The sequence below is a fragment of the Lissotriton helveticus genome, chromosome 4_1 (genome assembly GCF_964261635.1).
Source record: "Lissotriton helveticus chromosome 4_1, aLisHel1.1, whole genome shotgun sequence".
NCBI classification, from domain to species: domain Eukaryota; kingdom Metazoa; phylum Chordata; class Amphibia; order Caudata; family Salamandridae; genus Lissotriton; species Lissotriton helveticus.
This window is the reverse complement of record NC_136063.1, coordinates 957,950,585-958,022,673: the sequence shown is the minus strand read 5'-3', so window position 1 is coordinate 958,022,673 and position 72,089 is coordinate 957,950,585.

Below are 72,089 nucleotides of genomic sequence, written 5' to 3'. Positions count from 1 at the left end.
AAAAAAAGGAAAAAACCAATATAGTATTTGTGAGAAAAAAGAAAAAAAGACAATTAAAAAGAAGTTTTATAAATTCACATATCACTGTGTTTATCAATCTATTAAGTAACAAGGTGTGATAGCATTTAGGAAACATACACATAACCCAGTGTACAGGCCAACTTTCACAGAAGTGTTATATCCCTACTAGGGTTTATCCGTTTAGGTAGGGGCCTCTTTCTTCCGAAACAATTATTCTCGCGGCAGGTCCGTGAGGGGTATATTTGTATCAAAATCAGTTCCACTATAGGGCACCTATTAGTATCAGTTTAAAATATCGAGCCTCTCTCCTAATCCCACCGATGGCTTACGCCCTGGGAACCTCAAGCTTCAATTAGATTTTAACTTTTTTCTACCCAATTTGTAACCACTGTGATCCTTTTTTAGATTTAGTGTAATAACAAGTTCTCCTCACGATGGCCAAAATACCAACTTTTGGCTTTACAGATGAACAGTATGCAAATATGGTAGGGAGCTCAGTCTCCTTCGGCGACTCATCGTCGCTCGCACAAGAAAAAAATGATGATGTGAATACTTTACTTGGCTTGAGAAAAAAACTTAAAAGAATAGAACAGCATGGGCAATTTATGCTTAAGTATTTGAAAGCGGGAGTAATACCACAAGGTCTACGCGTACGCAATATACCTGGACTATTTGTCCACATCAAGGAATTCCTGGAGCGCTGGGCTCTTATATCTAACCGGTGCTCCAGGGATTACATGATGTTAATCGTGGAAACCTCAAAAAATATATTACAAGACTTGGCAAAAGAAATAGCTGATCTAGAGGAAAAGATAAAAAATGCAGGAATAGTAGAAGACATTAAGAAAATCTTGGACGATATAGAAAAAGATCTCAACTCCTACTCAGATTACCTTATAAAAAGAAAAACTGATAAACTTCAAAAGGATATTAAGTTCTTTACTAAGGATATGACATATCCCTATCTGTCTGAAAATTACTATAAGGAGAGTGAGGAATCCTTTGAGAATTGGGGTAATAAATCGAACAGAAATAACAAAAGAGTGAAGACTTTCTCTCAATCATCTGGATCTGATGATGATGGCATGTATTATGATGGAGGTTATCAAGGAGGAAGACCAAATGCCAGATATCAAAATAGGAGGCCTTTTTCAGGGCAACGTCCATCAGGGAGAGGGAACTGGAGACCGCGATACCAGCCGCGCTTCCAGAGTGCCCCACCACAGAACTATCAATTCCAAACACATCAACCCATGATGCACGAACAATACTTAGAAACCAGGAACAACCGTTACTGGAGGAATTAGAGCAGTTACCTATTTTTAACTTATCTGATCAGAATCTAACGGATGATACCATCTCAGTTCTCTCTAAGGGTCTCACCTTTGCCCCTCACTCAGGCTTAAACAAATTCGATCTATTTAGGGATCTACAGACTTTCTTGAGAAAGATAAGACTTAAATTATTTTTCTCAGGTCAAGAGAATGACACTGAAGAGTTAAATCGTTCTGGACTAAAACCTAAATCAGTTTTCACTCCTACACTTGACCAAATCCCACCACAGGTGGCAGTTTTTGAACAGGTCATAAATGATAAGTTTGCCAATCTTACAACTTTTGTACCTAGAACCCCTTTTAATTTATCATCAAACCAATATAAGGCACTTGAGATCATTAACACAAACAAAAATATCACGGTAAAAACATGTGATAAGGGGGGAGGTATTGTGGTGTATGATACACCAAGATATGTGAAGAAAATGGAAGAGATGTTGAGCGACTCCCGCTTTTACACTCGCATAACTAAAGATTCTACTACTCAAACTAGAGCAAAAATAAAAAAATAACAGACAAAGCGCTAAGAGAGGGGGAAATCTGTAATAAGGAATGGCAATATCTAAATATAGACAACCCCAAATTGGCAAGCATCTATGGTATACCAAAGGTGCACAAAGATATAAACGATCCACCTCTGAGGCCAATAGTTACTACTATTGGTTCAATAACTGAACCTTTAGCCAAGTATATCGATGCCATCTTATGCCCTCACATTGCCCGAATCCCAGGATATGTGCAAGATACTAGGCAAATCATAAACCTGGTAGAAAATGCTAAATTCTGTAATACCTCGCAAATACTAGTCACCATGGATATAGAGGCGCTTTATAGCAATATCCCTATCCAAGGTGCACTAGAAGCCACGCATTGGTTCATACAGAAGTACCAAATCCTTTGTCCATCTATATTCATCCTAGAGTGCCTTAAGATCGTGCTCACAGATAACATCTTTGAATTTAATGGTAACATCTATAAACAACAGCAAGGAGTCAGTATGGGCGCATCCTGCGCCCCTACTATAGCTAATATATATATGTCCCGGTTCGAGGACAGATATATATTCAATGAAATAGCGCCATTTTTTGAGTCTGTGACAATTTGGTCCAGATACATAGATGACGTTTTTTTCATTTGGATTGAGAACGAAGACACTCTAGAGGAATTCTTTTTATGGATTAACGAATGCGATAAGAACATCAAATTTACTAAACATGCAGATAGGGCACAAGTGGAATATTTGGATGTAGTCATCAAACATCAGGAAGGGGTCCTTGCCGTTGACTTGTATGTCAAACCAACGGCAAGGAATACCCTTTTGCACTACGATAGTTACCATCCTACCGTGCAAAAAAACAGTGTACCTTTTGGTGAATTTCTGCGTCTTAGACGCAACTGTACAAGCATCCTAGATTATTATGAAAAATCCATAACGATGAAGGCCAAATTTTTGGCACGCGGGTATCCAATGAAAATCATAAGAGATTCATACAAGCGGGCTCAATTTTACGATCGACAATGTCTCCTTGAACCCAAAACAACCAAATAGGTCCCAAACCTGATTTTTATAACCAAGCATTCAGTCCTAAATAACAGAATAAGACAGGCAATATATGCAAACTGGCATATATTAAATGTGAACCTCTCCAAAACAGAACAATTGCCTAGACCAGTTTTCGCATATAAGAGAAATAAGTCATTGAAAGACCACATTGTAAGAACAAGAATGTTAACACCCAATTCAAATATACAACAATCATCCTTGAACATGCAACCAGTGACAGGAACTTACAGTTGTAGTAACTGTAAGTCTTGTGAAACAGTGATGCAAGGTTCCAGCATAACATTCAATAAACAATTGGTAAAGCCTAAGGACCTCAACAATTGCAGGACCACTAATGTGATTTATCTTATAATTTGTCCCTGTCAACTGGGCTATGTGGGCCAAACAGGGAGAGCCCTTAATGTTAGACTGACGGAACATAGATCCGCGATACGAACAAGGAAACTTACAGCACCCATGGTCAGTCACTATATAGAATACAACCACACCTCAGATAGCATGTCATGGTACATTCTAGAAAGGGTTCAAGTGAAAATTGGTCTAGATTTGGAGAAAGTTCGCAAGATGCGAGAAGTATATTGGATGTTTTTTCTTGAAACAGCAACTAAGGGGTTAAATGCAGAAATCCCATGGGAACAAGCATTATTATAAGGTGCGCATATACACATACTGTTGAGTCTGTTTCATAAATAGCACAACATGATTGATTTGTGAGGTTGTATATATTTTTATGTATTTAAAGAAAAGCCCATTATGAAATGTCTGTAGAATTGTTTGAACCATATATTCAGTTTAGTCATGATAATTCTTAGAACTGTCGAGTTATGGAGTAATCTTATAAGTTCCCTATTAAATGTCTGCAGATTGTAGTTTAAGTCATACATTTAGTTCAGCAGCGATATATTTCCACAGGTTACATGCTATTTTAACCTAGTACCATAGGTTAATTACCATTCTAAGATGGCGGCACGCTTGTGTTATGTATTGGAGCTGTTTCATCCGCATGGAATTACATCACATGCTTTGTGTGCCTGATTGGTAGCGTCCTATTATTCAGTATCATATATTCTATACAGGGGCAATCATAAATATTTAAGGACACTTAGATCGCGTAGTATACATTAGGAAGCATCATATCGTTAATATAATTCCTTCACCCCACGGCATGCTATTCACACACAGACCGGCAACCAATTATCTAAACGTTGAAACGTTTATCCCCTTTTTTACACGAATTACATAGATCTTATTTACTGCCTTAGATGTGTGTTTAAATTAAGTAAATTTATAGCCATAACATCATTCTAAGATGGCGATAACTTTGTATTAAGGATCACCATTTTCGATCCAACGTCTCGCTGCACCAAATATCGCGAGATGCGTTAATCAGTAATGAGCTGTAGCGCGCCAAAGTAAGCTTAAATACCCGTCATACACACACGTTCAGTTTCAGCGGCACGGGCAAGACGGGACCTTGCAGCGACTCAGTTTTAAGTAAGTAAGGAAAGCTCCAGCTAGATTCATTAGATATGGGTCTCTGCAATACTGCTTTTTTGCACCGATGTCGGAGACTATATTATTTTTTTAGCCGGCAGTAAGCAGGTGCTAGTTTAAACGTGTTCCTCTGAATTTCGGCTTAATCATCAATCACGCTATTAGTACTCGAGCATATGTAGACACGGACTTTATTTCATGAGGAGGCAAGCTCTATATCATGATACATCGTCTTTTGTTCTTTTTTCATATAAATAGGATTTCATCATTACCATCGATTATTGTTATACCAGCAAGAAAAACTACAGACATCCCCCAAAGCTTTTAAGAAGGGACAATCACAGGCTGCCGATTTTTTCAGGTATAAATAGTCATATGTTAAATGTAAATTAGAAAGCTGGCCCTTCATATAAGCTGTCAAGTTTTGCAACGATTATAATTTTCTTTTGTTGCAGCAATTCCTGCTGCGCCGATGATCCACATATAGCCGTCCATCTTAGCCCTTGAAAACGAACACAGAACCTACAAGTATGTGTTATTTAAATTAACCTACTGAAAGAATTAACAAGGTTTATAGCAACCTATCGTAATAAGGACCTAATGATTCATTACCATGTTCGGTCCTGAAAAAACTCAATAACGAGGCCCTGGAAATAATCACTAATCTTCTTAATAAATCCTTACAGGAAGAAACCATACCGAAGGAGTGGAAACATGCGATGATTCATCCATTGCTGAAAAAAGCAGGAGCAGATCCCAATTTGTCATCCAACTTTAGACCTATTTCCCTGTTACCAACCTTTGCGAAAATACTAGAAAAACATGTTCATAGGGTCCTTACTGATTTTATTACTATTCATGATTTATTACCCCTTCACCAATCAGGATTCCGCACAGGCTTCTCCACAGAGACGACCTTGTTAGGCGTCACCGTGAACATCCGTCTAATGCTGGACCGTGGAGAAACGGTAGCCTTGCTGTTACTCGACCTCAGTGCAGCATTTGATACTGTGTCACATGCTGTACTTGAACAAACACTCCATTCCATTGGTATCAGGGGCGCAGCTTGTAATTGGATTAAATCCTTACTGGAACAGCGCACTTTCCAAGTTTTCTCCAAATCCGCCTGCTCAGACATTATGACCCTTAAACATTGAGAACCTCAGGGCTCCATACTGAGCCCATTGCTTTTTAATATTTACATGAGCCCGCTGGCCAAAATGATAGAAGAGACTGGATTACTTATGTTCTCCTATGCTGACGATTCTCAGCTTATCTTCTCTCTATCATCCACCGAATCTAATAACATCTCGCCATTAAAACTCGGTCTAACCAATATCACGGAGTGGATGAGAAAATTTTTTCTCAAACTCAATGGCGAAAAGACCGAGCTACTTGTTCTGGGTAAGAACAAAGAGCTCTGGGGACCCCAACACTGGCCAGACGTGATGGGTACCCCCACGATCCCAGTCAAATCAGCCCCTAACCTCGGGGTCATCATAGATGAATCGCTTAATCTCAATCAACAAGCTGCGAAGACGTCAGCTACATGCTTTGCGATTTTAAAGTGGTTGAAAAAAATCTGTTGGATGCTGCCCAAAAATATCCAGAAAACTGTCATCAACGCTCTTATAACCTCCAGACTTGATTATGCCAACGTGCTATACTTGGGGGCCAATAAGGCCACTACCCGACGATTACAGACAGTACAAAATGCCGCCGCGAGATTACTGTGGAAAATTCCCATCTCCACACCTACCACCAAGTACATCCTCGAATTGCACTGGCTGAAAATCGAAAATCGGGTGAAATTTAAATCTTTATGCTTTATGCATAGGATCTCAACCAACAATGCACCCAAGTATCTACAAAATCTAATACATCCCTACCGCCCATCTCGAACCCTTCGCTCAGCCACAGCCAACCACTTTGTGATTCCTAAAATCAGGCTGGCGCGAATGGGTGGAAAATCCTTCTCATATCTCGGACCCTCACCCTGGAACACTCTTCCGGTGACACTTAGGCAGGAAACCAACTATATGAAATTCAGGAAGGCCTTAAAAACCTGGTTGTTTAACATCTAGAACCTGAACCAATCAAAGCACTGGATCACTAGCGCCGGGAAACCCTTTGTTGGGTAGCTGTCTGCGCTATATAAATGAAATAAATATAAATAAAATATAAGGACCTTTGCATCTCGTTCTGTTTTTTGGCAGTATTCAATACCACCTGACAGAACCCAGAGTCACGGGAGTACCCCACTCCACACTAAATCAACCGTGACGTGAACTTGAGCTACACAATTTATGTCAGACGATATCAAACAATAGGTACTATGGATTTATTCAGGGATCACAACCTAAGTAAGCACATAGAGAGACATATATAGGTACTGATGTTAGTCTCATATTTTCTTGCCACAGATTTTAACCTTATCCAGGACCTATTTACTGCCAACATTTAGATACGGCGTATAAATATTTACAAGACGCTTAAGGTATGACTTACAAAAATCTACTTTATTTAGATCAGCGGCCACAATTTTTGGCCTTAATTCTGGTGTCAATCTGCAGGCATTTAAACCTACATCAAATAAGGACTAAGATAAGATAATTGCAATAAAAATGAAAAAATGTATATAAAGGGAATGTTGAATGAAGTGAAAATAAACATGTAAATATATGTAAATGTAGATTGTAAATATGTAGATAATGATATATACAAATATGTACAGATGGAGTTTGATAGTTTCTAGGGTAGAGAACTATCGGCACTAGGAGAGGGTGTTCATGAATAATTTATATAGATGAAAATGTTAGCCAAATATAGACATAATAATTGTCGCATGTTGTTCAGTATAGATTGTTTTGTTTACAAGAAGTATTAATTGAGTATTTTCTACTATTATAGTATCTAATCATCAATTGAAAATACAGAACTCCTGATGAAGGCCACTCGCCGAAACGCGTAGGATTCGGATTCGGTTTTGTATTTGGCGATGAAAATCAATTGTTGACATATGTACTAGAACATGTATCATAAACTATTGTGATTAGGTGCATATTTATGTTTAGAATTTTTATGAATTATTGTTAAAAAAAAGTGTACAAATTGTCAAAAAAAAGGAAAAAACCAATATAGTATTTGTGAGAAAAAAGAAAAAAAGACAATTAAAAAGAAGTTTTATAAATTCACATATCACTGTGTTTATCAATCTATTAAGTAACAAGGTGTGATAGCATTTAGGAAACATACACATAACCCAGTGTACAGGCCAACTTTCACAGAAGTGTTATATCCCTACTAGGGTTTATTCGTTTAGGTAGGGGCCTCTTTCTTCCGAAACAATTATTCTCGCGGCAGGTCCGTGAGGGGTATATTTGTATCAAAATCAGTTGCACTATAGGGCACCTATTAGTATCAGTTTAAAATATCGAGCCTCTCTCCTAATCCCACCGATGGCTTACGCCCTGGGAACCTCAAGCTTCAATTAGATTTTAACTTTTTTCTACCCAATTTGTAACCACTGTGATCCTTTTTTAGATTTAGTGTAATAACAAGTTCTCCTCACGATGGCCAAAATACCAACTTTTGGCTTTACAGATGAACAGTATGCAAATATGGTAGGGAGCTCAGTCTCCTTCGGCGACTCATCGTCGCTCGCACAAGAAAAAAATGATGATGTGAATACTTTACTCGGCTTGAGAAAAAAACTTAAAAGAATAGAACAGCATGGGCAATTTATGCTTAAGTATTTGAAAGCGGGAGTAATACCACAAGGTCTACGCGTACGCAATATACCTGGACTATTTGTCCACATCAAGGAATTCCTGGAGCGCTGGGCTCTTATATCTAACCGGTGCTCCAGGGATTACATGATGTTAATCGTGGAAACCTCAAAAAATATATTACAAGCCTTGGCAAAAGAAATAGCTGATCTAGAGGAAAAGATAAAAAATGCAGGAATAGTAGAAGACATTAAGAAAATCTTGGACGATATAGAAAAATATCTCAACTCCTACTCAGATTACCTTATAAAAAGAAAAACTGATAAACTTCAAAAGAATATTAAGTTCTTTACTAAGGATATGACATATCCCTATCTGTCTGAAAATTACTATAAGGAGAGTGAGGAATCCTTTGAGAATTGGGGTAATAAATCGAACAGAAATAACAAAAGAGTGAAGACTTTCTCTCAATCATCTGGATCTGATGATGATGGCATGTATTATGATGGAGGTTATCAAGGAGGAAGACCAAATGCCAGATATCAAAATAGGAGGCCTTTTTTAGGGCAACGTCCATCAGGGAGAGGGAACTGGAGACCGCGATACCAGCCGCGCTTCCAGAGTGCCCCACCACAGAACTATCAATTCCAAACACATCAACCCATGATGCACGAACAATACTTAGAAACCAGGAACAACCGTTACTGGAGGAATTAGAGCAGTTACCTATTTTTAACTTATCTGATCAGAATCTAACGGATGATACCATCTCAGTTCTCTCTAAGGGTTTTACCTTTGCCCCTCACTCAGGCTTAAACAAATTCGATCTATTTAGGGATCTACAGACTTTCTTGAGAAAGATAAGAGTTAAATTCTTTTTCTCAGGTCAAGAGAATGACACTGAAGAGTTAAATCGTTCTGGACTAAAACCTAAATCAGTTTTCACTCCTACACTTGACCAAATCCCACCACAGGTGGCAGTTTTTGAACAGGTCATAAATGATAAGTTTGCCAGTCTTACAACTTTTGTACCTAGAACCCCTTTTAATTTATCATCAAACCAATATAAGGCACTTGAGACCATTAAAACAAACAAAAATATCACGGTAAAAACATGTGATAAGGGGGGAGGTATTGTGGTGTATGATACACCAAGATATGTGAAGAAAATGGAAGAGATGTTGAGCGACTCCCGCTTTTACACTCGCATAACTAAAGATTCTACTACTCAAACTAGAGCAAAAATAAAAAAATTAACAGACAAAGCGCTAAGAGAGGGGGAAATCTGTAATAAGGAATGGCATTATATAAATATAGACAACCCCAAATTGGCAAGCATCTATGGTATACCAAAGGTGCACAAAGATATAAACGATCCACCTCTGAGGCCAATAGTTACTACTATTGGTTCAATAACTGAACCTTTAGCCAAGTATATCGATGCCATCTTATGCCCTCACATTGCCCGAATCCCAGGATATGTGCAAGATACTAGGCAAATCATAAACCTGGTAGGAAATGCTAAATTCTGTAATACCTCGCAAATACTAGTCACCATGGATATAGAGGCGCTTTATAGCAATATCCCTATCCAAGGTGCACTAGAAGCCACGCATTGGTTCATACAGAAGTACCAAATCCTTTGTCCATCTATATTCATCCTAGAGTGCCTTAAGATGGTGCTCACAGATAACATCTTTGAATTTAATGGTAACATCTATAAACAACAGCAAGGAGTCAGTATGGGCGCATCCTGCGCCCCTACTATAGCTAATATATATATGTCCCGGTTCGAGGACAGATATATATTCAATGAAATAGCGCCATTTTTTGAGTCTGTGACAATTTGGTCCAGATACATAGATGACGTTTTTTTCATTTGGATTGAGAACGAAGACACTCTAGAGGAATTCTTTTTATGGATTAACGAATGCGATAAGAACATCAAATTTACCAAACATGCAGATAGGGCACAAGTGGAATATTTGGATGTAGTCATCAAACATCAGGAAGGGGTCCTTGCCGTTGACTTGTATGTCAAACCAACGGCAAGGAATATCCTTTTGCACTACGATAGTTACCATCCTACCGTGCAAAAAAACAGTGTACCTTTTGGTGAATTTCTGCGTCTTAAATGCAACTGTACAAGCATCCTAGATTATTATGAAAAATCCATAACGATGAAGGCCAAATTTTTGGCACGCGGGTATCCAATGAAAATCATAAGAGATTCATACAAGCGGGCTCGCTTTTACGATCGACAATGTCTTCTTGAACCCAAAACAACCAAATCGGTCCCAAACCTGATTTTTATAACCAAGCATTCAGTCCTAAATAACAGAATAAGACAGGCAATATATGCAAACTGGCATATATTAAATGTGAACCTCTCCAAAACAGAACAATTGCCTAAACCAGTTTTCGCATATAAGAGAAATAAGTCCTTGAAAGACCACATTGTAAGATCAAGAATGTTAACACCCAATTCAAATATACAACAATCATCCTTGAACATGCAACCAGTGACAGTAACTTACAGTTGTAGTAACTGTAAGTCTTGTGAAACAGTGATGCAAGGTTCCAGCATAACATTCAATAAACAATTGGTAAAGCCTAAGGACCTCAACAATTGCAGGACCACTAATGTGATTTATCTTATAATTTGTCCCTGTCAACTGGGCTATGTGGGCCAAACAGGGAGAGCCCTTAATGTTAGACTGACGGAACATAGATCCGCGATACGAACAAGGAAACTTACAGCACCCATGGTCAGTCACTATATAGAATACAACCACACCTCAGATAGCATGTCATGGTACATTCTAGAAAGGGTTCAAGTGAAAATTTGTCTAGATTTGGAGAAAGTTCGCAAGATGCGAGAAGTATATTGGATGTTTTTGCTTGGAACAGCAACTAAGGGGTTAAATGCAGAAATCCCATGGGAACAAGCATTATTATAAGGTGCGCATATACACATACTGTTGAGTCTGTTTAATAAATAGCACAACATGATTGATTTGTGCGGTTGTATATATTTTTATGTATTTAAAGAAAAGGCCATTATGAAATGTCTGTAGAATTGTTTGAACCATATATTCAGTTTAGTCATGATAATTCTTAGAACTGTCGAGTTATGGAGTAATCTTATAAGTTCCCTATTAAATGTCTGCAGATTGTAGTTTAAGTCATACATTTAGTTCAGCAGCGATATATTTCCACAGGTTACATGCTATTTTAACCTAGTACCATAGGTTAATTACCATTCCAAGATGGTGGCACGCTTGTGTTATGTATTGGAGCTGTTTCATCCGCATGGAATTACATCACATGCTTTTGTGCCTGATTGGTAGCGTCCTATTATTCAGTATCATATATTCTATACAGGGGCAATCATAAATATTTAAGGACACTTAGATCGCGTAGTATACATTAGGAAGCATCATATCGTTAATATAATTCCTTCACCCCACGGCATGCTATTCACACACAGACCGGCAACCAATTATCTAAACGTTGAAACGTTTATCCCCTTTTTGACACGAATTACATAGATCTTATTTACTGCCTTAGATGTGTGTTTAAATTAAGTAAATTTATAGCCATAACATCATTCTAAGATGGCGATAACTTTGTATTAAGGATCACCATTTTCGATCCCACGTCTTGCTGCACCAAATATCGCGAGATGCGTTAATCAGTAATGAGCTGTAGCGCGCCAAAGTAAACTTAAATACCCGTCATACACACACGTTTAGTTTCAGCGGCACGGGCAAGACGGGACCTCGCAGCGACTCAGTTTTAAGTGAGTAAGGAAAGCTCCAGCTAGATTCATTAGATATGGGTCTCTGCAATACTGCTTTTTTGCACCGATGTCGGAGACTATATTATTCTTTTAGCCGGCAGTAAGCAGGTGCTAGTTTAAACGTGTTCCTCTGAATTTCGGCTTAATCATCCATCACGCTATTAGTACTCGAGCACATGTAGACACAGACTTTATTTCATGAGGAGGCAAGCTCTATATCATGATACATCGTCTTTTGTTCTTTTTTCATATAAATAGGATTTCATCATTACCATCGATTATTGTTATACCAGCAAGAAAAACTACAGACATCCCCCAAAGCTTTTAAGAAGGGACAATCACAGGCTGCCGATTTTTTCAGGTATAAATAGTCATATGTTAAATGTAAATTAGAAAGCTGGCCCTTCATATAAGCTGTCAAGTTTTGCAACGATTATAATTTTCTTTTGTTGCAGCAATTCCTGCTGCGCCGATGATCTACATATAGCCGTCCATCTTAGCCCTTGAAAACGAACACAGAACCTACAAGTATGTGTTATTTAAATTAACCTACTGAAGGAATTAACAAGGTTTATAGCAACCTATCGTAATAAGGACCTTTGCATCTCGTTCTGTTTTTTGGCAGTATTCAATACCACCTGACAGAACCCAGTGTCACGGGAGTACCCCACTCCAAACTAAATCAACCGTGACGTGAACTTGAGCTACACAATTTATGTCAGACGATATCAAACAACAGGTACTATGGATTTATTCAGGGATCACAACCTAAGTAAGCACATAGAGAGACATATATGGGTACTGATGTTAGTCTCATATTTTCTTGCCACAGATTTTAACCTTATCCAGGACCTATTTACTGCCAACATTTAGATACGGCGTATAAATATTTACACAACGCTTAAGGTATGACTTACAAAAATCTACTTTATTTAGATCAGCGGCCACAATTTTTGGCCTTAATTCTGGTGTCAATCTGCAGGCATTTAAACCTACATCAAATAAGGACTAAGATAAGATAATTGCAATAAAAATGAAAACATTTATATAAAGGGAATGTTGAATGAAATGAAAATAAAAATGTAAATATATGTAAATGTAGATTGTAAATATGTAGATAATGATATATACAAATATGTACAGATGGAGTTTGATAGTTTCTAGGGTAGAGAACTATCGGCACTAGGAGAGGGTGTTCATGAATAATTTATATAGATGAAAATGTTAGCCAAATATAGACATAATATTTGTCACATGTTGTTCAGTATAGATTGTTTTGTTTACAAGAAGTATTAATGGAGTATTTTCTACTATTATAGTATCTAATCATCAATTGAAAATACAGAACTCCTGATGAAGGCCACTCGCTGAAACGCGTAGGATTCAGATTCGGTTTTGTATTTGGCGATGAAAATCAATTGTTGACATATGTACTAGAACATGTATTATAAACTATTGTGATTAGGTGCATATTTATATTTAGAATTTTTATGAATTATTGTTAAAAAAAAAAGTGTACAAATTGTCAAAAAAAAGGAAAAAAACAATATAGTATTTGTGAGAAAAAAGAAAAAAGACAATTAAAAAGAAGTTTTATAAATTCACATATCACTGTGTTTATCAATTTATTAAGTAACAATGTGTGCTAGCATTTAGGAAACATACACATAACCCGGTGTACAGGCCAACTTTCACAGAAAAGATCCATGTAGAGCGCAAACAGGAGGGGGGAGAGCGGGCAGCCCTGCCTGGTCCCCCTGCCTATCGGAAAACGTGGCGAGGTATGACCGTTGACTCGGACCGTCGCGTTGGGCTGTCTGTAGCAGTTAAATATCCGATTGCGGAGAGTCTCCCCAAAACCGAATTTCTGGAGTGTCTGTTCTAGATAGGGCCAATGCACCCGATCGAACGCCTTCTCAGCGTCTATGGTGAGAAGCATACAGCCCGGTCTTGTGCGGGATCCTGCTTCGATGAGGTGGAGGACGCGTCTGGTGTTATCGCTTGTTTGCCGCTGGGGGATGAAGCTCGCCTGGTCGGGGTCAACCAGCTGCTGCATATAGGGAGCCAGCCGGCTCGCAATGATACCCGCATACAGCTTAAGGTCTACGTTTAGTAGGGAGATCGGCCTGTAGGAGCCGCAGCGAGTGGGGTCCCTGCCCGCTTTGGGTATCACTGAAATCGCCGCCTCCAGTAGCTCCGGAGGGATAGCTCCGGCTTGATCGAAGGTGTTGAAGAGATCCCGCAGCAAAGGGGCCACCTGCTGGCAGAACTTCTTATAAAAAGCCGCGGTGTAGCCATCTGGGCCCGGGGACTTCCCCAGCTTGAGGCGAGAGATCGCTGAAATGACTTCCTCCAAGCCTATGGGCCTATCGAGGAACTGCGCTTGCGTCTCACTCAGAGATGGAAGGGTTGCCCCTTCCAGGTAGTCGCTGCCGAGCTGTAGGTCTAGCCTATCCGCTTCATATAGGTCTGCATAGAAGGACCCGAACGTTGCCGCGATGGCCTTCCAGGTAGTCGCTGCCGAGCTGTAGGTCTAGCCTATCCGCTTCATATAGGTCTGCATAGAAGGACCCGAACGTTGCCGCGATGGCAGCGTCGTCCGTGAGCGAGTCACCCTGATTAGATTGGATGGTACGGATATGTCGCTGCTGCCGTTGTTCTTGCAGTTTGCGAGCCAACAGTTTCCCGCACTTGTCGCCACCGGCGTAGTAGGCGTGTTTCAGGCGTATAGCGGCGAACTCCGCCACGTCCTGATCTAGTGCAGCCAACATATTCCGCTCTGTGCACAGCTGGCGCCAAGCCCTGGCCGCCCCAGTGCGTTGGTGTAGTTGCTCCAATTCTGCTACGCGCTGTGTGAGTTCCGTCCTCTTCTGCGCGCGCTCCTTATTATTGGCCGCGGCCAATGAAATAAACTCGCCGCGGATGACAACTTTCAGTGTCGCCCATTGGGTAGCTTTGGTGGTGTCGCCGTTAGCGTTATGCGTGAGGAATTGGCTGATGGCGGTCTTAATCTTCTCCACGAGGAGGGGTTCTGCAGCAAACCATTTAGCCAGTGTCGTTGCGGGCTAGGCGTGTCTGGCACCAGAAAGGATGCCTCTATCGGGGAGTGATCGGACAGTGAGGCCGGATGGATCTCAACATCTTGTGCGCGTGTCGCTAGTTGGGAGGAACACAAAAGGTAATCTAGTCGCGCATAAGACTTATGGGCTGCCGAGTAATGAGTGTAGGCTGTGGCATGGGATGGCAGTGTCTCCACAGGTCGACTAGTCCCAGGTCCGCAAGGTATGCGTGTCCCTCTGCTGACAACGCCCCCACCTGGCCGGACCTCTGGTTGGAACGGTCAGTGGTGTTATGAAACACCAGGTTGAGGTCCCCCCCAGCAATATGTGCGGATGTGTGTTGGCTGTGGCTGCTTCTAGCGCGGAACGTAAGTACTTCTCTTGTCCTTCATTGGGTGCGTACATGGAGCCTATCAATAGTGTCTGCCCCGCCACGAGAAAGCGATGGACCAGTAGCCTACCCTTCACCTCCGCCTCCTTCTGCAACACCCGCCCTCTGAAGGATTTTGCCACCAGAATTGCCACCCTGGCCACTTTCTTGGATGCGGACGAAAAAAGCTGCTCCGGAAAGGAGCGGGACCGAAGCCTATGGTGGTCCTTGGACAGCAGATGTGTCTCCTGCAGAAGGCATATGTCAGCTCGTGAGTGTTCTAGGAAGGAGAGGATCGCCCTGCGCTTGTTGGGGCTGTTAAGCCCTCTTACGTTGAGGGAAAGGACAGTCAGTGGACGTGTCATCTTAAGCGTGGACCAGGGGCAGGCGCATGGTTAAAGCGGGCTTGAGGCATAAAAGGAGAAAAGAAACAACAATGCTGCTCAGCGACTGTGGACAAGGAGGCCCCTCCCCCCCCCTTCTCCCTTCCCCCACCCCGAAAGACTGTCCCACCCGAACCCCAACTGGAAATCCCCTCAACACCCCTCCAGCCACCCCCCCACCCTCCCCCCCCCATCAATACCCGAACTTGAAAACCCAAAGAACAAACCATAGTCTCGGCCCTGTTTGGTAGTTCAGGTCCGCAGAGGTGTCTCAGTGGGAAACGTGGCAGTGGTGGCTTCCCCTCGGCCCCCTACCCCCCCCACATTATCAAAGCAAAGTGTGGTGGTCAACCCCCCATTGTGCTATTCATGGTGCAACAGTGGTATCCCGCACTACTTCTTGGACAGCCGCTGCCTGTTCCTGGGCGATCGTCGCAGGGTCTGGTCTCAGGCGCATCCCACGCCTGCGCCTTCTTCAGACCCTCTGCCAGCCATCCTGGCTACGCTGCGTCAGCCTGTCTTGCGACCCATGAAACGAGGCATCCTCCGTGTCAGTAGGATCTGGCAGGCAATATTTAGGAGGGTACAGGTGTCGCTGAGGGAGCGAAGTTGATGCAGTTTCCCCTGCCATTTGAAAATGATCCGGAACGGATGGCCCCAAGAATATGGCACCTCTTTCTCGCGTAGGAAGGTTGTTACTGCTTTGAACTTGCGCCTCTTCTGCAGCGTGATGGCCGACAGGTCCTGGAACAGAGCCACAGCAACCCCTCTAAATTGCAGAGGCTATTTCCGCCGGGCATCCAGGAGGATCCGTTCCTTCACGGGAAAATCAGGGAGGTAGGCCAGAATGTCCGGCGGCGGGGCCGGCGCGCGCCTCGGCGGGCCCACCCTGTGTGCACGGTCTATGCGTATGGTGAAAGTCTCAGATTCCCCCAGCACCTCCCGGAAAATATCCTGCAAGTATCCTGTGACACTGTTCCCCTCGGCACCCTGTGGTACATTCCTGACCCGTATATTATTTCTCCGAGAGCGGTTCTCAAGGTCCTCTGCATACGCCTGTAAGTCCACCTGTTGCTCCTTCAGACGGAGGACTTCCTGTTGCAAGTGCACCAGTTCTTCGCTGCGGGCAGGACCGGCCTCCTCCACCACGGCCACTCTCTCCCCCAGACCGTCTATGTCTCTGCGGAGTTCCCGTTGTTCCCCCGCAATGTCTTGTTTGAGAGCCTGAAAATCGTCTCTGAGGGTGTTGAACAGTGATTCTAAGAAGGTGCGGGTGATGGGCACCTCTTGCATCTCCTGGTGCTGCACATCGGGGTGCGCCGGGGTAGGGGGGGGGTGTCTGAGCCTTCCCCCCCTTGGATGTAGGCTTGTGGAGCATGTCTGTGATGGTGCGATTAGCTCTATGGCTTGCGTTGGTCATGCTGCTCTCAAGCGTGGGGCCTGTTATAACTCCGGGTTCCTCTCCTGGGCCCCAGGTGGTCGTCGTTTCCGTCTGCCCGTGAGGTATTCAGGTCCACTGGCAGTACCGCCGATGTCTCTGGGCAAGCCCCGGAGCCCCTTCCTCTCTAGCTCCGGCCCGCAGCTTCTGTAGCCACCCGTCCCTGCCTGTCTCAGCCTCCCAGGCCCGGCTTCGACTAGCGCCCCTCTCTCCTCTCGCCGGGGGCCCGATCACCTTGCCCCCCGAGGTGCAGCGCCCCACTCCTCACCTCCTTTGCGGGCTCCAAGCCGGGGCCTCGATTCCGGCGTCTCGCCACTCGGCCTCCTCCTTGTGCCTCCACCATATGTCCCGGCCCACCGGCCTAGCTCTTGTGACGGGGAGCCGGCCGCTCACCCACGGGCCCCCCGCTACCGTGCTTCAGCTCCGGGCCAGCCGCCACCGGCTACCAACGCCGCTCCTCCCTTCTAGGCGCGTGGATGCACCCCTGGCTGCGGCCTAGTCCCGGCCTTATCGCAATGTGGGCCCCGGGCTCTGTGCCGATGACCGCCCTGTCCCCAGTGTTGGTGCTCCTCACTGCCGGGTCTCACTCTCACACGCCCCTGTCGGGGGCCGTCAGGCCGAGCGCTGCTCCCGTGAGTTCTGCGCGTCCACTCCGCCGTCCGCCTAGGCCCGAAGCCGGGGCCTCAATTTGAACGGCCCGCCAGCCGGGTGCTGGATGGCCACCACTTCTCGCCACCAACGTCGCCTCAGGGTACCGCGCGGTGCATGCCGATGTCGGAGCCCGCCCGCTTCTCGTGGGGCCCGCTCCTGACGCGCCCGGGCCCACCGCCGGCAGCTCCGCCCCTCTCCGTAGGGCCGCTCCGTCTCCGGAGCCCACCTAGCCTGCGCCTGTACCCCGGTCCGAGCCGGGTCACGGGCTGCTCCGCCTGCTCCCGCACTTTGGGGCCGGGAAAACGGCCCCGCCGCGAGTGACCACCGGCCCACGACCCTGGGGGGCGAAATCACCTGAATTAGGGGGTCACAACCGCTGTGATGAGGCTGTTATGGGTCAGGGGCCGGGGAGCCGAGGGAAACCACGTCCGTTCGGCTCGCCATCTTGGCCACGCCCCCTGAAAATCACTTTAAATGCTTTCGACTGTCTCATGGAAAGAATATAAGAAGTGTGTACACAAAATCACAAATTGAAGGAAAGCAACGTTGGGCTGTTCTTTAAAAAAGTATGGGAGGCTCCATGCATGCATCTGTGTTGTCTGCGGCCAATGTGTGTTGTAATAGCAGGGGATCATCGCTAAAAACGTACCCATCACGCCATAAATAGGCCTACAAACTTCTAAAAAAATAGAACGCCCCTTATACTGATCTGTCAGACCAGCCAATCGGGCCAGTCCGATCCTGGTGGTCTGTGTACACGGATTGAGACTGGGCCATGTGGTCAGGTGGCACTTGAACCTGGAGCCTCTGTCTGCAGGGTCACTGTTCTACCCGGGCCCCTGGCTTGATGGAGGCATCATGGACGGTGGGGCTTCCGGAAGTGGCAATCCATGAAATGGAAAGAAGGGCTGGCAGACTGTCAACAAGGGTGTGTGGGCAGTGATGTAGAAAGAGCTTCATGGGCACTAGTTTAAGGAAGAAAATGGGCCCCCTCACATACATTTGTAATAAAACATTGGCACTAATGGAGGTGAAGTTGACCCCTCATGCCCACGGGTCCTGGCGTAAATAAGCCCCTGCTGGTGTGCTCGGCTGCTCTGAACCATGCGCTATTGGATACTATTTGCAGGAGCCCCTTCGTATTGGCTGGCGGTCAGCCAATGAGCCGTGCCGAACGGAATCTAGGCACTGCTCGGCGAGGGAGGGAGACCAGCCAGGCAGAAAGATGCTATTGCGTCTGAGCGTCTTGTGAGCACCATCACTGTACCAAGCGAGGACCACCGGAAGAGAGGCCCAGTGCCCCTTCGACAACGGGTCTCACGCTTGCAACTGCAGCTCCGCGGGGCTGATGGTAGCCAGCAGCTGCCACAACAAACACCAAGTCAAACAACTCCCTTTCTTCCCTGCTTCCCGCTTTAATGCGAAGTGGACGCATTTGCTACCTTTTCATTGGGGTAGGACGGGCCCACGGACAGCGGGAGGGGGGCGGGTGAACGGGCTCACGGACAGCGGGAGGGGGGGCGGGTTAACAGGCACACGGAGGCGAAACCTAAAAACGTAAAACAAACAAACAGACAACATGAGACGGGATAGACGAGACAGGATACACGCACAAACACAGCAACGAGACACCCAAAGGGGAGACGACATAAGACGGGATACACGAGACGAGTAAAAGACGAGCTAAAATAAATCTCAAATAAAACAAGCATACTGTGCAAACACAAACATTCACAACACGGAGCCAAATTATAAACAAAATGCTGCTTACCTGATCAGAAATCACAACAACTTCCTGGCAACGTAAATCTCGCCGACCACTCCGGCTAAAGGCACTTCCAAAAAGACGAAAACATCACGGGAGAAAAAAAAACCCACACGCCCACAGCCGCATGACGTGCGAAAAGGGGCAGGATGAGAAAAAGATCGCCGGAACGCTCACGAATCGCCTCGGACCGTGATGGACAGATCTCACTTCCAATGGCTAGCCTCCATTTATGGAGCTAGCCAATGGAAGTGAGAGGCGGTGACCAAGCCACATACTCTTCTCAAATGTTTTCGCCTGCGCGGACGCCAGGCGAAACCTAAAAAGGGAGTCTGCTTATTAAATGGTGATCTTGCCATCAACATTGTCATGCCATGCCATGAATACATAAGATAAGTATGGTGCTTGTATGTCTCTCAGATTGTACTAATCTTTCACCCCTGTATTCTTATAGGTCTTTTCTGTTATTTTCCTCCAATGCTCAGAGACTGGTGAAAATGCGTCTGTTTTTGCTTTGCTTGCTGCTAGCATCAATTATACGTTCTGAGAAAGTGATGATGCTAAAGTGTAAATGCAAAAAAAAATAATAATAATGTCACTTTCCTTACATGCAGTTTAATATAGCGAGAATGTGACCCAGAGGCATTGCAGCACTTTACACGAGCATCAGATAAAATTACAAAGTCATATTCATTTTTTTAGGTTTATGTAGATTTAGTGATTTACCCAGAATTACAGGATTTTAAGCTGATGCTAGGATTTGAATCTGGTTTCCCAGTTTCAAAGTTAACAAAGGCCGCAACCTTTTCCTGATGACTGCAGTAGGTGATATTTGGCAAAGGAGCAGAGCAGATACTGGCGCATCTCCGCCTGTTGCATGGAGTGGAGGGGACAAAAAGAAACTGAGGAGCTCCCAAGCTGGCCCTCACCAACACCCTACCATCACTTCAGTCCACTTCCCTCCTGCAGTCTCCTGCAAAGCAAGTGCTAACGGCTTCCCACCAGCAGCTTCTTGTAGCCTCTGTCGCACTCGGAGGCAGCCAAAGGGTGGGTACACCTCGTGCTGTGACAGATGGAGCAGCCCATGGTCATTCTGCCTTTGACATTAGCCCGCCGGCCTGACATCATGTGCATAGGGTCAGGTTCAGTATATGTATGTTAAGGCTGTAACAACAGCCCTTCACGTTTTGCACCAAGAAAGCTGCCCACCAACTGGCCTCAGTAAGAGGCCCATCGGCCAATGGTCAATTGCCCGCCTTGCCAAACCGAGGCCTATAAGGGAAGTGTTATAAATGGGGATCTTTATTTGGCAGTGGTTTGCACCCTGTCCAAGCAGGGACCCTTATTCTAGTCCGAGTAAGGAAGTCACACAGCTAAGATAACCCCTGCTCACCCCTTTGGTAGCTTGGCACAAGCAGCCAGGCTTATTATGTCAGGCATTTGTACACACAAACACAGTAACACACTGAAAACACTACAAATATACATCATCACTTTAAAAACGTTCAAAATAGTTCAGTCTATAGGAAACTATGGATGCGTCACTTTTATCACAAAGTCCCTAGGATACATCAAAATCAAAGATGAAAACAGACACAGGGAAGGTGAGGTGCCAAAAAAGCAAAGTGAGGCATTGATTTATTATTCCCAGGGGAGGTGATGCATCTATTCCTTACTGCCAGGGGAGGTGATGCGTCAATTCCTTACTGAAGCACAGGGGAGGTGAAGTGTTGATTCCTTACTGTCAGCGGAGGTGATGCATTGATTCCTTACTGTGAGGGTAGGTGATGCATCGATCTCGGGACATGCGGCCTCAGTTCCTTACTGCTAGGCAACATCAATGAAGAACTTGGCACATAGGGATGATGCTTTGAAAATCCAGACGGGCTGGGTTGATGCGGCGTAATAGGCGCTGCGTTAATTTTCCAGCTGTGAAACAGGTGATGCACCGATTTCTCCAGCCGCACAGCAGGACCTGCGTCGGATTCATAGCGGGTGCCACAGATGTTGGTGACGTGGTGCTCAGGACTCAGGCTACTGCGATCTTCCAGCCTCACTGCACAGTCTGTGTGGATGCGTTGATTTTTCAGCCGCGCAGGAGTGCTGCATCAGGAAAAACAGATGCTGAGAATTGACGCATGGGTTTTCTTTGGTTCTTTGCAGCAAAGTCACCTCCAAGGGCCTAGAACTGGAATTGGCACCACTTGGCAGGTCAGAACTCCCAGCAGAGTGGTTCACGAGCTGAAGGTGAAGTCTTTGATGGCTGTGACACCTATTAACAGAAGGCAAGCACACACAAGACCTTGGAAAACCTTGGCAAGCAGGTTGTAGATAGCAAAGTCCAGTTCTTTCACTGCCCAAGACAGAAACAGCAAGCAGCAGGCCAACACAGCAAAGCACACTGCAAAGTGGTAGTCCCCCATGACAACGTCTCCAGCTCCTTTTGTTGGCAGAATGTCATCTTAGTCCAGAAGTGTTCTGAAGTTATGGAATCACAGCTCCAGTACTTATACCAGTTTCTGCCTTTGAAGTAGGCAAACTTCAAAGGAAATTCTTTGTAGTGTTCAAGACCCTGCCTTTCCCTGGCCTGGCTCCAGAAACACTACAGTGGATTCGAGACAGCTTTCTGCGAGGACAGGCATAGCCCCATTCAAGTGTCAGTGACTACTCCTCCCACCACTCTAGCTAAGGAAGACCCGTCAGCCTTGTGATGGACCATCAGGATATGCAGGGCACACCTCAGCTCCCTTTATGTGAGTGTCTAGAGAGAATGCACCAACAGCCCAACTGTCAACCTCCCTCAGACATGGATTCCACAGGCAGGCTGATGTACAGAGTGGTAAAGCAAGAAAATGCCCACTTTCTAAAAGGATTCAGAAAAGGGGGTGGTGATGAACAGAGTGTCTGAATTAAGCAGACCACTCTTACCCAGTCCAAAGATCAGGGCTTGATCCATCACCATTATTTAGCTCACTGCCCCATCCCAGCTCAGAACCTGGCTATATGCAAATTAGTCTGTCCCTGGCCCAGTGCATCATGGGAACAGGGCAGACCAAACTACCAAGCCAATTCTTCACCAGAAAGGAGACAAGCTTCCGGGGACCGGTTTCTGCCATTTCAGGCGTCGTCGGCCCGGCTTGCTTGAATCCTGATGGAGCAGTGAGCAAGGGACTCATGTCTGAGTATACCCTTCCACGCTTATGGTGGACAAAATGATTCAGAAAAGGGGGTGGTGATGAACAGAGTGTCTGAATTAAGCAGACCACTCTTGCCCAGTCCAAAGATCAGGGCTTGATCCATCACCATTATTTAGCTCACTGCCCCATCCCAGCTCAGAACCTGGCTATATGCAAATTAGTCTGTCCCTGGCCCAGTGCATCATGGGAACAGGGCAGACCAAACTACCAAGCCAATTCTTCACCAGAAAGGAGACAAGCTTCCGGGGACCGGTTTCTGCCATTTCAGGCGTCGTCGGCCCGGCTTGCTTGAATCCTGATGGAGCAGTGAGCAAGGGACTCATGTCTGAGTATACCCTTCCACGCTTATGGTGGACACCATAAGCGTGGCAGGGTATGCTCAGATGTGAGTCCCTTGCTCACTGCACCATCAGGATTCAAGCAAGCCGGGCCGAAGACGGCTGCAATGCCAGAAACCGGTCCCCAGAAGCTTGTTTCCTTTCCAGTAAAGAATTGGCTTGGTAGTTTGGTCTGCCCTGTTCCCATGATGCACTGGGCCAGGGACAGACTAATTTGCATATAGCCAGGTTCTGAACTGGGATGGTGCAGTGAGCTAAAAAACGGTGATGGATCAAGCCCTGATCTGTTGACTGGGTAGGAGTGTTCTGCTTAATTCAGATACTCTGTCCATCACCACCCCCTTTTCTGAATCGTTTTGGCCACCATAAGCGTGGCAGGGTATGCTCAGATGTGAGTCCCTTGCTCACTGCACCATCAGGATTCAAGCAAGCCGGGCCGAAGACGGCTGCAATGCCAGAAACCGGTCCCCGGAAGCTTGTTTCCTTTCCAGTAAAGAATTGGCTTGGTAGTTTGGTCTGCCCTGTTCCCATGATGCACTGGGCCAGGGACAGACTAATTTGCATATAGCCAGGTTCTGAACTGGGATGGTGCAGTGAGCTAAAAAACGGTGATGGATCAAGCCCTGATCTGTTGACTGGGTAGGAGTGTTCTGCTTAATTCAGATACTCTGTCCATCACCACCCCCTTTTCTGAAACTTTCTAAAAGGGGCATTTTCAACCAAGCATTTAAAAACCACCTTCACTGAAAGATGTATTTTTAAATTGTGAGTTTAGGAACCCCAACCTCCAAATATCTATCTTTTCCCAACTGGAAGTTACACTTGTAAGAGGTTACCATGCAGCTCCAATGATAAGCCATGGGAGAGATAGCCCTTGCAATAGTGAAAAACACAATTAGCAGTATTTCACTATCCGGACATGTAAAACACACAAGTACATGTCCTACCTTTCTAATACACTGTACCCTGCCCATGGGGCTACCTTCAGCCTACCTTAGGGGAACCTTACATGTAATAAAAGGGAAGGTTTGGGCCTGGCAAGTGGATGTACTTGCCAGGTCGAAATGGCAGCTTTAACTGCACACACAGGCACTGCAATGGCAGGTCTGAGCCATGTTTGCAGAGCTACTCAAGTGAGTGGCACAATAATAGCTGCAGACCAATTAGTAGCATTTGATTTACAGGCCCTGAGCACCAATGGAGAAAGGGAAAAACACCTCTTGTGATTGTTTTTGTGCAGGAAGGCTTTCCTTCCTGCACAAAAATAATCATCCCTGCAACGCAGACACCCTTGCACCATGGTGCAAAGGTGCCCGGCTTGGCGCACGGCAGCCCATTGTGTACCAGTGCAGGAGAAAAGGACAGGAATGCACAGTATCTGATAGATATGGAGCTTTCCTGCCCTTTTCTTTTGCCATGGGCAATACAAAAAACTAATAAATGGGGCCCTGTGTCACCCTCTAGAACTCAGGGACTGGTTGGTGATGTTCAGAGAAATGCTCCAAACTCATCACTGTGAATGAGATGCTCAGTAGGCAGTATGAAGTGGCAGGAAAGAGGGAGGGTAGGACACTCACCCTTCTGTGTACACTTGTTGAACTTGGTGGCTTTCTGAAGCGTTGATTGCTACTGAACATTTGTACAGTGCACAACCTACCATTACTGTGGCACTGTAGAGGTTATTTGGAACCTTAGGTGACTTTTTCAAAGTTATTCCAATGTTTCCACTAAAGGTCAAAGTCTGATTTGTGTTGTGGAATTCTGTGGTCAGTTTGATGGCACAATTTGATGTTCATACTGGTGGAGAGAGCTGCCATGTTTTCATTGTATGGTATAGCTGTGATGTCTTTCATTATTACGGTTCTGGAATGCCTCTTGCAGTTGTTGGGTACAAGTCCTCGTCCATATCCCATGGATTTGGCTCTACTATTATGGTGAATAGTGGTGGCTTATTCTTTGGTGGGGGCTGGTCCTTTTACGATTTGGTGCAGGATCAAAGCTTCCAGGATGGAGATGAGAGCTGTTGTCTTAAGTGTAATATGAAGGAGCATGTGATAGCAAACATTTGATGTCTAGTGAGTCTCATTATGTTACCAAATTCTCTGTAACATATGGGTTCTATGGATGTCTTGTAGAGTATGGTGTTTTTTAAAATAAAAATGTGTTCTGGAAGCTTTAGTGTGTAAAGGATGGGAGTACATCATGTTTTATTGGATTATTGGAGCTTTCCCTAAGGGAGAACAGGTTCGGGTTGGGGGTTGCTGTTGTGGTCATAGATGCGTTTCTGCTTCTTGTCAATGGATTGTGCATAAGAGAGAGTTTTATAGGGAAGTATAATTGGGGTGAAAGGTGTGCTAATTGGGGTGAAAGGTGTGCTAGACACTGTTGCAAAGGGAGCAATGGTGTAGGGTAAAAGAATTGAGGGTTGCATATATGTGCATGGAAGTCAAGAGCTCAGATTCAACTTTGAAGTGTGAGTGTAGGGGACAGATTCGGTTTGGGTGTGAGGAATGAGTCATCCAGCACCCTGTTGGTAAATGTATGAGGTACTAGCATTGCCTTTGGTGCAAGGAAGAGAGTGAGAGACGGTGGTAGTAAAATAAAGGAAAGGATGGTAGTGTAACAGGTGAAGGAAATTTGTATTAATGTTGAGTATGGGTGACAGGGTTGGGGAATACAAGAGTGAAGAGTGCACAATCTGCAAATACATGGGATGGAAGGAAGGTGTTATGAGTGAAAAGGTTGTAGTTGGGTTGAGTAATGAAAGAGGGAAAAGGGAAATACTGGGACTCCTAGCTGAGTAGTCTTCTAGACTGAGACAGAAGAGGAGCAGTCGTGATGTCTGGATGAGGTAGCACTTGCTGCAAAAGGTAGTGGCAAAGTATTGGAGAAGGAACTTTGTAGGGGAGTAGACTCACCAGTGGGTTGTAATCAATTATCATTGAGTGTGATTTGTGGCTTGGAATGTGAACAGAAGACTTTGGATGAGTTGGAGCCTAGGGCTCTGAGTGTGAGTGCCTGTGCGCCGCTTATAACATGTATAATCGGTAAAAAATGAGGATAGTGTCACACTATCCTCATTTTTTACCGATTATACAAGTTACAAGTGGCACACAGATGTAGACGTTAGCCGCAGACCGCTTTGTGTTATTTATTATGCACGGATTTCCATAAGCACTTAATATTGGATGTAGGTATCAGCCACTATTCGCTCAATGTCAGATAGCGTTAACGGACTGTCATGATCGCACAGGCATTTCCAGCCTTTTTTACTTGCCCATCATTTGACACTTACCTTGTGTGTTCAGAATTGATCCATGCATGATATAACGTGTCACCGTTAGATATGCCTCATGATGGTAACAACACTGCCTGTGGGAATATCCATTTCACACTGGTTGTAATTGCTTGCAGGCTCATGCCACGCACACGTGTACTTGATCATGATTACTACGGCATGTTACACTGAGCATGCTATGTATACTAAGTGGAAACTGGACCACTATGACAGCATTCTAACCCCATCGAATGCTCACATATTCTACATGTTTTCTTCATTTTATTCTGTACTTCTGTATGTCTTCTCTCTGTGTCTCCACTAGGTTGGGATTAAGGAACACGACCAATACGTTCCTTCCAGCGCAAAAAAACAAACTTGACCTCATTGTAGGTATGGTGGGATTATAGGGTGTCTTTTCCCTGATGACCATGTTTCTTTAAGGAGGGACTCCATTCCAAACCTTTTTTAACCTTACCTTCCGGACCCTCAAATTAAAATAGTTTTCTGGTACCGGCTGTAGAAGAGTAGGATCTGCTTCCTGTGGTTACCATCACTTTGTGCTGTGTTTCACTGGTTTTTCGATTTTAGTCTAGCTGTGGCCCTGCTAATCAGGACCACAGCCTATCTGTTCTCTCTCTAAATTGATTGCATGTACTTTAGGTACATACCAGATTGGTTACTGGGTCACCCTTATGAGTCCCTAGTATATGGTACCTTAGGTACCAAGGGCATAGGTACCCCAGAGGACTACCAGGGCTGCAGCATGTACTATGCCACCCCTGGAAACCTTCCAAAATGGCACCACAGGTCTGCACTTGCAGCCTGGGTAAGGTGGTGTAAGCACCCCTTACTTAGATATAGTATACCTATATCTACCTATACCTATAGACACATATTAACCTATAAGTCACTCCTACGGCAGGCCTTGACAATCCTGGAGGCAGAGTGCTTGGTTTTGTGTGAGAGGGTGCCCTAGCTTGAGCTGAGCCCCTCTGCAGCTTTCGGAATCCCTTCCTTATAGCTGTTCTATGATATAGCCATACCATATACTCTTAAGTGCATTATAATCCTCACGGTTAATGCTAACTTTGGTTTGGCTTTTACAAAACATGTACACACTGGTATACACGGTAGAAGTTTAACAGAGCCTCAGCATCACAAAATGGATGCTGCTGCCACAGACACAAGTCTGACCTCCTGCTGCTGGACAAAACTCCGGCAGGGGAGGCCTGGACAATAGGTGTCCTGTCCAGGGAGGTGCCAGCACCTCCCCAGACAGGCTTTAGTGTATTGGGGCAGGGTGGGCTGCATTCAGTGAATGCTTTTGAGACACTGCCTGGGGCACACAAGGTGCTCCATGCATTTCACAGTTCAAACCGGTAGCTGGGGCACTCAGCCCCAGCTCTGACATGAAACTGGACAACGGGGAAGGGGTTTAACCACCCCCTCCCCAGGTCCTCCCATAGGTGGGACCTTAGAGTTAGTCTATCCCCTAAACTTGGTATAAGTATAGAACCCCAGTCCCTAGGACTTTAGATTACCCTGGACGAAACTCTGAAGATGAAATCTTGGACCTTCAGCATTCCATATCGACTGGAAGACAGAAGAAATCTCCCTTGGGGTCAAGGAATGACCTCCCTGTTCAAACAGGCACCTCAGAGCATCTTGCCAGTCTGCATTTTCGAGACTCCCGCTGGATCCGGAAGAATCTGCGACACAGGACACAGACTTCCAGACATCTCTGAGGCCGACACGAGATCCCAGCAAAGCTAAGACCTGCACCCGACATTGGAGACGTGGTACCGTAACTACTGGACATCCTGTAATTTTGCAACTGCACCTACTTCCCGAAGTTTCCTGAAGTTGTGCATTGGGCTATTTGTTGCCCTTACCCCGAGCACCTTTTCTGCATCAAAGCTGAGAGGCCTACACTCCACGAGTGTTCCGTGGGCCCGCTTTCTTCACCGCAGCTCGAGGCTCCTTCGTGATCTCTAGTCTGTTGGCTAGTGGGTCCCCACGAAGGACAATCCTTTGTTTCTTGGGCTTTCCTTGTTGCTGCAGACGTGCCCTGACTCCCCTCCAAAGGGTGAGTCCTTCAGGCCTTGCTGGTCTGCACCGAAGCCAATCTTGTCATCTTGCTTGGGTTGCTGTTGCCAAGGCTTGTTGGGTCTAATCCGGATACCGACACTACAGCACTCGACATCTGACTTGAAACAGCTAGAATCCAGCTCCTGGTTGTCGTCGACACCTCCTGGACCTCGTGGTTGAAGAGTCAAACTTCACCTACTTCACTTGAAAGCACCCGACATCGACTGGCATCTTCCTGTTGCCATCTTGATCACTGGCTAGTGACCCAGACTCTGTCCCCTCTGTTTTCAGCTTCTTCATATCTCTGATCCACCCTTGGATCCATCCAGACACTTTTTGTCTGGTCGCCTACAGCACTTCTTCGCAGCTCTTTGTTGGAATCAACGACGAAACCCGACACGAAAAGACACCTATGCACCCGGCTTCCCTGGGTGAGGTAACACGAGTACTTCGGTGCTCCTGTGGGTCTTGACTCTCGAAGTGTCTAGTTCTAAAGGGGTTTCACTGCAGTCCACTCCTAAGAGTCCTAAAACTTTAAAACTCTAACTTGAATTTCCTCGATAGAAGTCAATGGTGATTCGCGGCTGTGTTTAGACACTGCACGCGTCCCCCATGGGTCTCCTGCGTCCCTACCTTGGGTGGTTCCTTGTTGCCCCAGTGGTTCTACAGGCCCTAGGCCTAACTTCTACCCCTCACGTGCTTCTCATACCACTATTTTAGTATATGGTTTGTGAGGCCCCTAGGGCAAAACGTATACTGTGCTATTTACTGTGTGCTATTTAAAGTTCTTATATCGTACTTTTGCCTCTAGCCTCATAAGGAGACTAGAGGGGTTGTGTTTAGAATAAATACATATATTATATATATATACCTTGTGTGGTGTACTTTCATTTGATCATTCAAGAGATTATAGACTGGTAAAACAAGCTGCTTTACATTCCTTCAAGACTTAGCCTGAAGGCTGCTCTCCACAGCTACCACTAGGATACCTTTCTATAAAGGTTGTCTTAAACCTACCATCAATAAGGGTCGTTTGGACTGGTGCAAGGCGCCCACTAGAATAGTGGACATCATATGCCAGGCCAACTTCTCACACCGGCAAGGTCATTTTATCCATTCACACACTTTTTTACAAGGCCCATACACCCGCATGCACAATTGTGGCACCCCCTACAAAATATCTCCGAAAAAGAGCCCTCTGGCAGGGGCCCGTGGGGGACAGCAGCGCCACCTCCACGAGGAGCTCAGCCCGATGATGAAGCATGACACCCGCAAGGGTGTGTGAGGGCACTAGTTCCAAGAGGAGGAATTCCCCCACCTTCACCTAGACCCAACCATCTTCTTAGGAAACCACATTGACATTAACTCTGAACCACAATAGGTTGATGACCGCTCTTCTGACAGGAACAGTTACCAATTAGTGTATAGAACGTATATATTTGGGAGCACCGGTACTGGACCTATTTCTTTCTAAATTAGCTCCCTGTCCCCTTCTCTACATTGCGTTACGTGTGTGTGTGTCTGACCATGTCAAAGAGTGCTGAAGTAATGTGAGAAGGGTCTGTTGCACAGCTTGCTGAGGTAGCTGACGCCAAAGGAAGAGACAGTAACAGGACTGGGGACCATATCCAAATACCGGCTGTGCATGCAAGATCATTATGTATTTGTCCAAAACTAATGGGCTTTGACAGGCAGATTTGTGAGGTTTCCCGATGACTTCGTCAGGGATGGTCCATAGATAGTTCAGTGGTCAGACCTCCTACATAGAATAAATCAGCATAGATGATGTTAATTAGTCTTAATATCCTTCTGTGAACTTCCTAAATCGAAATACGATGAGAAAACAGTTTATGCGGTATGCATTTGGGGATGATATTTCCTCTAATGATGTAGTCAATCGAAGTAAGTTTTTACACTTCACTTTGGAGCGTACTCTCTTGCACATGGTACTTCATAGTAATACCAATCCCTGGACACCTCTTGACAGTGTACTCAGCTGTCATCCCTGTACATTACCCGTACAAATTTCCTAAAGCGATATTGTTTCATTAATGTATAGATATAGATTACACATATAGATGTTCCCAAAATGTTGTAATGAGTTAAAACCTTTCATTGCATATTGCTTGCACCAATTCCTGATATTAACTGCCCTGAATAATGCACAAATGAAGTTACACTTGCTCATATAACTGTATATTTGTTGATTAATCATGCATAATATTTCAAATGCATTTTACTTGACATTAATTAATTCTGTACCTATTCTTCCTCGTGGCATCCATACAACAGAATTTCTTTGCAGACTTGTTCATGTAACATTCTTGTACTTTCACATGAGAACCTAGAGCAAGTTGAAACATCTTGTATCCAACTTACTGATACCTACTTGAGGACTGAATTGTTGCAACTGCTGACACAGAAAGTTTCAGAAAGTATTGTTTTTTGTAAGTTAACCTGTGTGAGCTATATGGGAAATTATTGCAATGTTTCTTTTTGAGGACTTTGTAAATGGAAATTTACCTCATGAACATCATACGATGATGGCACGACGATGGTATGACACAGCTGGTGTTACATCTCGACTGATGTACTATGTTATTGAAATGCACCGTGGAGAAGTGTGGGCATCTCCTTGCCTTTGCCATGTACCATGTGCCTTGAAACATATTATACCCAACTTATTAATGCTTACTTGAGGACTAAAGTGTTGCATCTGCTGGTACCGACAGTTCAAGAAATTAATACTCTTTTGTAAGTTAACCCATCTGTCCAGAACAGATCCTGGGAAAGTATTGCAGTGTTTCTTTTTGAGGATGTTATTAATGGAAATGTACCTCATGAACATTGTATGATGATGGCACGATGATGGTGTGGCACAGTGGGTGTTAGATCTGGACTGAGGAACTATATTATTAAAATGCACCGAGGAGAAGAGAGAGCCTTGTCTTTCCCTTTGCCGTGTGCCTGATGGCATTGCATTTTACCTGATTGACTGGCTGGCTCTCTGATTTCGCTTTGCCGATTTAGAGCTGGTTGGCTTGCTGACTGACTCACTCAAGACTGCAGAGAACTGAGAGGCTCTTTCAGCCCCTGAAAAGGCAGGAATCTCCTGCCTTGCTGACTTCCTTAGGGATCATGGCCGAACCATATCCTTATAATGCCCTTTATCCACATTCCTTTTGAACTTGCCAATTTAGAAAACTCTTTCTTGATCTATCCACTAGTGATCTGAGAACTTTAGCTTCTGTATTAATGTGTAGTGTTAAATCACACATATAATTGATATTTTTTAATTCATTAACTTATTTCCTAATAATTGTTTGAAGCATTGATGGCATTTACTAAAATTAAAACTTTAATTAAAATCTTTAAATGACTGAGTTTCTTGAGTTTCCTAACTTTTCTTTTCACAGGGTATAGAAGAGATAGTCATAAATTGTTTACAGAACATCAGGTTCTATTATTATTATTTTGTTTTGCAGCCGCCGAGCTCCTAGTATGTGTGATCTTGGCTCTTTTTAATTTCTTTGGGGGATTTGGACTTCTTGTCACCATTCTGTATATTTACAGTATGGTATTCAGAGTGATATATCTGACTTTGATTACCAATTTATAAGTTGGTTACTAATTCCTGGTCCTTAATAAGTAAGCAACATTGACACCTCAAAGTCCTTCACCCCTCAATGCAATGTTCAAGATTCATCGGAGAACTGAGTGAAGAGAAACCAATCAGTAGATAGATTAATTCATTTTTATTTGGGCCCAGTGCGAAAATAGAGAGGAAAACGCTGCATAACAAGTGTATGCCTTTTCAAAGGGTCACTTATAAGCTTTCAGTTCAATTGAGTTTTTCACAACGTGTGTATTTTGGATATTGATGGTTATTGGTGGAACTCTTTCTACCTTATAGTTACCCCTGATGAAGGGCACATCCTGAAATGCATCGGGCTTATAACATCATATCACATATGATGAATTCCAACATGTTGCAGAAATATGCCTGGATTGGTATTTCTCACACATTTGAAAATTGGAATCATGATGCATCTGCATGGTTGTTGCCATACTGGCTAAAGTAAAGTACTGATTAAAAAGGATTGCTTGGATTAAATTAGATTCATGGCTGTTGACTTCAGTGATTTTGACTTTGATGGATGTGCATCCCGAGTCTGAAACACTCTGGTGCACCGGCCTGTTTGATAAATTATACACATGGTATTGGGGCACAACACGCTCTGGGACTGCACACCCGAAATTTCTGCCTTTGAGCATAACATCTATCTCCCCAGATAGTTTAGGTGCTGCAGCATAAGAGCTTTTTCTTTCTGGGCAGTTCCTATACAAATGGCCAGACTACCACTGAGCCAATAAATCAACTAGCAAAAGACAAACAAGTTATGTCAATAAACCTAAACCCAGTAACAATCAACAAAACCTGTATGCCTAATGACAATGCTTCTCTAACAGTACAAATCTCAAACGTTAGGTCAGGAAAACCTGAAACAGATGACCTCTTGCAAGAATTTCAAAATGATCTCCCACAATATCAAGAAATAATAGAAATTCAGGGTTCAGTGTCCCTGCTAAACAACACTTCAAATGCTTTCATAGTGCCAGAAGCAGAGGAAGAAACAGCAGAGAACAATATCTTCAGAATTTAAGAAACGCCAAAACAAGACAAAGGAAATCAAATTACAAACACAGATAAAACAGAGCATCAGTCAGCCAATGCAGATATCCCTCAATCATAAGAATCCCCATTAATAATTGAAAGAAATAATACCCAAACCAAAGATTGCACCACAAATGTAATACATCCTCTTCCCAGTCCACAGAGAAAGCAATCAATCAATCTCTGAGAGGATGAATATCTCACAGATATGGATAAGGACTCAGAAAGCCTAGATTCAATACCAAGACTTTTGAAATCTTCTCCAAAGAAATGGGAAAAGTCACAACAAAAAAACAAGACCCAATTGAAAATGTTTTATCCAACGAAAAAAAAAATCCTTTAGCAAACCCACTTAAAGGTGAAGAGTACCTTGAAGCCCTCTCCCAAACTCCTGCACTTTCTTTCCCAGAAAAAGATTGTCTTCCAAGGGAATATTACAAGACGTTTTATGTGTTGATTTTATGGATATGTTAAAAGAATGTGTAGACAAGAATGATTCCCCTTTATCCTTCTCAAAGGGTGTAATTTCTCTGTTATACAAAAAGGGGAACAAAGAAGTCTTGAAGAATTGGAGAGAAATGTCTCAACTAAATGTAGATGGTAAACGGTTAACAAACGTTTTCATCAATAGGCTTAAAGAGTTTTGAAGTACATCATTAACACGGACTAATCTTGTGCAGTCCCTCACAAGGAAATAATGGGATATCCTAATGACTGCTCGAGAGACCATTCACCTTGCAGTTCAACAAAACCAGTCTTTGAGTGTTTTATCCGTGGACCTAAAAAATGCTTTTGATAACATTTCACATAAATGTTTATTCACATTTTTACACCAAATGGGCATTCAAAATTCCTTCATCTGAATTTTACAAGCAATGTACAGGGATGCATCAAGCCAAATTTTAATAAACTGCTTTTTTTCAGAGGAAATAAAGATCTAATCAGGTGTCAGGCAAGAACGTCCCCTATCACCTGTCTTTTTTATATGCGCCATTGAACCATTCCTGATTAAAATTAGAAAAGATGACTATATCAAAGGAAAATTTGTACCAGGACGTGGAAACAAAAGAGTTAAATGTATTGGTTATTTGGGTGACTAACAATTATTTGTAATAATGTCCAAGAGGCTAATCCGGACATGTAACGTGTTTTTTCATTTTCAGATACTTTTGCACTTGAAATAAATAAAGATAAATTAATATACATGACCATTGGCCAAAGGTGCAACCTGGCACAAACAACTGTTATAACTACAAAAGAACCAATTAAAATAGTTTTTTTAATAATAAAAATAAGTATTTCATTTCTAACTGTACTCATGTAAAGGAAGGCTATGACATTTATAGACAACAACATGTTTCCCCTTTGAGGTCGGGACTCTTGTGTTTCAATGGAAAATCCCCATACTACTCGCTCCTTAAAATGGGATCAGGGTTATTACCCATTCACTGGTGGCCACATCCAGAGAATGCTCACTAGCAGTCCTTAACTCAAAATTCCATTCTGGCAGTGTCTTTGCACTGCAGCACTCTTAGCAGCAAGTCTCATAGTGGTCGGTAGGGCCGCACTCAGTATTACCCGCTCCGGTAGTGAGGAAGCATGTAGCATCTTGGAGGGTGCCCCCTCCATGGACACTCTCACAGCTCAGTCCCTGCTCGGTAAGTTGGCTACATGTGAGAGGCGCACAGGCTATACTTAAAAAAAAATATATATTTATAATTTTGCAAACATAAACACAGTGCAGCAGTTCTCCATGTCCCAAATCCAATTCTTATACAGTACATCAGTGAAAAAACATGTCACCATACTTTGATCAGTTTAAAGAACACAGATGGAGAGGCATTAGTCGAGGGGTAACAGCAATACATTCATAGTGGGTTATACATTCAATTTATAATTATTCATCCGCAGATTGTGCAAGCATATAAATAGTGTACAGCCCCCATATATCCCGAGGTCTGGATTCCCTCGGCAATTCCTTCGCATAGCAAATAAGTTGGTCACGACAATATGCAATATCTGGTAGTCATTGTTTGAGCGTGGGTGCCGGCGACCATCCCAACAGATAGCAACTCTACGTTTTGCCAGCTGCAGAGATAGAACCACCAACTTACAGACATTAGCCGGAACCTGAGATGCAATACCCAATAGACATAATTTAACATCCCCTGGCATTTGAACACTGACCATAGCCGTCAGTGTTGCTGTAACTTCGGCCCAAAATGTGGATATTCTTGGGCAGCCCCATGCCAGGTGTATAAAGTCAGCTTCGTCCGCTCCACATCTCCTACAACAGTGTGACTCCCGCAGCCCATACTTATGCAATTGAGAAGGGGTATAATACAATTGATTAAGGTATTCATAATGAATTAGTTTAAAATGACCATTGACTGCAAAACTCCCAGTCATACGACAGCTTTCTTCCCACTCCTCGTCTGTCAGTGGCTGTAGTATATATTTATCCCATTTGGCCCTTGAGCTGTTTTGCACCGCTCCCTCATCTAGTTGAGATGCACAATACAGTTGTGTGATTAACTTGGCCTTGCTCTGCGCTGTATATAGCAACTGCAAAGCCCCCAAAATGGGAGGCTCTTCCGGGAAGACGGGGTACAAACTGCATAGTGCAGAGCGGAGCCTAGTACATATGAACATGGCCATAGTCTCATTCATCCCCTCCTTCAAAAACTCCTGCAGTGAAAGAAACCTCCCACCTGCAAAGGCGTCACCCATGACAGACACCCCAGCGGTATGCAGAACCTTAAGAGCGCCAACCTCCGCCGTCACGGAGATCACAGAGTGGTGCAATAGAGGCATTGCCGGTGCGTACAATGGCAGACGTTGTGCCCGCCGTCCCACCTACTCCCAAGCCCGAGTCGTACACCTTACCGTATCCACTTCACCTCGCTCAAACACCGAGTATGAATTGACAATCATCGCTTTTAAAGGCAGTGGATGTACCGCTCCTGCTTTGACCGCAACATGCGGCGTAAATGGCGGTGTATTTTGCCCGTAATATGCAAATTGCGCCTGAGCGCATAAATAATACAAGCGCATGTCCGGTACCGAGAATCTACCCATCGCATATCATTTGGTCAGTGTCCCAACAAATTCGGGGTTCTTGCCCCCCACGTGAGCGTGATTAACAGTGACCGCAACGTGCTAAAAAAATGCTGTGTTAGAGGAATCGGTACATTTACAAATAAATATAGAAACTTTGGGAGCACCACCATTTTGATCAGTGTGACCCTGTCCGCAAAAGACAGCGGTAGACGGACCCACCGAGCCACCTGATCTTCGAGCCTTGAGATCGCCACACCATAATTAGCTCTAATGACCTCTTGCGGGTCCTGATGTATCCATATACCGAGATACCAGACAGGATCAGTAGCCCACTCCAAGGGGTAATTCAACATAAAGGGCACAGTACACTTTGTGAGAGGAAATACTATCGATTTACTCCAATTAATTGCTAACCCCGAGTACCATTCAAAACAAAAATATTCTCGGATAACCTGCTCTAGATATTGCACAGGTTCCCTCACGTACAGGACCATGTCATCAGCATACATGGACACTGCCAATGGTCTTTGATAAAATCGCAGCGCCAAGTTGGCATGCCTTTGAGGTAGTATACATGCGAGCGGCTCCAGCACGAGCGCAAATATCAAGGGCGACAGCGGGCAGCCTTGTCTGGTACCGCGCTTGATCGCGAACGCCTCTGAGACATACCCATTTATTCGCACCCGAGCTACCGGATCGGTGTACAGTAATTTAATCCAACTGGTGAAGAAAAACGGCACCCCAATTCTATGTAAGACAGCAAACATGTGTGACCACACAATCGAATCGAACGCCTTTGCAGTGTCGAAAAGAACCGCAACTGCTGGCAAGTCGGGTTTAAAAGATGCATGACCGCAAATAGTGCTCTCAAATTGTGGGTCGTGGAGCGTGTGGGAATAAACCCGATTGATCCGGAAGTACCATTACATTGAGGAGCAAACGCAGCCGCGCTGCCAACACTTTTGCAAGTATTTTTACATCAGTGTGCATGAATGATAACAGCCTATACGAGTCACACCTATCAGGCGGCTTGCCTGGCTTCAGTAGTGCGACAAGCAATGCTTCTCTGAGTGAGTCAGGATGGCGCTGCTGTTCGAACGCCTCCGTATACATGGCCGCTAAATGTGGGAGTAGTTCATCTGCATATTCCTTATAAAATTCAGAGGGAAGCCCATCAGTCCCCGCCGCCTTACCATTAGGCAATGCAGATATAGCATCTTTAATTTCCTCGGCAGTCAATGGGTGCATCAGAAAGTCTTGCTGACTATTAGACAGCCACACAGGGCCACATCATCCAGATATTGTGCTATTTCTTCCTCATTAGCCGTCCGTCTACTCCCATACATTTCCTTATAGTGACGGACAAATTGTCCCAGCATACCAGCAGTGTCCGACACTGAGACCTCTCCTTCCGTGATTCCCTGCAAGTTAAAATACTTTGCCCATGGTTCCGAAATTCTTTCGGCCAATGCACGCCCCGGCCTACAGCCCTCACCATAATATCGGGCCTTGCACCTCCACGCCAGAAGTCTTACTTCTTGATCTGCCAGATCATTATATTCTGTCACATGTGACCTTATGTCAGCTAAAGTAGCCCCATCCTCTTATTGCCTCTCCAGCCTTTCCAATTCACGCTCCACTCTCTTCATTGAGGTGTGCAAAGACTTTATCATCCCTGCCTGTAGTCCTATGCACGCCCTCCGATAGTGACCCAACATTGTCAACAAAATAATCCTGGATAGCCTCTCGTATTCCTTCTTTAAACACAGTGTCTAGCAAAGCTTATGGCTGCAGCTTCCATTTGAACTGAGCCTGAGCGTAAGCAGGCAGTTGTATGTCAAGTAAAACAGGCGCATGATCCAACAGCGTGGGGGGTAGATGCAACACCCGCAAGACCCAAGCATTGACATCATGCGTCGCCAACCAAAAAAAAGCGGGACCATGTGTTATGTATGTATGAGTAGCATGTCCCCCTCCTGCACACCTGGGTGTTGCAACCTCCATACATCAGTTAGTCCCAGATCACACATACCATCCCGCACCGCTTGTGCGGCCCTTTTAACAACAGTACCGACTGTCGAATGTCGATCCATGTCGTGGTCCAGTACTACATTAAAATCTCCCCCACAAAGGAAGCAGGTGCCGGCAGCTTGTACACTTTGTTCCATAGCATTTTTATAAAACTCCGGGTCATCTATGTTAGGGCCATAGACATTTATCACTGTTATCAAGGTACCACATAACCTCCCCTGCAGTATAATATACCGGCCGTCCTTGTCAACCTCCTCGTGTGTGCTGATAAATGGGATATTTCGCTTAATTAACACCATCACTCCCCTTGCATATGTGGAGTATGACGATGCAAGACGGACACCTGCCCATTTTTTGGCTACGGTGGATGCAGTGTGATCCGTTAGATGAGTCTCCTGCAGGAGTGCAATTTGAACATTGTGACGGTCTAGATATGCCAGTACCTGCCTAGTTTTTTTGGGGTTATTTAACCCCTGACATTCCAAGTTATCCAAGTACGTTTACCCACCCCTTCCATCTTTCATCTGTCTGAAGTAATTCAGCATGCATTGATCAAAGTTCACCGTACCAAAATTTGAAGACAGTAGACTGCTAACACATTTCACACTTCTGCACAATAAAAACAACTGCAACACAGGTCTCTTTTTGCGATCCCAGAACCAAGACTCCATCCAGAACAACCCCAACAACCCCACCACCACCCCACTCCCATATCTCCACTCCCCCCTTAATCCAACCCCCCACCCCTTCCCACTTCAGCACCCCAACCATGCCAAAGCCATCCCAACTCCCAACAACCCACCTCCCACCACCCTTGTATAGTAAAGCGAACTCGAGGAATACCCATAAGTAGGGGGCGTAGAGTCAAAAATCTCCCACATAGTGGGAGGTGACCGAGCGCTAGATATGGAACATTGCATCACAAAATCAAAAGTCACATATGCACATCTGTAATGCAGGGCTGAACGTGATGGCAGAGGAAACAGCTGAGTCTAGGGTATCATCATACCATTGTTTAAAGGCCCAAAATAGCTTTAGTAACCTTCACCCCATAGTCACATGACGTAGAGCTCTAAGCGTGTCATCAATCCACCCACTCCATAAGGCCTAAGTAAGGCAGTATCTGCCCCTCCATACCAACAGACAGTTGTATTCTGCAGGGTAATAAGCCCTCATGTTAACATCAGAACTATTTAAACATTATGGGGCCCATTATGATGTCGGGCGGATTGTCTCCGCCAGGCTGGCGGTAGCCACCGTTGGCCTGGCGGTGGCAATCCGCCCGACACCGTTTCCCGAATTCCCCCCCGCCATATTAGTATGGCGGGGGGACCGTGGCGGACGGAAAGACCGTCCACTGCTTTTCCGCCCCGGTCGCCTTGCGGACGGGGCAGAAAAGGAATAATATGGTGGCGGTGTCTAACAGACACCGCCAGCCATATTATGATGGGGGGAAACAGATGCCATGCGGTCTTCACTTTGAGGGCCCCCTGCGGGCCCCCAAAGTGAAGGAGGGGTGGGGGTGCACACGGGGGGTACCTATGGTACCCCCTGCATTTGCATATGCAATGCGGTAGGCACCGCACGGTGCCTGCCGCATTGTGTATGCAAATGCATGCAAGCATCCATAGCATTGTGGCGGGCGGTGAAGAGTGCACCGCCCGCCACAATGTTATGAATGCAGGATGCGACCGCCACTGTGGCGGCTGCATCCTAATGCCACCCACAGGACCCCCTCCCTAATGGCGGGCGGTCCCAATCCACGCTAGGATGACGGGCGGACAAAGTCCGCCCGTCATCCTAATGGACCCCTATGTGTTGTGGCCAACATCACACATGAATGATAAAAATGAATGAAAATACAGCCCAGCAAACACAGACTCTGCCATGAAGTCCCAGCCCCTTTGCTGTTAGGCTTCTAATTGTTCTTTGCGAGTCAGCTTTCAGTGAGAATAAACATTGCCAGACGAGAGTACCACAACCTTAACAGATACTAGTGAGTCACAGCACAGACTGGCATTATATCTCGAACCAAACACAGCTGAAGAGCATAACTCCTTCACTCAAAGGCAGAAATTGTAAATAACATGTAGTACATGCCTCCCAGCCCAAGGCTTCACTACTCGTCCTCATCAGGCGCAGCTGCAGATTCTCTTGATTCAGGTGCTTGGCGTGTTCCATAGCGGCCTTCAGTGATGAGAACATTTTACCATTAGAACATTAACTGTGCCCGCCCTGAGCCGGGCAGGGTATAACATTGCATACGGTACCTCTCAGATCTCAGAAACTGTTTCACGTTGTTAAACTCTCTCCTAGTCGCATGTACTGCGACCGTGAAGTCAGGAAAGAAGACTATTGTGTTGCCCTGGTGAACAATAGTACCCTTTTCTCTAGCCAGGCGTAGTATAGTGTTCCTGTCCCCGTAATTTAAGGCCCTGGCTATTATTGGGGAGGAGCTCCTGGCACTGGCCTGGCTGCCAGAGAGCGGTGTGCTCGTTCAACGATGAACATGGTGGACAATTGTTCAATACCAAAAATTTCCGAGACCAAGTGCTCAACATAGGACTCCATTTTGCCCACATTGGTCGATTCTGGCACGCCAGTAATTCGTAGATTATTGCGCCGAGAGCGCGCCTCCAAATCCATTTTTGGATTGAATGACAGCAAGGACCTTTTTCATATTGAGGGTTTTATCCACGACGGTGCTTAGACCATCCTCAGCAGCTGACACCCTCTGCTCCACCTCCCCCACTCGCGCCGTTTGCTTCTCTAACTGCGATGAGATATGGTCTAGTCTATGGTTCACTGCAGCCATAGTGCCCTCAATTGACTGCAGCGTGCGCTGACTGGCCAGAAGTGTAGTTTCCAGCGTGCGGGGGCCATCCACCTGTGCATCCGCCTCAGAGTCTGACGCCGCTTTCTGTGGGGTCTTGCGCGATTCAAAAATGAGGCGCAGTTGCGACTTATCTGTCTTCCCCATGGTGTGCAGAAAGTGCTGCTAGTGTAGTGTACTGGTGAAGTCGGTAACCCATGCTGTGAGGTAACTAATCCAGTGAGTATCTGCTGCTGCAGATCCTAAATATTTTGCAGTGGCAGAGTAACACAGTGCCTCTCCAGCAGTATCTCCAGTTATGGAGACCTCTGTCAAGCAGACCCTCCCGCCAGGTCAGTGAATAGGTGCAGGCGCGCAATAGGCGGTGGTCACACCCCAGATCACCAGCCCCCTGATCATGTATACTGGGATAAGAGACAACAGTCTGTCCAATTTAACTAAGTGCAGTACCACAATGTCCCTTCCAGCCTGCAGACAGTCAGCAATCCCGGGCCCCGGGCAGTTCAGACCGTCCCCATGCACAACAGGTTCCCACAGTGATCAGCGTTGTTTCTCCTCTGTAATCCAATGCTTAAGGCAGAATTCACACAAAAATCAGGCATTCCAAGGAACGGTATTGTTGGAGTCCCAGTGACATAATCCTATGGGAGCTCAGTTATTGCAATGCATTAGGCAAGACGAGCGCCGCCCCGGCCCCACCGTCTTTGTGTCTGGTCACAGCTCCATTCTGACTTGTACAGTGATGGCCCAAAATTCCTTGCCCCCAGATCGCCCACTCTACGCCGCTAGTATGTCTGTGTAGAGGCAACCAATTCCGCTGAGTGTCTAGACGTCAGCAGCGCTCCCGATGTGCCCGCCCGCAAACTAGGCCCCGTGCCGGCCGCAGCGCGCGGGACGCAGCCCAAACCAAGGCCCGCACCCGCCTCCGCGACCCGGGCCTCAGCTGTACCGACGTCCCACTCACCACAGCCAGTACCGATGGCTACCAGTCCGGCAGTCCAGTCCAGCAAGGGCGACTCGCCAGCAGATCGCTCTCCAGCCGTCGGTGCACTCCTCCAGCTCCGCACACTGACTCCGCCTCTCCACCCGGCAAGGCTGCCTGCCTCGCGATCTGCCACCACCGATCTCTCTTCTCTCCGGCATCACGGCCGCCTGGAGATCCCGGGACAAGATGCCCCCTCCCGCAAGCGCAGCCTCCAATGCTGTATAAGGGGGGACTCACGGAGAGACAATGTGGACAGTGAGGCTCCTCAGCTCCGGGGGGAGGAACACAGCTCCACAACGGCCGCCATTAGCTGCCGCCTGGTGCCGAAACCACGCGACCTTCACAATCGAATGGCGAGGGTGAGCAGAAACTCCAGCACAGCCAACAGGGCTCACGGGTGAGTAGGAGTCAGCGCAGACTCTCAGAAAGCCCAGATATTGTGTGATGCAGCAGATTTTTGGCGGATTGTTGCTCGATCAGGCAGAGCCTCACCGGAATGCGGCCATCTTGCCGTGCGCCCTCTAGCGCCCCCCCCTCCAATTAAAATACTTGGTGTTCTTTTCAGTATATACACATCAGGTGAGCAAAATTGGCCTACTGTGAAAGAATAAAATCAGAAAAAAATATATTTCTGGCAATTGAGAAACCTTACAATGGAGGGTAAAATCCTCCTTACCAAAGCTGTAATTTTACCTCTTCTTTTGCATCATGCTGTGGTTTTTCCACCAAAAATGTCCATGCTTAATGCTCTACAAAATATTCTTTTCAAATTTAGGAATTCAAAAAGGGAGAAACTCAAAAGAGATATCATGTTCGAACCGAAATAAAAAGGAGGCAAAGGAGTGCCAAACCTTAAAATATGTTTGTTTTCTAAATATTTCCAACTATGGGGCCGATTATGATGACGGACGGACCTGAGTCCGTCCGCCACCCTAGAGTAGGAGGGACCGTCCGCAGGGGCAGCGGGGGTCCCTCCGCGCAAATTAGGATGTGACCGCCACCCTGGCGGTCACATCCTGTATATTTAACATTGCGGCGGGTGCTGCTTGAAGCAGCACCCGCCGCAATGTTAAAAATTAAAGTTGTGCATTTGCATGCACAAAGCGGCAGGCACCGCGCGGTGCCTGCCGCTTTGTGCACGCAAATGCAGGGGGGTACCGTAGGTACCCCTCATGTGCACCCCCCACCCCCCTTCACCCCTGGGGGCCTGCAACGGGCCCCCAAACGAAAATCCGTGTGCCTTTGCACGGCGGAAATGTCGCCGTGTAAAGGCATAGTACTCCAGACATCCTAATATGGCTGGCGGTGTCTGACAGACACCGCCAGCCATGTTAGTGCTTTTCTGCCGCGGACAGGAGGCGACCGCGGCGGAAAAGCTGCGGACGGAAAAATCTGGCGGGGGTCTTTTTTCAGTCCGTAGCAGTTTTCCCGCATCCTCCAGGCCGGTGGTGGTTTCCGCCGGCCCGGAGGATGCGGGAAAACCGATATCATAATCGGCCCCTATGTTTGAATGCACTAGAAGCTAAAACAAGCTTTGTGGCAGGATACATTATGTACTCAAATGGCTTTATGTTGAAAAAGTTTGACTTTTGAAAATAATAAGCCCCATGATCTTTGAACCTTTGAAAATTGTTTTAGAAAATTGAAGGAACAAAAATATTAATTTTCAGTCTTGTTTCAGAAAGAACTCTTTGAAACAAGAACCTAAGATGACTTTATCTCTACACATGGTCAACAACAGAAAAACATTCAAAGGAAGTTTGGGAGCAAGTAGGAAACAACACTTTATTTTTGTATTCTTTTTTATTAACTATTCTAAATACACCTTTATGATAGTACAGAGACAGATATATTCCAGGTTGCAGAAACCGGTCCTTGGATGCTTGATTCCGGTCTGGGAAAGACATGGCTTGGTAGTTCGGACTGGACTGTTCCCATGAGGCACAGGGTCAGAGCTGATTTGCATATAGCCAGTGTCTAACCCAGGGTGGTGTGGAGTGCAAAAAAAAACAATGGATTAGGGCCCAGATCCTTGTACTGGGGTGAATGTATGACATTGTTCTACATTCTGTCCATCAACTGTGTTTTTTGCAATTTTCACCCCGAGTGGGCTGGGTATGCTCAGACGTGAGTCCCAGGCTCTCCACACCACTGGAGTCAAGCTATCCAGGCTGAATGAAGGCTGATAGCCAGAAACCAGTCCTTGGATGCTTGATTCCGGTCTGGGAAAGACATGGCTTGGTAGTTCGGACTGGACTGTTCCCATGAGGCACAGGGTCAGAGCTGATTTGCATATAGCCAGTGTCTAACCCAGGGTGGTGTGGAGTGCAAAAAAACGATGGATTTAGGCCCAGATCCTTGTACTGGGGTGAATGTATGACATTGTTCTACATTCTGTCCATCAACTGTGTTTTTTGCATAAATCACATAGCATACAGTACCATATCATTACATTCCTATTATCATGTATACTCCCAACCCTCCCTCCATGTTCTATTAATTTTTGCTTCTGTATTTCTCCCACAGAGTAACGTTTTATTTAATCAACAAAGTATATTTCATGGATGGCAGTATCTAGATGCCTACCAGTAAAGACTTTGCAGCACAGAAGGGATTTAGCCAATGTTGCCATCATGCACAGGAGAAGAAAGCATTCTACACTTTCTATGGAACTGTTTTTTCAATCAAGAAGTATGGAAGAAGATAAAAAAACTTACCAAGTAACCAACATTGTCTGTATGGTATTGGCATGTCATGTACTGATGAAAAGCATACCATGCTATGGATGATTTTAAACTGTGTTAGAAAAAGCCTCTGGTCTTCACAAAATCTCAAACTTTTCAAACATAAAGACATTACTTCTGATGAATGTATAAGAGTGGTTCTAGATAAAGTTCAAACATATGTTTTTGTTGATGTTAGGAATAAAGGTCAAGATTCGCTGCTAGGCCTCATGCCCCCCCCCCCCCCCCGCTAAGCCTTTTTTGGCTATTTGGGGTAGTTCGCGCTTAGGCCCCTGTAACTTTTTGACCACATAAGGTACCCATGCTTAATTTGCATCCTTTTTTCCAACATCATGGGGATTCCAACGGTACCCAGGATTTGTGGATTCCCATGGAGGGGACCCAGAAATTAGCCAAAATACAGCTAAATTTATTTTTTTGAAAAATGGGAAAAAAGGGCTACAGATGAAAGTGTCTGTTTTTTCCCCTGCAAATGGTATAAAAAAGGGGTTGTGGTGCTGAAATCACCATCTTTCCAGCTTTTAGGGACAAGCAGACTTTTGTCCGAAAACCAAAATATTTTACACAGTTTTGGCATTTTTCTGGGACATAGCCTATTTTTCTTATTTTTTGTACTTTCCAGTTAATGGTAGAAATGGGTATGAAAGCAATAATGGATCCTGGAAAGCTATACGTTTTAGAAAAGTAGACAAAATTTTGAATTCAGCAAGGGGTCATTGTGTAGATCCTTCAAGGTTTCTTTATAGAAACTAATCATTGAAAATAGGAAAAATTGAAAATTAGTTGAAAAAAACAGCCATTTGTGTTAACATTTTCACCTGTAACTTCTTCTAATTATGACAGCTGTTTGAAAGCAATATACCGTTACATCTGCTGGACCTTTCTGGTTGTGGGTATACATAGGACTTGTAGGTTTACCAAGAACCTGACGAACCCAAAGCTAATAACTGAGCAGCATCTTGCAATGGTTTTTTATTATGTACCGGGTATATAGCAATTAATTTGGTAAAATATATACATGAAAAAAAAATCGGTATGAAAGACATCTATGTATTTCTGAAATTGGAACAAAATATAGAGTTTAGAAAGAGTAGATATTTGCACATTTCCGAAATTGTGAGTACCCATACTAGCATGAGAATTATAGGTCATTTTTCAAAATGGCTTCTTTTTTTTACATTGTCTTTCATTTGGAAGGCAGAAATGCATTGAACGTCAATAGGTAATAACAGTTTCTCTACAATTCTGTATTACCCTAAGTCTCCCGATAAAAATGGTAACTCACTCGTGTGGGTTGGCCTAGTGCCCGCGACAAGAAACGGCCCAAAACGCAACATGGACAAACCAGATTTTCACAGTGAAAACTGACCCTTTTTTTGCAAAGAGCCTAGCTGTAGATTTTGAACCCTAGCTCTGCCGGCACCTAGGGAAACCTAGCAAACATATACATTTTAGAAAACTAGACACCCAGGGGAATCCAGAATGGGGTGACTTGTCTGCCTCTCACCAGGTTCTGTTACCCAGAATCCCTTGCACACCTAAAAATTTGTCAAAAAACAAATTGTCCTCACATTTCTGTGGTGGAAAGTTCTGAAATCTGTGTGGATCTACAAAATTCCACTCAGCCCTCAGTCCCCAAAGTCTTCAGAGAAAATTGGTAGCTCACTTGTGTGGGTGGGTCAAGTACCCGCGAGAGGCAAGGGCCCAAAACTTATTGAGGAGACGTCAAAATAACCTATCACAAAACAACCTGGTTTTGCAAGCGGGGTCAGCTGGGTTTTTGGCCCCGGGCTCGGTAAAATGCTGAGTGGTAGGAAATTTATGTATCCACGTAGATTCCAGAACTTACCCACACAAAAATTTGAGAAAAAAGTCATTTTTCATTAAAATGTGAGGTTTGCAAGGGATTCTGGGTAGGGAAATGTTAGGGGACCCACGCAAGCCATACCTTGCTGGACTCCCCAGGGTGTCTAGTATTCAGAAATGTATGGGTTTGGTAGTTTTCCAAGTTGGACCCCAAGCCCAGAGCCAAAAACCCAGGTGAACCCCCTTGAAAAACCAGGTTGTGTCAGGACCTTACCTTGAGTGCCAGAGTCTCCACAGGAGCAGACGACAGGTCCCAATTCCCCTATGCAGTTGCCCGACAGAATATTCTGGTGAGACACCCACGAGGGGCAAAGGGGAATGGGAAGAAATAGAGAGACTGCCTGTATTCGCCAGGTACTCCTATCTTCACCTCAGGATAGTTTTCTTCCGAACTATTCTGCGTTCTTCATCTCTGTGGGAAGACTTAGCAGGACCTGCAGATGGGAAAAAACGAAAAGAACTCAGGTTTCTAACTCCCTATTCTCTACCCTCTTGTAACCCTTCTCTCTACTGAATAACTACCTGAACAATCTTACAGGGTTGCCACTCTCTTTTTTGATATGTAGTGAAGTAAACGTTGGTTGCCTCTATGTGATAGTTTGAGGTAGACCAATGCTGTGAAAAGACGACACAATTTATTACCTCTGATCTCTTTTCTTATGCTCTCTCTCTCTCCCTATCTCTGAAACTGTTTTCCTTACCTTACTAACCACTTGTAGTGTCTTTAAGAATCGTGGAATAAGGATTTATAATTTTGAAGAGGAGGTTAGCAAATTTCCCTTCTGCCTAGCTAGATAACAGCTGAACTTGTCTTCTTCAGTTGAGCTTCTCAAAGTCTAATATTACTTTCAGTTCAACACTTTTCATGTGATGCAATTCTCAAAGTTCAAAGATAAATTATATTTCTTACTTCGACAAATATTCTTTGGTTCTCTCACAATCTTCAAGTTAAGAAAATTAATGAGGTTCAAAAAACAAGGACACTACTTATCTCTGAGGTTCACTCGAAATCTCCAAGAATCCTGACAAGAAAATATTCTCTCAGGAAAGAAATTGGGTTAATTAAAAAGGGGAAAGGGGAAACAAATTTCCCGGTGTGCACACCCTTCCGCGGTTTGCGGGTTATGACTAGGGGCTTGAGGGGGAAGGCGAGATTCTCTGTTCCAGACTGACGCAGAAGAAATACGCTGTTCTCCGGCAAATTCTTCAGTTGAAGTGCGCGGCTCACCAGGTGCTCGCGCTACAGGTTGACTTGGTCTCGAGCCGCTCTTCTGAAACCTAGAACGCTTAGTCTTAGTTCGGCACTGGCCGCCATCTTGAGTAGTGCTCGCGCCCGAGCATGCAATCAAGAGCAACAGCCTACTAAACAACAGCCACAGATGGGGACCAATTCTTCTCAGTTTTATTTGCCAACTCCTTTTGCCCTGTCTCTGACTAGTTGGGGCTAGAGTGCTTGCGATCGAGTTCAGGTTCCTGACAGATTGTTTCTGGGCAGCCCCCACACATAAAAAAAGCCAGCATAATCGCTGGTGCCTATTGGGCTTTCTGCCCCCCTGGGGGTAGATCAGGGGCCACTGCCCCATCCACCCCCTGGGGGAGGAAGAAAGACTGTGGCATTTTTTGGGAGAGATGTGGGCATTGGCATGCCCATTCTGGGCTGACCGCACCCCTGAAATTGCCCCAATATGCCTCAGAGGAGGGGCAGAAAGACTGGTAATTGATTTTGGGGAAACTGGTTTCTAGTGGGCTTTCCACCCCCCTGGGGGTAGATTGGGGACTACTGCCCCCGTCTGCCCCTGGAGGACAGAAAGACTGACATTTCCCTGGGGGTGTGGGGGCATTGTCATGCCCTTTTTGGGCAGCCCCCATCGTAACGTAAAAAATCACTAGTTTTTAGTGGGCTTTCTGCCCCCGTTGGGGGCAGAAAGACTGACATTTCTGGGGGGCATTGCCATGCCCTTTTTGAGCAGCCCCCACCCCAACATCAATAAAAGAAATCCCTGGTGTCTAGTTGGCTTTCTGCCCCCCTGGGGGGGGCAGAAAGACTGACATATCTCTGGGGGGTGGGGTGGGGGCATTGGCATGTCCTTTTTGGGCAGACTCACCCCAACGTCAATAAAAAAATCAATGGTTTTTAGTGGGCTCTCTGCTCCCCCCGGGGGGAGGCAGATTGGGGGCTACTGCCCCATCTTCATCCCAGGGGGGCAGAAAGACTGACATTTATCCGGTGGGTGGGGGCACTGCTAAGCCCTTTTTGGGAAGCCCCCACCCCAACGTCAATAAAAAAAATCCCTGGTGTCCAGTGGGGGCAGAAAGACTGTTGTGGCCAAAAGAAAATGGGGGCAGCAAAGGCCCTTTCCCAAGGGGCCGCTCCCCCCGCCCTGGTGCTAGTGGGTGGACCCCTGTGGAGGGCGATCCCCAAGCAGGGATCCACTAGGGAAGTGTACCAATGGAAAGGGGAGATTCTCCCCTTTCCAACAATACCTCTCCCATCTTTTTCGGTGCTCGGTGGGCTGAGATAGCCCCACAAGCACTGAAACTGAGAAACTGAAAGTCATTTTCAGTTTCGATTTCGTTGTAATGACGATGGCGTGCCATGCGCACCATCGTCATTACAATGAAATACAAAAGTAGGCCTGGGAGGTTAGGGAACCTCTTCCCCACCTCCCCATGCATAAAAAAGGGATATCCCTCTGCTGTCTGCAGCAGAGGGATTTCCTGAGCATGTGCTCATGACGGAATGGTTCCATCATGAGCACACTAGAACTTGTGCTCATTTTTTTTAATTTTTTAAAAAAATTTTATTTATTTTTTGATACATGAAGCGGTTGGCATGAGTCATTCCAATCAATACAAATAAATGCCACACAAATCATCGCTTATTAGCATATAATACAAATAATAACATCGCTTTTTAAATCAAGCAAAAGTTACAGCACATGTCATAAACAATCCACAAAGAGGGGATTGATAGTTATGGATAGAGAAACCAAGAGGAAACAGAGAGGAAAAAACTATATCTAGATATTCACTTAACACATTAATCTATTAGGAAAAAAATGAAATGAAAAAAGGGAAGAAAAACAATCAAGACATTGGTTTAATTCTGCGGGCAGACACTAATAAAAAAGATAAAAAGATATAACCCTATTTTATAACTCCACATACTGTGTGACTCTGCCCCATATTTGTGTGCCAAGTTTCTTTTTACGTACGCCCTTCAACGCATACAGGCTGTGCTCCATATTATGAATGACAAAAAATCTGGACCGCCATTCCACAAATGAGGGTGGTTCCTGTTGTAGCCAATATGAAGCTATACATAGTCTATAAACAGCAGTCGCCACAAATATTAATTTAGCATGTTGCTTTGCAATTCCAGTATCCTTTGATGCCATTTCTACCCCCAAAAGAATCTGATTTGCAGATAGTTGAATTTGACAACCTACAATTCCCGATAAAAATCGTTCTATCTGTAACAGAAGGGGAGCCAGTGATGGACAAATAAAAAAAATATGTACATCATTTGCAGAAATGTGACCACATCTGAAGCATTTTCCCATAGCATCCCCAGACCATTTTGAGACCTTATCGGGTGTATAATATAAATTAAAGAGGGATTTGAAATGCTGAGCAGAAAGCTTTGCAGATAAAAATAAATCTGTTGCCATATCCAAAAAGATTTCAATTTGGATATCTTGTCTTTCTAATTTAGTCCCCCATTTGGGGTTCTGCTGTTCAATATCATTGGTTTTTGTGTTTAGCATCAGATTATATAAGATACCTATCTTTACTCTTCTTGTATTAGCCTCGATCAAGGGATTTGGTTGAAAGATAATGCCACTCTTCTCTAAAAACTCCCTAATCTGAAGATATTTAGAGAAATGCTCTCTAGGGAGTTGATATTGCATGCGTAACTTTTCGAAAGATATAAGCACCCTCAGAATACAAATCTCCCTCCACTCTTATTCCTTTCCCCCTCCAATTATACACCGCTCTATCCCATAGATTGACTGGTAAAAATATTGGCGATAGCAACGGTGTGTAATACTAAATTTTCGCAAAAGCAAACATTGCTTTAACTGCTCGCCAAACCTTGTAGGCTGCTTCTAAAATTTTAAACCGTGTACACTTGTAGTAACTCCATTTAAGATAGAGAAATAAGAGATTTTTTGCTTTTATACCCAATACCATTTGATATATCGAGGGACATTCTGCCAAATGCTCAGGTGCTATTCCTGTCAACAAGATACCCATCCCTTGTAACCTACATGCATAATAGTATAATGCAAAGTCAGGTACTGAGAATCCTCCTAGTTTTTTTGGCAATGTCATGAAGTGCTTTGCCCGTCGTGCATTTTTCCCTGACCACATAAAGCTCATACAGATTGCTTGTAATTGTGCCAATCTGACTTTAGATATCTCCAAGGGTATACAATGAAAAAAATATAATATTTGGGGCAATATCAAAATCTTTAATAGATTACATCGCCCTACTAGGGAAAGATGTAGGCATTCGGCCCGATCTAGTTGTTTCTTAGCACCAACTAATAGTTGTTCCCAATTTACTTTAACCAAAGTGGTAGTACATGCTCGTAGTTTAACCCCTAAGTATGTAACTTCTTGACACAACCTTGGATCGGTGAATTTCGGAATATTAATACTTAGCAGCTGAGTCTTGGCAGAATTTAACTTATAGCCAGATAGCCTACCGAAAATTGTAGATAGTTGTTCAATTGCTGGCATCGCTGCTGCTGGATTCGGCGTGACCACAGCCACGTCATCCGCGTATGCTAATATTTTAAATTGATAAGACTGTATAAGTAAAGGGGGTATATGCTTACTGAGTTCTAACATCTTTAAAAAAGGTTCAATATATAAGGAGAATAATAGCGGAGAGCAGGGGCATCCTTGCCTTGTACCTCTGTTAATTTCTACCTCCGCCGACTCGAGTCTCATAGTGTTGATGCGTGCAATTGGTTGATAATACAGTGCCTGGATTGATTTAATGAACTGTGGCCCGAAACCACGTCTCCTCATCACCTCCCATAAGAACCGCCATGTAACACGGTCAAAAGCCTTCTCGGCATCAAGCAGGATTAAACAAAATGGTTCCCGAGTGACTTTAACATAATCGAAAAAGGAAATCACACGATTAACGTGATTTATTGTACTGCGTTGGGGGATAAACCCATGTTGTACTGATGATACTAGTCCTGTTATAACTACAGAAAGTCTATTGGCTAAGATCTTTGAATATATTTTCCCATCTGCATTTAAAAGCGGGATAGGCCTATATGATCCAGGAATATTAGCCGCCTTACCCTTTTTATGGAACACTACTATAGACGCCTCCCTCCATGTTTTAGGAGGTGCACCTTTCTGTGCCTCTAACATTGTTGCCAATAAATCTGTCTTCAGAACAGAAAAAAAAGTTTTGTATATTTCCAGCGGCAGCTTATCCGGGCCTACCGCCTTCCCTAATGCTAACCCATTTACTGCCTTTTCGAGTTCTTCTAGTGAGATGGGGTTCTCCATTACTTGTATCTCCTCCAATGAGAGGTCTTGGGTACAATATTGGTTGATCAGGGTAATAGCCGCTACCTCATCATATACTTCGTCTTTATATAAGATCTCATAGAATTGTCTAAATACCTCCAAAATTCCCTGATCGTCCTTAACAGAGTCACCCTTCATATCTAGTAATTCATCTATACGCTGAGCAGTTTCCCTTGATCTCATTTTTTGGGCGAGGCATCTGCCACTTGCCTCACCGTACTCATAATGAATTTGTCTTTTAACAAAAAACTTTTTTGCTGCCTCTTTAGCCCAGATCAAATTTAATCTTGCTTTTAGCCGTGCCACAGCTGAAACCTGATCCGATGGATCCCTCCCAGCCTGTATACCTTGCATAAGATTTTCCTCTGCTATAATCAAATCCTGATATAGTTTTTTGGTATTGGCTGTCTGTTTTTTTTGGTTGTATATACCATAACTGAGTACCTCTCCGCGGAAGGCGGCTTTAAAACAATCCCACACTCCTCCAACGCTACTACTCCCTCGATTAGTGTTGAAAAAAAAAAAAGAACTTCTGCTCATGACGGAACCATTCCATCATGACCATAGAAGGGGTTAAAGAACTGGAAACAAAAATAATGTTCAAAACAAATAAATAGCCTATAAAAGATTGTCACTTGTCAAATAGAAGAACCCAGAACGAATCTAGATGGAAACTTTGCATATGCACGTGCTGTGTCTCAGTCATAGCTACAAAACTAAACAAAGCATTTACAATGCAACGGTCTCGCCTTTGCAAAAGTTTGAGCTATTGGCATTGTAAATGACAAACTTTTTATTTATGTGTTGGGAGAGATGACAGATAAATAAATGGCATTGTCATTTACAATGGCAATAGCTTAATCTCTCGCAATGCGAGATCTATTGCATTTTCAATGCAATAGATCACGTATTTACGAGAGTTTGAGCTATTGACATTGCAAATAACAATGCGTTTTATTTATGTTTCAAAAACCAAAACATAAATAAAAGGTCTCACACTGCTGTCTCTCTCACACTGCTGTCTCTCTCACACTGCTGTCTTTCCTTAGAACACACACACTGCTGTCTCTCTCACACACACTGCTGTTTCTCACACACTGCTATCTTTCTTTCACACAATGCTGTCTCTACACTGCTGTCTCTCATACACAGTCTCTCACACTGCAGGTGTGGGTTGTGGGATGTGGGTTTCCAGCTCATATCACATACACACACAAACACACAGAGCCACAGCCACACACACAGCCACACACACACAGAGAGCCACACACACAGAGAGAGCCACACACACACACAAAGGGGAACTACCGTGTGATTTTAATGTTTTACATGGGAACGCAGGCAAAAAAATCCAATGAAATTAATACATACATGGCTTGCAAATGGTACTTGGGATAGCATCAGTTAAAGTTACAGACCCTACGTTACTGTAACGTTTGCCCGCCTAAATATCTCCAACACAGCTGAACAGCTCATCTTAAACACGGGCATCAGGTGCTATAATTGATGCAATGTCTGCTACTGAAGGCACAAGTGTTTAAGAAATTAAGCCCGCTGACGAATGTTGTCTTAAGTAAATAACATTACGCTTTTGGAGACTGCCTATAAAAACACAGTCCTTTGGGTGTCCAAAACTCTCAACTGTGACCATCAGGAGGCTAATGAATAAGGTGCAACACACACAAGCACAAACACACACTAAAGTAGAGCTGACCCCATGAAGACAACACGCAGCCAAGGCTGCTTTCTGATTAGATGGCTGCTCGCATTTTAACGCCGAGCCCCTCCCTGACAGAGGCGCTCCAGGGGGCATGCTTCAAACCGGATCACTTTGAGCCAGTGGTGACGGAACGAGTTCCAGAGTGGATCAGTGTTGCATCTCCCAAGTCATGGGGATTGTGAAACATCCAAGGTCACACAAAGAGCAAATGAGCCACGCCAATCCAGCAGGAGAAGGAGCGGTAGACATGTGCTGTGTGGCTGGTGGTGCATGTTGGAGCGCACTGCCACAATGAATAATAATAAAGCATGGTGTGGTGTGTACAGCGCTGTCTTTTGCAGACAGCACATTTTCCATTGACAGGGCCACTAAATTTGAAAAGACGTGCAGTTTCACTGGTGCACAAATGACACTGTGTGGAAATCGGGCAGGCAGGCAGGAAGACAGGGAGACAGGGGGCGATGCAAAAGGACAAATGGATAAACAAAATGTCATGGTGAGCACCTTTCAAACACTGTAGACATGCGATAATACACAAGCATGCTGCAGAGAATGCTGCACATTTTTTACGGATTTGACCGCGTGCAACCGACTTCCAACAAGCCCCCCCACCCCCGGCCACAGTAAAGGCCAAGATGAGTGAGAGAGATGTTACCTATAAGGACCCGGGCTTGGTGCGCGTCGATCCACATATACAGAGAGTCCTCGTGCTGCCCGGCCTGGGAGGGATCCACGAACCACAGAAGGGCCGTGCAGTGAAGGAGGGCAGCTGTCGGGCCACGCTGGGGCCATGCTGCTGCAGCGTGTGCTGCGGGTGTCCTCTGCACTGTGCCTGGTCCTTGTCTGGCTCCGGAACTTTGTTACTGTGTCTTCTTGGCGCTTTGCGGATATGTGACGTCCTCTGGTGTCTAGCCGCAGTTACTATTGTCCGCCCGTCTCCTCTGTCCTGCTGCCTGGTCCTCTGCTGTCTACTCCCTATGCCCTACTGCCTAGCTAGCCTCAATGCAATGCTGCCCACTCGTCCTCTGTACTCTGCTGCCTGCTCCCTCTGCTCTCCTACCTGGATGGCGAGCTCTGTTGCCTTGTTTCTCTCCCCTGAAGCCTGGTCATTGTGTCGTACTGCTGTCACTTGCCTGTATTATGTCGCCTGGTCCCTGTGCTCTGTCGCCTGCTCCCTGTGCTATGTCGCCTGGTCCCTGTGCTCTGTTACCTGCTCCCTGTGCTATGTCGCCTGGTCCCTGTGCTATGTCGCCTGGTCCCTGGCTATGCTGATTGGTCCCTGTCTTGCGCTTTCTTGTTCTTCTGCTCTGCTGCACGGTCCTTGTGCTGTGCGCGTGGTCCCTGTGCTGCGCTCCCTGCTCCGTGTTTTCTGCTGCTTGGTCCCTGCGCCGTGCCGTGTGGCGTGTGTGGCACGCGCTGCTCTGCTCCATGTTGTTCTGGGACTGGTGCTGCTGGCCTAGCTGCTGGGCGGGGATTGGAAGGCTGTCAGTGTGAGTGAAGAAGCGTGTGATCAAAGGGTGGTGCTTGACCAGCCTCACTACTAGCATGCGCTGAAAAAACACAACAAGCACTGGTCTATGGGAGGGGTCACCATTCTGCAGGATGCCCGTGGTCCCTGCAGGGGACCCCATAGGAGGGCAGGCCCCGTAGTATCACGGAGGACGGAGACAGCCAGCTTATCCTGGAGGGGTGGGCGGCGCAAGTGGCGGGGCTATAGGTATATAGGAGTGGCCCCTCCTCCCTCGCGCTCTTTGTCTGCTGCCCCCTCACCCGCCAGGTCGCGCCCTGGGCTGCCACCAGGCCCATTCAGCCGCAACGGCTGTAGCCAGTCCCCTCCCCCGACCAGGTCCATTAGATCCCCCTTTTGCATCTCCCTCGTCGAGCACCGTCGGTATCGAGGTAAGCGGTGACACGCCTCACCTCCCCCCGGGCCCCATCCTTGGGCAAATCCCAAGTTGCACAGGGCTCTGTGGTCGGAGACCACAGGGAGGTGGAGGTGTCCGTGGTGAGGTCATGTGGCATTGGGATCGGGCAGGGGGCGGCATTGGAGAAGCTCCAAACCTCAATGGAGAGGGTGAGGGAGGGCGAGGTAGGGCCTCTAGCCTGCGTGGCTACGGGGCACTGCTCAAGTGAGGATGAAGCCAAGCCCCGAGGGGCCTGTAGTGTGTCTGTGGGGAAGTGCTGGGAAAGCTTTCGGCGAGCGGCACAGTGCGCATCCTAAATTTTGATTAGATTGGTGCAGCTCTGAGGTAGAGCGCAGGCTTTACATATATGAAGACTTGTGTTCCATTCCTGGTAATTCCGGTTTCATATCTGGGTTCACGTTAAGTGATTGATCTTTTGTCTGCCCAATTCTTACGGTTATCTGAGTTGTGAAGGCACCGGCCGGCCCCCCCGGGGCATCCTGGCACGCAGACTTACAAGGCGGGGAGCCGGGTTCGAGTCTGGCGGGAGGCTGAAGCAAATTGTCATCTGGGCAAATCACTTCATCACTCACTGCACAAAATCTAGGGCCCACAACACACTGGATAATATGTTAGTTTATTCCTTCGCCCTCTCCGGGGCTAACGCGTCTGTCTAGGCGCGACTGGCCGCTAGGAACGTGTGAAGCTGCTCCAGCATTGAAGTCGCTTTATCGCGAGATTAGGTTAGGGCCCGGCTTCGCTTCCCCCTCACAACAGCGACAATGAGCCCGCTGACGGAAGGGCTGCTCAGGGCAGCGGGTAGGCTTGGGCTGCATGGAAGCCATTCCGGTACTGAAAGGCACAGCCACTTCGGTTGAGAAACAAAAGCGAGAGGGATTGTAGTGGTGTGCAGCTCATTTAACATGGGCAGGGTGCAATACCGTCACAGCGTCTCGTCCTGACAGTCAATGAGCCTGCAATCCTAGGCTAGGGTGACCAACCGTCCGTAAATTTCACGGACAGTCCGTAATTTTGGCTGTCTGTCCGTTGTCCGTGAAGGATTCTTTAACGGACGCCATTTGTCCGTAATTTTAACCCGGCACAGCTTCCACCCACCTCCCTTCTTGACTCTGATGCTGTTCCAAAGCTCAGACACCCGGCAGCATTGGAGAGGCACCGCGGGATGGCAGCCCTCACACCTTCAGCCCGTGATGGACTGTTAAGAGGTGCTCGAAGGTGACTGAGAGGGAGGGGCTGCAGGTTCAGGAGCAGCGACATCTATTCAGATGCAAACACCCCTGAATGCGTCATGTCTCGGCAATTTAGAGGGGCCTCACACATTCCATTTCTACCCAGGGCCCCAAACATCCTAGAACCGGCCCTGATTACACCAAGGCAGAGCTTAATTACTGTCACTAAATTGTAAGCAAACCTCGGTTCTTCAAACATGCAGTCTATAATGTAATAAAATAAAGAAATGGCAGAATCGCACCCACACTGATTAACAAAATATGGAGGACAATCAGTTAAACCAGTTCTCTTAGAGTATCTCCTGTAAGTACTGTACATCACAGTGGGGGGTGGCATTTTGGACAGAGAGCCTGTCTTCGTTGTCTTGTGCAGGAGGGGGCAAGGAGCCCAAGATGATACTAGAATACTGCATGCCCACCCCTGTGCCCACCCTGGTGGATCCGGTTCCCCCTCCTGTGATAGCTCCTGTCCCCCCACCCCCTGTGATGGTTTCTGTCCCCCCACTGTGGTGGCTCCTGTCCCCCCCCCCCTGTGATGGCTCCTGTCCCCCCCTGTGGTGGATCCTGTCTCCGCCCTGGGTGGCTTCTGTCCCAGTCCTGGAACGGCCCCTGCCGTGTGAAGTTCCTGATGGGCCTCTTCTCAAAAGGGCTCAGCTCAAATTAATATGGAAAGGTGGGCGAGTAAGTAAGTGAATGGGATGGGTGGATGACTGGATGAATTAGTGAAAGGGTTAATGGATGAATGAAAGATTGAATAAATGGATAATGAGAGAGGATGGATGGATTGATGAGTGAGGGGAAGGATGGATTAGAGAAAATGTAAATAGCTGGATGTATGGGTGGAAGGGTAGCTGGATGATGGATGAGGGGAAAGATGGATGAGGGGAAGGATGGACGAGGGGATGGATGGATGGATGGATGGATGGAGGGGAAGGATGAGGGGAAGGATAAATGGATGGGTGAGGAGAAGGATGGATGATGGATGAAAGGAAGGATGGATGAGGGGAAGGAAGGATGGATGGATGGATGAGGGGATGGATGGAGGGGAAGGATGGATGGATGGGTGAGGGGAATGATGGATGAAAGGAAGGATGGATGAGGGGAAGGAAGGATGGATGAGGGGATGGATGGATGAGGGGAAGGATGGATGGATGAGGGGAAGGATGGATGGATGAGGGGAAGGATGGATAGATGAGGGGAAGGATGGATGGATGAGGGGAAGGATGGATGGATGAGGGGAAGGAAGGATGGATGGATGAGGGGAAGGATGGATGAGGGGAAGGATGGAAGGATGGATGGATGAGGGGAAGGATGGATGGATGAGGGGAAGGATGGATGGATGAGGGGATGGATGGAGGGGAAGGATGGATGGATGGGTGAGGGGAATGATGGATGATGGATGAAAGGATGGATGGATGAGGGGAAGGATGGATGGATGAGGGGAAGGGTGGATGGATGAGGGGAAGGATGGATGGATGATGGGAAGGATGGATGGATGAGGGGAAGGATGGATGGATGAGGGGAAGGATGGATGGATGGATGAGGGGAAGGATGGATGGATGAGGGTATGGATGGAGGGGAAGGATGGATGGATGGATGGGTGGGTGAAAGGATGGATGGATGATGAGGGGAAGGGTGGATGGATGGATGATGATGAGGGGAAGGGTGGATGGATGGATGATGAGGGGGAGGATGGATGGATAATGAGGGGAAGGATGGGTGGATGGATGATGAGGGGTGGGTGAAAGGATGGATGATGATGAGGGGAAGGGTGGATGGATGGATGATGATGAGGGGAAGGGTGGATGGATGGATGATGATGAGGGCAAGGGTGGATGGATGCTGAGGGGATGGATGGATGATGAGGGGTGGGTGAAAGGATGGATGGATGGATGATGAGGGGAAGGATGGATGGATGATGAGGGGATGGATGGATGATGGGTGGGTAGAAGGATGGATGGATGGATGGATGATGAGGGGAAGGATGATGGATGATGAGGGGAAGGATGGATGGATGACGAGGGGAAGGATGGATGGATGGATGGATTATGAGTGGGTGGGTGAAAGGATGGATGAGTGGGTGGGTGGATGGTGGGTGGGTGAAAGGATGGATGAGTGGATTGGATGGTGGGTGGGTGGGTGGGTGAAAAGATGGATGAGTGGATGGGTGGATGGTGGGTGGGGGGGTGGATGGTTGGGTGGATGGTGGGTGGGTGGGTGGATGAGTGAAATGATGGATGGATTGATGGATTGATAAGTGCAAGGGTGAATGAATGAACGTATGAGTGAAAGGGTGGATGTAAGGATGGATGTGTGAGTGAAAGGGAGGGTAGATGGACAAAAGAATGAATAGATGTGTGAAGGAGTGAAATGATAGATGGATGAGTGATAGGGTCAATGGATGGATTCATGAGTGAATGAGTAGATGGATGGGTGGGTGGGTGGATGGATGGATGGAAGGAAGGATGGCTAAGTGAAAGGGTCGATGGAGAGAGAAAGGGAGGATGGATGATGACTAAAAAGTGGATGGGTGGAAGGATTAGTAAGTGAAAGGATGGCTGGATTGGTGAAAGGGTAAATGGCTGGATGGATGAGTGAATGGATGGATGGATGGGATGAAGAGTGGATGGATAAGTGTACAGATGGAGAGGGTGAAAGGGTGGATGGATGGATAATGGATGGATGAGTGAAAGGATGGATGAAGGGATGGATGAGTGAAATGATAGATGGAAAGATACATGATGGATAGGTTTGCAAATGGTTGAATATGTTTGGAAATGGCTGGGCTTAATTATATACTATTGCGCGACCTCTGATGTGTCTGTAAAACGTACCTATTGTCCTGAAGTTTTGTCCTGAATTTTGACCTCCTGTCCTGAATTTGTGTCCTGAATTTTGACCCTTTGTCCTGAATTTATACCCTCACCGTCCTGAATTTGCACCAATGCCAGTTGGTCGCCCTATCCTAGGCATCTCTGCCGCAGCTCTTCCTCGTGGGTTCGGCGTCCCCCCCCCCTCCACCCCCGCCTTCCCGGCGGGCGGAGGATCCATGTTTCCTTGGAGGCTGCTGCCTCGCATTTAAAGATAGGGCCTTTTTCGCGCCTACCCCGCGCTGTCCGTACCGCGACTGCCTCGGGGGGCTAGGCCTCCTCCCCCATCTTAGCCTCGAAATAGTTCAGGCCGTTGCACCCTTCGGGGAGCAAGCAGGTCACGAGGGGGCGATAATTTTCGGTGAGCTGTTATTAGCCTTGCGATTATCATTTTAGGCTGTGCAACAAAGAGGCTACGCGAATAAGAGCTGAATTGGCATTATAAGAATTTATGTTGTCCAACACAGAGACAGTGAATTAACTTTTAAGTTTACATGGAAAAGTTTCGTAACCACTGGAATGTACACCGACGTAGATGCAAAATGTTCATGGCAAACATGCGATCAGAAACCCCGATTTTCTCTTGCAGAGGCGTCAATTGCAGGCCCCCGTCTAATTCACACGAGAATTTAGGGGGAATAATTTTCAAGTTGGCTTAATTAACAGCCTCTGCGGCGCCATCTTTAACGCGTCGGCTACCAACCGATGGGTTGGTGGTTCGAGCCCAGCCAACTCCAGTTGGTAAATTAATGCTCAAAGGTTGGTGCACTGCTAATTAATCAATTACGCCTTATCTTGTATCACATGCAGGATGGTATTAATTAGCTAATTAATGATTTAAAACTTTTAGTGTTGTTTTTGTATCTTCCATTAGCAGTGCCGAGGCGTAACTTTTCCACGTCAGTAGCCAGAGAATGTAGAAGCACTTTAATGCAAGGATAACCATCTTAAGACTTTAACCATCTTAAGACTTTGAAAATAGAACCTCAGCTCTGCTGATTTTCTCAGACTCAATAGGAAAGGAAGATATACATTCCAGAGAGGTGAACCACGCGGGAATCCGGCCGGTTCTCCCATTCATGTTTTCCGCGGGAGACGTTTGGAACGAGCTCCTCATAACAAATAATTATAATTTGAGGCCCGTCAGAGTAAGAATCCACACTGGAGTTTCCTAGCTATAAAGATTGTATTTAACTATACGCGCGCATCCCGCCCATAAACAAGATGGAATCTCATTACAGATTAAAACGAACTCATATTTTATCTACAGTAGATTAGACGTGTCCCCAGATGACCACATGGTGATGTGAACTTCGATTTTGAATCATGGGTTATGATAAACGGAAAACAAAATGGATGTGGAAAGGATAGGAAGTTACATTAGCTTTACAGTGAAATTGTACAATAGATCTAAACACAATGGGCTCTCCCTCTCTGGCCAGGCGCGTTGCACACGATACAGCCGTACAACTGTTGCAATGGTCTTTCTGAGGTGCATCCATTTGTATCGGAATTTCTCTGACTTGTTGCATGTCTGGCTCATTACAGCGGAAACCATTAAACTGTGATTGATTCTCCCTGTGTACGAGGTCTGCTGCTTGAATCACATATGCATCAATTCAGAGAAGGCGGGCTTGGGGGGGGGCAGCTGACCCCCGGGAGGTCCCCCCCCCCCGGGCTGTTTGGGAGGGGCGGGTGGGGGCCATTTTAGAGCAGGCTGTCGTTTGGGCTGCTTTTGGGCTTGTTTTTGGTTTTGGAGGAGCCCAACCTATAAGTGTCTCGGGCTCCTCCTCCCGGCCACCATTTTAGGCTTAGGTGACCTGGTGGCCGGGTGTTTGCATAGTTAGAATTTGTCAGGCAGTTTTTGTGTTTCATAGTTAGGTTTTCGTCATCAGTCTATATTTGCAGATGGCAGCCGAGGATTATCGCGTCCTGGAAGCGATCCGCCTCCTTAGCGAGGCGGGCCGCTTAGATTTGGTGATTGGGGAGCGGCAGGTCGAGCAGCCGCGGCCCCAGCGTCTGGCGTCGGCAGGAGTGTCGGCTGTGGTGGCGGCGTGTGTATCGCCGAAGCGTCGTCGTCACGAGGCGGTAAGTGAGCGAGGCCGCTCTCGTTCTAGAAGAGCGGCCCCGGCGGTGAAGGCGCAGCGGGGGAGGGGTTCGGGGCTCTCGAGCCCGTTGGTTCAGGGGTGTGTGCAGCAGGAGGGCCGGCGGGTGTGGAGACCATGCGGGCTGCGCCGGTTGAAGTACCGGTGACAGCCTCTCGGGAGCGAGCCGCTTCAGCTCCTTTCCAGCGAGGTCGTCGGGCCTCTGTGCAGCGTGGGGGTAAACGGCGCTCTGCCTCAACCTCTGCAGTGGCGGTTGGTGACGTCGCTGTGGGGGGAGGGGTAGAGGCCTTTTCTGAGCGCGAGGCGGTGATTAATATGCCAATACAGAGCGGGCATGTGGAAAAGGCGCATGAGGTAGTGGTTTCTTTGCAGGATGATTATACACAGGCTGTTTTGCAGGCGCCTGGGGAGGCAGGGGGAGAGTTTGTAATTACTCCTTCTCGCTCCCATAGAGTTTCTTTTCCGGTTGCACGGGAGGTTGGTGTTATTTCAGGGGGAGTTGGTGAAACTGGTTCAGCTGGGTTGCCTTTTAGCCCCTTGTTGTTTTCCCCTCCGATATCTGTTAGGGGGGAAGTTGTTTCTGTGTGCAGTGGTTCTGTTGGGGAGGGAGAGTGGGCGCAGATAGGGGGGCATGATGGGTCCCCCATTTTACAATCAGGTATAGGTGGTGAGGCGTTGGTTTTTTCTCAGGTTCCTTCTTTTTCTGGAGCAGCAGACAAGGGGTTGGTGGGGTCTTCTACAGTGGTGGGTCATTTGGGTGGGGCTCAGCTGGGGGTTAGGGTTCGGTCTTGGGGGGGTCTGGATATTTTTCCCTCTTGGGCTGAAGGGCTGCGTGATGCCACACAGTTTCAAATAGGTGAGAATCAGGGAGATGAGGGTGCGAGGTCTGGTGTGGTGCATTTTCCAGGTTTACAGGTTGGTGGGCAGAATAGGGCGTCGGGTGTTTTGGCAGGGGTACATCAGGAGGGCGTGGGTCTGGGTTCTCAGGTGCAGGGTCCGGCGTCGGCTATAATTCAAGCGATGTTGGACTGCAGTAGTGATAAGGAGGTTTGTGCCCCTTCCCCCCCTCCTCTTCGTTTGAGCGCTGTTCTTAAAGGTAAAGCTCCTGTTGCTTCGGTTGATTTTCAAGAGGGCGGTCAGGGTTTTGGTAGGACGGCAGTAGAGGTGTCTTCCGCTTCTGGTTATCTATGTAGTAAGGGACCCGGCACATCAGTCCGGCCTTTTTCTTTTCAGGATAGGGAGCGGTCTGGAGCAGCGGACTTGGTAGGGCGGCAGGCAGCCCATCTGCGCCAAGGTGAAAAGAGGGTGGAGCCTTGCGCGGCACGTCCCGTAACAACGAGGGAGCCCGTCGTGGCCAGTAAAAGCAGGTTCAGCGCGACCTCGGTGGCCCCAACGAGGGAAGTCGGCGCAGTCGGAGTAAGTAGGTCAAGCGCGACCTCACTGGCTCCACCGAGGGATTACATCGCAGTTTCCAAGAGCAGGTCAGGTGCGACTTCTCTTGCTCCGCAAGGTCTTCAAATTTTGCCGATGGAGAAAGGTGTTGTGAGTGGTAATAGTGGTGGGGGGTACCGGCGAGTACAGTCGGCTTCCCTGCCTCGCTCACAGTTAAGGGTTGGTAAGGCCTGTGATCGTTCGCAGACCCTTGAAAGGGTCCGGAAGGAGGTGGTGTTGCCTGCCCCTCCCCAGTTGGATGAATCCTTAATTCTTGACTATGATGAGGATAGCCCTGAGGAGGGTGAAGTGCGTGACACTGTGTCTGGGGGGGGGGGGCATTTTCATGTCTCTCTTAGTTCTTCACAGGCACCGGTGGTGCGTGCTAGAGCGGAGTTGTCCAGACCACGAGAGCTCGGCCCCTCAGTGAGGGCTCCTCGGACGGCGGATGACGTTTCACATGTGGCATGGAGAGCAGAGCCGAGTCAGCCTCCTTTGTTACGTCCAGGTGAGAATATGGAGCCTCGGGCTAAAATGGTGTCTGTTGGGACTGGGGAGGATTTAGTTTCTACGGGGTCGGAGGGTAGGTTATACAAGGGTCGACTTAAAAAACAAAGACGACTTAAAAAACTACCGGCCTATAGCCAGTCTCCCGTTTTTGGCCAAAGTCGTAGAAAAAGCTATGAATCAGCAGCTTTCGGACTTTGTAGAGCAACATCAGCTACTCGATAACACCCAGTTCGGATTCCGTAAATGCCACGGCACGGAAACCGCCCTCCTAAAAGCGGCTGATGATATCAGAGCCATACGGGATCAGGGGGGGACAGCAGTTCTGGTCATGCTGGACCTCTCTGCGGCCTTTGACACGGTCGACCATAAGATCTTGGCCGACCGTGTCAGACGGATGGGGGTCCAGAAAACTGCGCTGGACCTACTTGCATCGTTCCTGGCTGACAGAACGCAGGCGGTATCCCTAGGACCATACCAATCCTCTAAGGTGTCCCTGCCTTGTGGGGTTCCGCAAGGCTCATCCCTAAGTCCGACACTGTTTAATATCTATGTGTCGGACCTTGCTAGTGTCATCAAAGCATTTGGGATGAGCCTAACCTCCTATGCCGACGACACCCAATTGGTATTGGCCATTAAAGGGGATGGTGAGGAGGTGGCCACACGTTTCACAAGAGGGATGGTAGCCATAGGTGACTGGATGGCCACGAATTGTCTTAAGCTTAATTCAGAAAAGACTGAAGTGGTCATTTTCGGTCACCTTTCTCCTGGCTGGTCATCTGTCTGGTGGCCAACATCGTTTGGAACGCCTCCTAATCCAGCTCTTAAAGTCAGGAATCTTGGCGTCACTTTCGATGTGGGGCTTAATTTCATGGCACATGCTAACAAAATTGCTGCCACGGCCCACATGAAACTCAAAATGATAAGGAAAATTCTACCTTTTCTACCGGATTCAGCCAGGAAAACTCTGATCAGTGCATTGGTGTTGTCCGCCTTGGATTATTGTAACGCCCTCTTCCTACATGCCCAAACTCGAGTGACAAACAAGATGCAGTCAATTCAAAACGCAGCAGCCCGGCTGCTTTCGGGTCTTCCCAAGTTTGCACCTGTTTCCAACACCATCAGGAAACTTCATTGGCTCCCGATTTGCAGTCGAATTAAGTTCAAATCGCTGTGTATTGTTTACAAGGCACTCAACAATCAAGGCCCCCACTTTCTCAAACATAATCTTGCCCGCTACATGCCAACTCGTTCTCTCCGCTCCATCCATCTCAATCATTTAGTAGTACCACGCACCAGAACAGTCACATGGGGCGATAGGCGCTTTTTGGTTGCCGCCCCAAAACTCTGGAATTCCCTACCCTCTCATATCAGGACTAGTCCATCTCTGCTAATATTTCGTAAGCAGCTTAAGACTTGGTTGTTTGTTCAATAGTTAGGTATGTTCCGTTGGCCTCCCTGGATGTCGACCTATGCCCTTAGCCAGCGCCGAGACGCCTACGGGTATTCGCCGCGCTTTAAAAATGACAATAAATAAATAAATAAATAAGGGTCGCTATGTTAAGGACCAGAGTGTGGGTACTGAAGGGGTTGCTAAGGTTGTGGCTGCTACGGTTGACAGTGGGACTTCTACAGTCGGAGTTGAAACGGGAAAGGTTTTGCATAGTAAAGAGCTGAAAATCAAAAAGTTGCCCTATATGGGCGTCACTAAGCCATTGGGGGCTCATTTAATGTTGAGCACTAAGGAAAAAATATGGAATGGTGAGTTTGTGGAACTCTTAAAGTTATTGCATAGGGAGGTGCGTGCTAAAGAGGGTTCCAAAGAGGAGGAATACGAATTGGCTAAGCGCCCTAAAGTCCCATTGACCATCGAAAATTGGACAGCGGCCTTTTTGATATATGCCAGTGTATACTGTGAGAAGTTCCCTGAGCGCTGCGTTTCACTGTTTAAATACATGGATGTGATTCGTAAAGCACAAATCACAAGAAATGACTTTGCTTGGGCGCAATATGATGAAGAGTTTAGGGCGCGTATGGCTTGGGATCCTGAGGCAAAATGGGGGGAATTGGATACAGACCTTTGGCAACACACTATGGGTGCTTCCACTAGTGGCAAAACAATCTTTACGGCCAGCGGTTTGCCTTTACTCTATCGCCCCTTTCAGGCGCGACCTACCCGGGGAGGGGTGGGGACCGGTACATCAGCGCAGTCTAATGTTGGGGCCTGCTGGGATTTCAATCGAGGGACATGCACTAGAGAGTTTTGTAAGTTCCGACACGAATGTTCACAGTGTGGGAAAAAGAGCCACCCTTTGTCAAGATGTTGGGGGCTTAGGCCTTCAGGTGGGCCACAGTGGTCACAGCAGGGTTCGGCACATCATGCCACGCCGCAGACACCTCAAGCTCCCAGGGGAGGGAAATCTTCATCAGGTGCTGGGCCCAAAGGCTCATACACCGGTTAATGTAATACATTTGTCCAAAGCGCTACAAGGTTATGGGTCTGCTGAGTTGCGAGAGTTTTTGGTGTCTGGTTTTAGAGACGGTTTTCATCTAGGTTATGTGGGGCCTCGTTTGAGGCGGTGGTCGAAGAATCTTAAGTCAGCAGGTGAGCATAAGGCTGTAGTCCAGGAGAAGTTGAATAAGGAAGTGTGTGAAGGCAGAATGGCAGGTCCGTTTGATGATTGGCCTTTGGAGAACTTAATAATTTCACCCATTGGAGTGGTCCCCAAAAAAGAACCGGGGCAGTTTAGGCTCATCCAACACTTGTCGTGGCCAGAGGGTGGGTCAGTGAATGACTTTATTGATGACGAAGCGGCTTCTGTTTCCTATTCTTCTGTTGATGTGGCCATGTCATTGGTAGTAGCTGCGGGCCCTTCCGCGTTAATGGCAAAATGCGATATTAAATCCGCATTCAGATTGCTTCCAGTTCATCCTGAAGATTGGTCTCTTCTGGGTATCCATTTCCTTGGGAAGTGGTACGTGGACAAAGCATTGCCAATGGGCTGCTCCATGTCATGTGCGTTGTTTGAAACGTTCAGTACGTTTTTACAATGGTTCTTCACGCAGGAATCTGGCCACACTTTGGTCACACACTATCTGGACGATTTCTTTTTTGTGGGTGCTGCTGATTCTTTAGACTGCCAGAATGCTTTGGTTACGTTTCAAAAACTTATGGTTCATTTGGGTGTACCTTTGGCTCCGGAGAAGACCATGGGTCCCTGCGCGACCATGTCTTTTTTGGGCATAGAAATTGACTCTCAGTCCATGCAAGCTCGTTTACCCCTTGACAAGAAAAGGAACATGTTGGAGTTGGTGGAGAAAATGTTACCTAGAGAGAAAGTCATGGTGCGGGAGGTTCAAGTCTTGCTGGGTCACCTTAATTTTGCATGTAGGGTGGTCAGGGCGGGCAGGACTTTCTGTAGGCGTCTGGGCAGGGCTCTGTCTGGTCGTTACTTGCCACATCACCGGATTCGTTTGTCTGCGGGTGTCAAGGAGGATTTGCGTATGTGGGTCACCTTTTTGCATTCCTTCAATGGTGTTCCGCTATACAGGGAGGTTGATTGGATCTGGGATGTGCAGATCTTTTCTGATGCGGCTGGTAGCGAGGGTTTTGGCTTGTATTGGCAAGGGAAATGGTGTGCGCAACAGTGGCCTGAGGCTTGGAAGAATGGTGGCCGGAGCATTGCCTTTTTGTAACTGTTTCCAGTTGTTGTAGCAGTTACGTTGTGGGGCCGGGATTTGGCTCACAAGAAGGTTCTTTTCAGGATTGATAATCTGGCTGTGGTGCAGGTGATCAATAGACAATCTGCGAAGGATGTGCAAGTTCTGAAATTGCTCAGGGTCTTTGTGTTGGGATGCCTTAGATTTGACATTTGCTTTAGGGCCCTGCACATTCCTGGTGTGGACAATGACATTGCGGATGCTCTGTCTCGTTCACAGTGGGAGAGATTCCGTGGGCTAGCTTTGGAGGCAGACGAGACGCCGACTCCCATGCCGGAGCATCTGTGGACGGTAGGCAACACAGGGTCTTTCAGCTGGTGGTAGGGTCATTGGCACCTTCTACTAGAACAGCTTATGAGTTGGCGTGGAAAGAGTTTTTGTCTTCTGGAGCTAACAAGAGAGAACTGCAGTGGCAAAGGTCAGAGGATGTGGTTCAGTTTATTTTGTGTTTAATGGATAAGGGTTTGTCCAGAGTTACTATTGCTGGGAAGTTGGCAGGCGTTTCATTTATGGGTAAGTTGTTCTGGGGTTACTCGCCGTCTGCGGGGGAGTTGGGTAGGAGAATGTTGGAAGGGTGGGCTCGGGAGCGGGGAGGTGTTCAGGCGGTGAGGTCTCCTTTGTCGTGGCAGAAGTTGGCAAGTGTGGTGTCGATTTTGCCGGAGGTTTGCAGGGATAGGTCGGAAGCTTGCCTTTTTGCCACCTTGATGGTTTGGATGTTTTTTGGAGCTTTTAGGGTGTCCGAGTTGTTGGGTAATCGGTCTAACAAAGGAGTTTTGTGGGGGGATGTTCGTTTGTCGGGTAGGGGAGTTCATATCTGGCTTTCACATTCAAAGACGGATCAGAGGCACCAAGGCAAGGGTATTTGGTTAGAAGCTGTTTCTTCATTGGAGACTTGCCCATTGCGCTGGGCGCAACGCTGGTGGGAGTTTTCGGGTGGGGTTTTGGAGCATAATGTTTTTCAACACTTGGATGGTTCTGTGGTTACTACATATCAATTGCGCATGGTGTTGAGGAAAGCGCTGCGTCAGCTGGGCTTGGATGAGTCACGTTATGGCACACATTCTTTTCGAATTGGAGCTGCGACAGAGGCTTTTAACAGGGGTTGGTCGAGGGAGGACATAATGCGTTTAGGGCGCTGGACTTCGTACTGCTTTCAGCGTTATGTTAGACGTGAGGTTGGGGATGCGCCTGCGTCTTCTTCTGTTTTGCCTATCTGATACTTCTTTTTCTTGCAGGTTCTGTGGCTGGTCCTCGTTCCGCCTTCCTGACTATATGGATTGTGGGACACTCCTTCGTTAAAAGAGCTCAACTTCAAGCTCGTTTGAGTTACTTTGGTGCTATGCTTGGCTTCAATGAACGTTTATTCAATGTGGTTTGGAAGGGTTGGGGGGGTATGTTGTGGAAGGATCTTATCCCAGCCCTTAACTCTTGGTTGGTGGGTAGGGTTTGTCCGGATGTTTTGGTTTTACATCTTGGGGAGAATGACTTGTGTTCGGTTAAAGGTGTTGTTCTTCTTAGGACCATGAAAAAGGATCTTTCTTTGTTGCATCAGCAATGGGCGGGGTGTCACGTCCTTTGGACGGAATTGATCCCGAGGAGGTGTTGGCGGAATGCGGTTAAACCTAAAGCTATTGACAAGTCTCGCAGGAAGGTTAATCTTGAAGTGTCTAGGTTTTGTAGAGATTTGGGGTTTGGTCGGGTTGTTCATAGCGACATCCGTTATGATGCTGTAGCCTTTTTTCACAGTGACGGGGTTCATCTGTCCCGGATGGGGATGGACTTGTATCTTTTGGAACTGCGGGAGGTTCTGTCCCGCTGTTTGAAGGTCCAAAGTTTCTTAGGTTAGTGCAGTTTTTCTTCTTTCAGCCTGTTTTTGCTTTGGCGGCAACCCCCACCCCCCCCCAGGTCTTCGGCGTTGTTTGGGGGGCAGAAAGGTGGGTTTCGGTGTTCCTCCCCCACTGCTTTCTGGGTGGCGGATTAATTTGATTTGCCAGTTTTGGGCATGAGGGGAGTTGATAGTTTGGAATTTGGATTTTGTCAGGGGAAGTTGTGCAGGTGGAATTCGGGTTTGGAGGCATAGGCTGGGGGATCTGGACTGGCTTTGGCTGTAAGTGGGGTTTTGAGATATGGTTTTGGGGCCTGTTGAAGTTATAATGTTTTAATGGGGCTGTTGTATGGTTTTAATATGTGATGGGGTATGTATGGGTGGGGGCGGGTTTGACGGAGGGTGAGGGGCGGGGGTGGATGTTTTGGGGGTTGGAAAAACAATACAATCATTTGGTAAAGGTTTAGATTGTTAGGCATTTGCCGAGGTTACGTTGTGTAAATGTGCACCTGTTTCATTAAAGCGGCCTTTTTCACACTCTACCTGGTCTCTTGGTCTGCTCACTCCCCCCCACACCTCCCTCCCAACCCCCGAGTTAAAGAGGTACGTGTTTTAGGAAGTGCTATCGCCCAGAAACAGTGGTATCGCCCAACGCAGATTACATATCCGTGCTTCGGCACAAGGTCTTCATCGAGAGGGCTACAGTTGACAGATACAATGCGGAAATCTAATGACCACATATTTATTCCAATCTTCGAATATCATAAATTAAAACAGGCTGGAAATGTACCGATTGATGTTCAGGGTGCCTTATGTGTTTTAATGCACATTTTGATATTTAACTTAATATTGGCACGTCACAATTGTCGTTGCCACATTTCCATACATGGAAAATGTGTCCAATTTATCTTCCGAACTGCAGTGATGCGGCTGCACTTATGATGATCTCTAGTTTTTTACGCCACATGGATTGTTGACATGAGTTAATGCGTGGACTGTAGATGGGTGTGGGGGCTGGCTCAGGGGGCAGAGAAAGAGTTGAGCATATCACCATCAGAGTTCACGAATATATTTTAATCACGTGTATTACTGCATGGTCGGAGTAACTATGTACTACGCCAGCTATGGATGCCCAATATAAAGCATCACAACATATAACTGATAGTGGAAGCACCATGCTATATAACTTAGCGAAAGCAAGTGTAGAATTAAACACAGCATAAAAGGAATTATTACTATTCTAAAATAGATTGTTTATAAAGCACGCCCTGTGTCAAATGTTACCATTGCACAGCACCACAACTAGCAGATATTACTATTGGACAGATCAATGGAACTCTGTTTACCAGCCTCGCAAGGATGAAGGTACAAGCGGGTGCTACAGGGATTTCAAATTGTGACTGCAAGCCAGCATACATGGTAGCAGAAGACGCTTATTATGCGAACTACCTCACTGACTGCAATCGAGACAAAGTAACGTGCTGCAGGAAGGAAGTTCTAAAGTGTTTCAATTACTTAATTCATTAGAAAGAGAACAAAAGGCAATGTGCACGTGTAAATGCCACGGCAGCTAAGTACAGTAATAGGACCAGGGAAGAAAAGAAGATTGTGGAGGCAAACTTCAACTCAGTTTTGAGTCACAAAATATAAGACCCCTCAATGTCTGTGGTGGAGTCAAACTCCCCGAGGTGAAGCGGAGTACACACTTACAGCCTGTGGCGGCTACTCCACAAAGACAGGGGAGCGTCGCCCCCCTGCTTGCAGTAAAAGATAATAACTCTATGACATTACCCTTGTAGCTTTCTCTGCTGCTGCAGCTTGGCAGGCGGGGTGGGGCTGCTCACACAGGAGCTGGGGAGAAGTGATTCGCCCACCCCACGGGCTCATGAACGTTTGGCCGCCCGCCCGGACTGGTCAAACATTCATGAGCATTTTCCATGTTCTCCACCGGACTGCAGTGTAGCCCGGGTGGAGAACATACCCAGGCTCCAACATACCCAGGCTCCCACTGCGTGTCCGAGCACCAAACCAGGGTGCTCAGCCCAAGCACACACTGGATTGTAGCATTACGATTGGCTATGCGGAGCCTGGTGCTTCCTGCTTCCTGTTCTGGCTAGGACAGACGTCAGAGGAAGACGCGGGGGAGACGCGGCAATCAGGTTAGTTTTGTGTTTCACAGCAGTGATATGAGTTGCATGGGCAAGCCTTTTTGAGCGAGAGTAGAGGGCCATCAGAAAGTATCAACATTAGTAGGTAGTCTCTACTGAGTACTCAGCATTGGAAAATCCTCCCCTCAAATGCCAGGGCGAAGTCTCATCTCTGCTTAGGAAACAGTAATTTCCGATGAAGGTGAGGGCTGCTGAGGCCGCAGGATACCCTGACAGGAAAATGATATTATAGCTCCATTTTAAGAATGTATGAATGACTGCTTCACAAGTAATCTGACCCAAGATTTGCTCCAACACAAGCCCTACTGAGGTGCAGGGAGCTAC